Genomic DNA, 72,089 nt, shown 5'->3' on the forward strand with positions numbered 1-72,089 from the left:
GTCAATAAAATAAATGGTAAGTAAATGAATAAAACAAAACATAAAATGAACAAGCACACTAAGCATAAAATGGGGTCAACATATGGGGTTCAATTTCAGGGCCTGGGAAGTGCCTGGCAGCTAAATTGGCTAGAGGCTGCTGTTCTGACAGTCAGCCACTTATGAATTGAGCATTCTAGGCCCTGAGTTAGATCCCACCACTGCCAAAAAATGTAATCTTGGAGTGAGAAGCTGAGCGTGACACATGTTTTCTTTGTCTTTGAAAGTGCTTGGTGACAGGTAGGATGTATAATTCAAATGAAAATCTATATGTAATATATGCAAATCTATATTTAATAGGATGTCATAAATGTAAAAAATGTCATAATTGGAAGAATTGTCACTACAATAAATGAAAAACAGATTGAATTAGTAGTGAATCATTCTAGGATAAAATTAGACACTAAAATTATAGGATGTGTATTAAGTTTAATATTTTATTAAGTATTACCAGAATAAAAAATGCATGGAGACATAAATACCTAATAATTGGTAATAACACATGATGCATAATTTAATAATATATAGATATCTGTCTCATTCTATAAAATATGAAATTATGTGTATGGATGTATGTACAATATGTGATAAACAATAACAGGATATTGAATAATTTAGTTAATGCTTTATTAATTGTTAACTGGGACATATCATTAATGGAGACATAATTTAATAATTATTAATTGGTAGTAATATTTATAAATTAATAGTATACAGACATCTTTCTGTGTATATAGTGTTTATATACATCAATCTCTATCTATTTATACCTCATTCACTCCTGGGGTTCGGTGGTTGAGTGCTCACCTAGTGAGCATGAAGCCCTGGGCTCGATTCCTCAGTGCCACATAAACAGAAAACCTGGAAGTTCTGCTGTCTTTCAATCACTTGAATTCTACCCTTGAGCACAAATGCTTAGCGACAGTTTCAAAACCCTTACTCAAGCCCCAGGACTGCCGCCAAAAAGAGTTACAATGTTCTAACTACAACTGTAGAGGGACAGGACTTCAAATACCACATGACAGAGCAAGCTAGGAGTCTGATGCTGACTTAGCCAGATATAAACTGCTGCAACCCAGCTCCATGGGTTACCCCCATCATCCTTGCTTACCCTGGCTTACCCCAGATATCCTGGCCTCTCTGGGGCTTTAAAACCTGCCAGGAAGTCTGCTAGACTCTTTGAAATATGGCTCTAAGTGGTAGAGTTCTAGCCTTGTGCAAATGTTATTAGAACAATAATATCCCAAAGCTTTAAGCTCAAGCTCCATGACTAAACCCCCCCACAAAGAAATCTCACTAAACTGTAAGGTGTGAACTTGTGTGGTTTGTGAAATGTTCCTCATAGAATGGTGATATTGATTAGAGCACCCTAAGTCTAATGACAGCTTGTGGAACAGAGCTATGTGCTGAGTCTTGCATAGGGTACTCTGTGCTGAGTCCTGCACATGGTTCTATGTGCTGAGTCCTTCACAGGGTGCAGTGTGCTGAGTCCTGCATTAGGTGCTGGGTTCTGAGTCTTTCACAGGATGCTGTGTGCTGAATCATGCAAAGAGTGCAATGTGCTGTGTCCTTCACCAGGTGCATTCTTTCATTGGGTCCTTGTAAGATCTCCCCACTGAGATGATTATGCAGACAAGAATATTGAGGCTCAGATATGTCTCCATGGCAGGGACAAAATTATGTATTACTGAAGACTAATGAGTTGTCTACTACAGACAATATTGTTTTGTTCTGGTTTTTCAAAGTCATAAACCTTGAAATAGGGGCCTAAGCTCTGACCCTTACCTCTTGGGCTCATGGTTAGCACTCCACCTCTTGGAGCCATGGACCCCCTTGCAGCAGATGCCACAGCCTAGAGGTCTATAGCTGAGGTCTCTCATCCTGCCTTCCCAGGAAGCAGAGATCTGAGGATCTGCGTTCCAAATTATCCCAGACACAAAAGGTCCCATGAGCATATTATCTCCAGTTCACCACTAAGAAACCTGAAGTGGAAGCTAGGTGCCTGTCACCCTAGTACTCAGGAGGATGAGATCTGAGGATCATAGTTCAAAGCCAGCATGGGCAGGAAAGTCCTTGAGACACTTAGCTCCAATGGGCCACCAGAAAAGCTGTAATGGTGTTTGGCTCAAGTGGTAGAGCACAAGACTTGAGCTGAAGAGCTCAAGGACAGGACCCAGGCCCAGACATCAACTCCTACAATAGAAAAAGAGAGAGAAACAAGTTAACAAACCTGAAGTGGAAGGCTGGGAATGTGCCTTAGGGGTAGAGTGCTTTGCAAATATGAAACCCTGCGTTTCATTTCTCAGGAACACAACAGTAAAAAAAAAAAAAGCCTGAAGTAGCTCTGTGGTTCAAGTGGGAGAACGCTATGATTGTACAAGAGAAGTTAGGTACAATGCTCAGGTCCTTAGTTCAACCTCAAAGAATGATGTATGTGCCCTGCCCCTGTGTGCCCACGTGTACACATACACACACACACACACACACACACACACACACACACACACACACACACACACACACAGACTAGAAGTGATGCTGTTACCCAAAATGATAAAGCACCGGGCTTCTGCACTGTGCTCATGGTCAGCACCCTGGCCCTGTGTTCAACCCCAAAACCTAGCCACCCAGGGCCAAACTAGGAGAGGTCAAATGTTTAAAAACCTGTTGAATTCACCAGCCCTAGATGAGAGGAAGCTTTGTGATATTAGATATGTGCTTGGATTTCCCAAGCTTCCAGAAACCTAAGAGAGGCATCATAGGCCCATCATCACTGGCAATGAAACATTTCATTAAGTTAAGGGTCCTAGTTGTCTGCCAGAAGGAATCTTGATTTATATTGAACACTGTATCTGAGCACCGGAATATAGTCTCACAAAGGCAGGATAAGTGCACAGGACTTGGCCTGCCACAGGAGGTGGCAGAAATGAAGGCTTCCTGTCAAACCAGAGCACTGGGGAGAGAGATAGTTTGGGGAACAAAGAGACCTTTTTCGCCTGACCTTCAGAGCCTGCCCAAAATCATCCTCACTATCTGACCCAGATGGAGTTGTTGATTACACAGCTGTACAGGAGTGAGGGCTTTTGTCTGCCTGTCCAGACAATAAGAGAGACTTCTACCAGCTGGCCTGGGATGCAGAGAAACCCTCAGGCTACTCTGGGAACAGTGAGGGGAGCTCTGGATTATGCACTGTCATGAAAACAGTCTCTGTTACGAAATCATTTTATTGAATACAAATTTCCTACCTTGGTGCCGTTCATCATAATACTCTGCAGCTTCATGTATAAGAATACATCCATACATACACAAAGACATGGAGGTACAGGCTCTTTTTGATGGGGCAGGTCCTGGGGTTTAACTATGAGCCTAGGCATTGTCCCTGAATTCCTTTTGCTCAAGGGTAGTGCATTAACTTTGAATCACAACCTTACTTCTGGGTTTTTCTGTGATCTCTTAGAAACAAGAGTATCATGGATTTTGCTAAACTGGCTGGATTCAAACTCAGATTCTCTACACCTCAGCCTCCTCAGAAGCTGGGATTACAGTGAGAAGCCACTGGCACCTTCTTTCTTTTCTTCTTCATTTTTTAATCTGGACAAGCTGACTTCTTAACAGGGTCATTCCAAAGGTTTGAATTTATAAGTTAACTACCCAATGTTCTTTATAGCTGTTTCTCTGAGAAGGATTTTCTCTCCTCATCTTCTCCTCTCAGTCACAGGTTTGAAGCCAAAAATGAGAAGTGAGTGTCACAGGATTAGGGAGCAAATGTCCACAGGACACGCCAGTTCTGTCACTTAGCATTGAGCTGCAGTGAATTTGCCATCTCAAGATGAGAGGACCAAAAGCTGGAGTGATCCTCATGCTGTCCTCATTGCTCCTTTTGTCTATAAAATGATCTGATAATTATGAGTGTTGTGTGTCTCCAACTTTAAGTATCTAGAACACACTAGATGCTTCTTCATATATCTCTTTTTCTCTAGTGCCTCTCGAGATTTAGACTATGGGTTTGTGTGGAGGGGCTCCTTGGTGTCTTCCTGAGGAAAGCAGCTTGAATCCTGTTTGCAAGATTGCCGTTCAAATTCAGCCTGAGCAGGAATTCGGTGAGACTCTTATCTCCAATAAACCACCAGAAAACCAGACGTAGTACAGTGGTCCAGAGAATAGAGCTCCATCTTTAAGAGAGAAAGCCGAGCAGGATTCACAGGCCTGACCAGGAAGGAAAGCCTGGGAGGCACTTATGTCCAATTAATGACCAGATGGCTGGAAGTAGAGCTGTGGCACTGGTAAAACCTCAGCATTAGGAAAAACAGCTGAGGAACGCCCTGAGTTTAAGCCCTAGTATGGCCACAAAAATTTTTCAGTGCTCTACCTACTTAGTCTGTACACTACCTCCCTGAATGTAAACATACCTTATGCAATGCTTCTCCTTTTATTTACTGATTTATTTTTCAGATATACTCCTTGTGCATACTGCATCATTCTCTTCATTACAGGCCCATGTCTTTTCTCTTCCAGGGTTCCAGTCCTGTGTCCTTATATGATACACTGACGCTCTCAGAAGCTTTTATTTACATTTTATTATGAGGCCATTGCAGGAAAAGTAACAAACCAGGCGTGGGAAGAGAAGATCAGGTTTTGTAGAAGTAAGCAATATTCAGAAAATAAAACTTGGGGATGTAAAATGGCAGTATAATTATGTAAGAAACTACCATTAAGGAAAAGATGAGGGGGCAGGGAATGTGGATTATTGAGAGAGTGCTGGTCTGCATGCAAGAAGCCCTGGGTACGATTTCTCGGTAGCACATACACAGAATAAGCCAGAATTTGGACTGTGGCTCAAGTAGTAGAGTGTTACAGACAGTGCCCAGGCCTTGAGTTCAAAACAAGAACTGGCAAAAATATACCTAGGTGTTGGGTCTTCATCTGTCCCACGAATGAGGAACGGGGTCCAAAGAAAGGTCAGTGCAGCATTCAACCATTCCCTAGCCTTCCTCAGCTCGGGGGACAATCAGACACAGCAGGGAGCGAAATCAAGCAGGAAGAAAAACTCATTCATTAACAGAGAGCAGCCCTTTTTAAAGCCAAAAAAGGTGGGTGGCATGGCAGGGGAGGAAGAGGAACGAACCACTGTCTAGGTCACACCCTATCAGGCAACTAAGCTTTCACGGGCTGGTTCCTCACTGAACTTAAGGCAAATTGGGCTCAGCCCACTCTACTCTCTCAGCGCCATCTTTACTGCCCATGTGCCCTGCAGATTCCCCCTCACCTTTTTTGTTTGTTTGTTTTAACAGGATTATATTGGTAAGTATAGCATTTGCCACACAGGGGGTTTGAGGCAAGTCTGGGGGTTGAGATTCACCAGACAAAGATAGGGAGGGCACTTGTGCATGATCCAAGAGCCTGTCCCAGTTGCCTCACATCCCCACCTAGCACAGTAATAAACATCAGTCCCACCACAGTTAGAAATGTCTGAAACAGTTCCATTATTTCCTGGGCATATATAAAAGTCAGTTTCAGTATCTCGTAAGGTCATCCTCTTTAGAACATGGGATAGCCTGGATATTGGGAGTTCCACACATGTGGCACTGTTACATCCTTGTGGGCCCCCATACTCAGGCCATTCTACCATAGTCCAGAAAAACAAGGAAAATTTAAAAAAACTGCAGACATAGCAAAGCAATCCTGGGCACCTGGTGTCTTTTAAGTAAGCAAGTTCCTTGTACATGCCTTTAAGCTAGCACAGGGGTCAAAATGACCTTTGAGCTTTACTGTCAATGGCTCCCAAAATCATCTCCCCCCATCTTTGTTAAAAGAAGCGAACCTGCCTGTCTTAGGTTGGGTGGATCACCTTGTCTGTCTTACTCGTCATCCTAAACTTCTTCAGAGTGAAGCTGAAGGCCCTGTCTTAGTTTGGTTAGACTGACACCCCCTCTTACCCGTCTCTGTCTCCGATTCCTCTTGGGGGGAAATTCATTCACTTGGAGATTGATCTTATGTAACAGGCTGTCTATGCTCATAAGAGTTATACAGTGCACGTATAATGCAAGGAAGGCATAGAAAAACCATTAGCAAAAGCATTACCAGGCCAGGAAATGTCATTACCAGTCCTTTAACATTAGTGAAGGATGGGATAGCAGTCTTTGCCACTTCAGAGTCCAGAGGTGGGGCTTGTAACAAAAGGTGGTTGTTTAACAATAAGTATAGATTCAATGCCACTATACAAGCAATTAGTTAAAGAACAATTAAAGCAGGTAATATTAAAATGATATAAGGTGGTGATCAAAATGAATTTTAGGCCACCAGGTCAAAGGGACAGCTTCTCTTGTGATGCTATTTATGATTTCTGCATTGCCAGCGCTGATCACTGCCCGGGTCACCCATTGAGGTTGATGCAGATTCCGTAGGGTCATTGCCAGAACTGGGAGAATCAGGACAGCCAACAGCTGGAATATCGCCATGTGCAGTTATTAGAGAACACAAGAGCTTCTCAAGGGCTGGTTGCCCTTGGGGAAGGTTATTAGTTATCTTTCTGGCTTTTCTCTTTTAAACACAAGCCTCGCCCATGTCTGTTTTTCTTTCCTTGTTGGTTAGTTTATCTTGGGCATCCTCCTGTATAGAGGAGATGGGTAAAAACTTAAGGTTCCTGGCAGGCATCCAAATGGGGGCTGTCTCCCTTATGGGAAAAAATGCATCCAAATACCCTGCCCATAGTAACTAGGGGGTCAGGTCCTCTTCATTGTTGTGTCAGGGGATAGAAAAAACACAATATTTCACAACCAAGGTATATTCTGAAGGTACAGCAGGAGTCCAGGGCATGCCTCTTGGGGCGTTCCTACTAGCTCCATCCTTTCATGTACCTTATGTAGATCTTGGAGCATATGCTAAACCCCGGAGGCTTTTTGAATAACAAATACGGGTGTTAGGTTTGGTCAATGGCCACTGCTCCACCCAGATTGGGCTTCCTGGCTTCCACCTAATGGGAGGTTATCGGGGGCAGTGGCCTTTTAGGATTGGGGGTGCACCTGAGCATGTCCCCTATGTTCTTCTTTTTTTTTAATTTAATTTTATTTTATTTGTGAACATACTGTACAGAGGAGTTACAATTACATGGGCAGGATAATGCGTACATTTCTTACCAAGCATTGTCCCCTATGTTCTTCTCTGTAATTATGAAAGTTAAAAAAATCCTTTACCTTACCTCCCTCTAGATCCTGTTTAAGCCTTTGTGCTTCATGCCCATCCAGGATATCATCATAGGATGCTTGATGATCTGTAGGGACCATGGCATCCATTTGTCATAGCATGTCTTGTTCTAGTAAATTTGCAGTGAGGTTTTCCCACTAAAGGACATATCTTTTCCTGTTCTCCATCTGGGCTAGTCCATGTCATAAGGTCAACCATCTCTTGGGACTGGGAGTTGCCCCCTACCACCAATATCAGGGGCCCAGGTGCAAGCTTCCAGTCCAAGGGCACTTCCACCTCCCTGAGTATGGTTCCATCTGCCCCAGTGTCAATTAATCAGTGAAACCTCTTTCCGACTACGTGAATACTCATTTTAGGGCAGAGTCCTTCCACCAGGTGGATGGTCCAATGGGCTAGGGTCGCCCTGCCACAAGGCTGCCTGGGCCTCACAGCAGAGGGGTTTCCTCCTTGAGTTAGTGGGGCTGGAGGATGCCCTTCCCCTAGTTTAAAGGCTTCCCATCTAAATCAAACTTGTATCTCTCTCTGCCCCTAGGGCAGAGTGTATGGGGCGGTTTGCCCCCAGGCCGGTTGGTGCGGGATTGTTGTAAACAGTCCCTCTTAAAGTGCTCCTCTTGCCTGCATTGAAAACAAGTCCTTCTCCCAGATGATCTTGGGGTTTCTTGGCCCTGGGCTACCAATCCCTGGGTAATAGCCTCAGTCATTGAAGATGTCTGAGCCTGTAAAGTTAAAGCTAAAGTTTGTAAGTGGTGCTGTTGGATTCCCACATCCTGGGAGGCCCCCACCCATCTGCCCAGGGAACTCTCTCTCAATCCCTTGCAGGCCATGTGGTGATCTGCATTCATCCTTTCCCAGACCAGCAGCTTTACAAACTGATCTTGGAGGTTCCCTGCCGGCAGCTTGCAGTGAATGCTCAATTGGATTCAGTCTATGAAATCCGGTAGAGGCTCACCCAGTGTTTTTGTCTCACTCCTGCTATGGGGGTCTTGGTAGGCCCATCATCCAGTTTGTACCAGGCAGCAAGTCCTGCCTGTCTCACCTGGTCACAGTACGGGCCAGTTATTGTGGCCTGTTGGACATCAGTGGAATGCCCTTCCCTTATCCCTGCTAACATGGCAGAAGTAATAGGGATCATGGGTTGAGCCTGCCAGTTATTCTCCACCCACACTCTGCATTCCTCCTCAAAGAAAGCACACCATTTAATAAACTGAGAACTAGTAAGGACAGCTTTGGCCACATCCAGCCAGTCCTTAGGGACAACTGTAATAGGGTCTGGGCCCAAGGAGAGTTTGGGTGATCCTCTGCCACGGCCCTGAGGAGCTCTTTAAGATCCTTAGCTTCCCACGGATACCATTCCAAAGGCCTGTTAGCCCCTGGTGACAGATTGAATGGATATGCTTGGGGAAGCAAATCCTGTGGCCTAGAGTCTGGGCTCTCAGGTGGCCCTTCCTTTCCAGGGAAGGTCTTCCAGTAGGTTACTTCCCCAACCCTCAGCCCCTCCATGGGGTAGGGGTCTGGGTCTTGCAAGTCCCTTTCGCAGATCTCGTAGGGTGCAGTACCTCCCCTCCAATCGGGGGAATAGGGAAGGGGCCTAAGACCTTCAGGGTCACCCGAGTCAGAGGGGTTAACTTTCATCCTCATTTTGACTTCCACTGGGCATGTTTCAGTGCATTCTTGGTTGAATTTGACCTGGTCCTTTTCCTTCTCACTTCCCAAGTCCTTCTGTACTCCTTCTAGGCCTAATGTTGCCTCCTCCTCCTTCTTCTGTGATAAAGCATTTTCCTTTCATGCCCAACATTGGGCACCAGATGTTGGGTCTTCGTCCATCCCATGAAAGATGGATAGGGTCTGAAGAAAGGTCAGTGTGGCGCTCGACCATTCCCTAGTCTCCCTCAGCCCGGGGGACAATCAGACACAGCCGGGAGCCAAGTCAAGCAGGAAGAAAAACTCATTTATTAACAGAGAGCAGCCTTTTTAAAGCCAAAAAAGGGCAGGTGGCATGGCAGGGGAGGAAGAGGAACCAATCACTGTCAAGGTCACACCTTATCATGCACCTAAGCTTTCACGGGGTGGTTCCCCACTGAACATAAGGCCAATTGGGCTCAGCCCACTCTATTCTCTCAGAGCCATCTTTGCTTCCCATGTGCTCTGTACCTAGGTAGAATGGTAGGTAGGTTGGTAGGTAAGTAGGTAGACAGACACACAGAACGAACAAAGGAAAGAAGGAAGGAAGGAAGGAAGGATGGAAGGAAGGAAGGAAGGAAGGAAGGAAGGAAGGAAGGAAGGAAGGAAGGAAGGAAAGAAGGAAAGAAGGACAGAAAGGAAGAAAGAAGGAAAGAACGAACGAAAGAAAGAAAGAAAGAACGAAAGAAAGAAAGAAAGAAAGAAAGAAAGAAAGAAAGAAAGAAAGAAAGAAAGAAAGAAAGAAAGAGAGAAAGAAAGAGAGAAAGAAAGAAAGAAAGAAAGGAAGAAAGGAAGAGAGAAAGAAAGAAAGAGAGAAAGAAAGAAAGAGAGAAAGAAAGAAAGAGAGAAAGAAAGAAAGAGAGAAAGAAAGAGAGAAAGAAAGAAAGAAAGAAAGAAAGAAAGAAAGAAAGAAAGAAAGAAAGAAAGAAAGAAAGAAAGAAAGAAAGAAAGAAAGAAAGAAAGAAAGAAAGAAAGAAAGAAAGAAAGATAGAAAGATGATAGATGAATCTGGTCTTGGATTTCAGGAGGAAAGAAGGGAACATTTCCCAGTCATTAGGCCTTATGCAGTGTGCCAGGACACCAGCATCGCCTTCACACACCCACAGAGTAGGAAGACTGTCTCTTTCCCACTTCTCAGGTAGCCAAGGGCCCCAGAGACAATTGGTCAGAGCCAGGTTCTAACTCCTGTGCTTGGAGAAAGAAGAGAAACATCCCTGACTCTAGTGGGTCTGGGGATTTGCATTAATTATGTGGAAAATGAAGGAAGGAGAAAGGACTGGCAGAAGTAGAACGGCCTTCAAATCTGACAGATGGAGAGTCAAAAGCCCACTCCCTAAGAACAGAGAGCAGGGTTTTTCTACTCTGTTCCTCCCCTCTCCCCCACTAAATTTGCTCTTTATTGTTAGCCAAAAGATATCCTGAAAGTCCCTTCACCTGTGGGAGGAAGGTTAATTAGAAATTGTTTGAATAGGCTGAGAAAAGCCTGACCCTGGTGTAACTCTAACAAATGTTTCAGGTTTCTCCCCATTGCTGGCAGTGCCTGGAATAAATGAAGTGGTTTTGCTGCTCACTTACCTGTTGAATGTGTACATTCTGCCTCCTAATCCTGTAGGCCTGTTTCTGCACCTAGCCTGGCATTTGAAACTGTTTTCCGTCCTTCAAATACAGTGTTACACTGGAGTTCTTCCTGCTAACAGGGCTAGGGCTTGGATCCTGAGAACTTCATCTGAACCCAGGATGGGTCAATAATGTTTCTTTTTTGCTTCTATAGCTCAAAACTCCAAGAATATTTAGAGTGCAAGTACTTCTCATCACCAAAGGAAACACAGGAAGCTCTTGAATATGTGACCTTTCAGAAGTGGAAGTCAGAGTGTCATAGACTTTTCTGCCTGGCTGGCTTCACCCTGTGATCCTCAGACCTCAGCCTCCTGAGCTAGGATGATGGGCTTGAACTACTGGTGTTCTGCTAGGTTCAGAACTGTAATGACTTTATCACAAAGGGCTTGAGGAGCATATTAAGCCTTTCAACATTGACCTTTCAGAACCCTGTAGGACATAAGATTACAATGCTACAGTCTGAGAGGCTGGGCAAATGGATATGTTACACTTGAACCTTAAGCTCTGAATCCAATTCTGGTATACATCAGTGTTCATTTTCCAAAGTATGATCTCATAATTAGCAAATAATAATTAGCAAAATTAGAAAAGTACCTGGATTAACCTTCACTTTTTTTTCCCAATAGTGTGTCTTGAACTCAAGCCTGGGCACTGTCTCTTAGCCCCTCAGGTCAAGGCGAACACTCTACCACTTGAGCCACAGTGCCACATGGGGTCTTTTCATGGTTCACTGTAGATAAGCGTCTAACAGGCTTTCCTTGATTAGGCTGTCTTTGAACTGTGATCTTCAGCTCTCAGCCTCCTGAAAAGCTAGAGTTCCATGTGTGAGCCACTGACATCTCATCTATTGTTTTTGGCAGTCCTTGGGATTGATCTTAGGGCATGGGTACTGTCTCTGAGCTCCTTTTCCTCAAGGTTAGCCACTTAGGCCCCTCCACAGCTTCTGTTTTGTCTGAGTATGTGGCACTGAGGATTAAACCCTGGCATTCCTGCATGCTAGGCGAGCTCTTTACCACTAAGCCACATTTCTAGTCCCACTCTTACAATTTTATCCCTCACTTGCCTATACTCAGGAAAAGATTTCTGACTATAAATCATTGAAAGAAATCCCAATAGGAAGATATTCAAAGATTGCACAAAGCTCATACTTGGGAGAGACTCTAAACATGTGAAGACTGTGACAAATGCTTCCATTTAATTATGTATTATGTTTCAACACTTAATAAAATATTAATAAAGATGAGTACATATCCTAAATTATTGTATAGAATTTTATTATAGATGTGCAAATTGTAATAAATATTATGTGTATAATAATACTAAATACAATAATCAATCAATAAATGAATACAAGATAAATAAAATACAAAATCAATAATAAAAATCTTAATATGAAATTAACATACATATGTAAGTGTATATCATATATTAAACATGTATAGAAACATTTTTTGCATTGCAGAGCCTTCATTCAGGCCCTGGGAACTCTAGCCTGAATTTCTTTTCCTCAAGGACAGTGAACCTCGCCTTCAACCATGGTGTAAAAGAGTTACCTGGTCAGTGATCTCAAATCCTAGCAATGGCAGAAATACTGGCCCCAGTTCCAAGACAGTGACATTTTTTTAAATGGAAACATTTATGGTTACTCAGTTCCATACTGAACATTAAAAAAAAGCAGTGTGGAATTTGTACAGCTATTCAGACATCCTTTCCTTACTTCTAAATTGCTTCTCTGAGAACAACATTGTTTCTCTTTTTTTGTACTTTTTTATTGCAAAAGTGTTTTACAGAGGGATTACAGTTACAGGAGCAAGGTAATGAGTACATTTCCTATTGAGCATTATTGACTCCTCCTTTGTTTTCCCCCTGCCATCCCTTCCCTCCTATCTCCACAACTACTTCCCCTGCCAAGGTCAGTGACTTAGTTTTTCATTTTTGTTTGGCATGGGGTTTGAACTCAAGTAGTGGCAACTGTTCCCTCACATTGCTACAAATTTGCCAACACCCTGAGTTCAAATCCCAGGCTACGAAAAAAAACTGGCAGAAATTCCAAACCAGGGAGCTTTATTTTTTATATAGTTAAATAATTAATATTTTTATTTTTATTTTTTGGCCATCCATGGGGCTTGAACTCACGTCCTGGAAACATTTCCTCAGCTTGGATCTCCCTAGGCTGGGGTACAGTCTCCAGACCCATAGCTGATCCTGAGATCCTAGGCCCAAAGGGCTTGCAGGAAGAAAAAAGAAGCTGGAAAACACAAAAAGTGGTGAGCTGCAGAGGGCTGGCACTTTATGATTTTTTTTTTAGCATGGTGACCATCCTGGATCTGAATGACATGGCTGCAAAGTGGACCTAACCTGCAATTGCTGATGGCTGGTGGGCTATCAGTGAAGCCATAGGCCAACCTGTCAACATAAGCCCTGGGTTCAAATCCCAGTCCTGACACCAATGGCAGGAGAACACAAGAGACTCATTCCTATTCATGGGAATACCAATTGAATGAGTTCATGCATCCGTCTAATCTAAAATTGGATGCAATTGTCCTAGAATGCTGATTGATCTTAACGTATAGTTCATTAAGCATGAAAAGAATAATATTCCTTCAATGGTGGTATAATAAATACCTAAAAGTTGGTAGGAACGTAGTAGGTGTCATTCAATCATAGATAGATGGCTCTGGGACTCTTTAACAATATATATTTATTTGTATACCACTGTCTGCCTATCCATATATCGCTGTTTTGGCCTAAAGTGAGGGTCGATCTCAGCGCCTGGGAACCACTTGACAGCTTCATTGGCTAGAGGCTCCCATGCTCAAATTCACCCATTCATGAATTGGGCCTGCTAGGCACTGAGTTCTCCATCACTGCCAGGCATGATTGAGAACACATCTAAAATCTAGATTCTATGTGTTAGGATGTAAACAATGTAATAAATGGTATAGGTGTCATCAAATTCAATAAAATAAATGGTGAATAAATGAATAAAACAAGAAATAAAATGAATAAATGCACCAAACACAATATGGACTGAACATCTGAATGGAAATATAAATCCTATCGTTAAAATGTGTATAAGGAGTATGTTTTCCAGGACTAAGGCTTGAATTGAGTTTCCCTAGGAGGAGGAAATGGCGGGAGATCCTGAGATACTTGTTTCTGGACCTAGGAAGAGTCATGGCATGCGATTGATTTCATCCTTGAATGAGTAGTTCATGCATGATGTGAGTAGGAAATAATATGCAAGACTCATTGGGTATAGATTATTTGTAGAGAAGAGTTAGTAAAAGCACGACAATAATCATCACAGACATGAAATGGATAAATCAGGAAAGATCCAAATATAGGTACTCACAGATTGGATTCCACCACAGGTCACCATCAATCCTACTCTATACAAATATGTACTTATTTGCATTCTACCTTCAGCTTATGAATGGATGACTATTGTGCTCCCCACTCTCCCCCAGGGGGGCTCAAACTCAGGTACTGAGAATGCCTAGCTCCTTCGTTGCTCACAGGCTGGTGTGCTCATGTGGACTCATTCACCAATTGGGCCTGCTAGGCCCCGAGTTCAGATCCCAGCACTGCCAAAGGATTCATCTTGATGTCAGAAGCCAATTGTTGCATCTGTTTTCCTTTTTTGTGCAAGTCTTGGGTCTCAGCTAGGATGGAGAATGCATGGGCCACCTTCTGGTTATGGGAATAAATTGTTATCCATGTCAGCCCAGTTATACCTGTCATCATATACATAAGAAAATACACAATACATCCATGAATAGCATACAAAATAAACACAATAAGTACACTCAATGAACGATGCAGTCCACACACGAATGTGAATATATATCCCATGTTTCAATGATGCATTGAGCACTATTTTGGCCTCCCTGTGGCTCAATCTCAGTTCCTGGGAAGAGCCCCTCTCCTTAGTGGCTCAAAGTCTGGTGTGATCACATGGACTGATTGGGCAGTTGGGCCTCCTAGGCCCCGAATTCAAAACCCAGCACTGCCAAAAATTCACCCTGATGTGAGAAGCCAGTCGCACCTGTTTTCCTGTGCTGTGCAAATTCTGGGTCAGAAGCCAGTTGTTGCACACGTTTTCCTCTCCTGTGAAAGTCCTGAATCTCAACCAAGAAGAGGAATTCATAGGCAACCCTATAACCATAGGAACAGGTTGTCATCCATGTCAGCAAAGTTATACCTGTCACCATATTTAGTAAAATACACAATACCTCCATGAAATAGAGACAAAATAAAGAGAAGTTCACTAAATACAAGATGCTGTTTATGTGGGGAGCCGGGGCGAACGCAATTAGACTCCGCCCACTGCCCACTCCCTTCCAGTGTTGAGGTAAACAACTCCATATTAGGCAGTGCTTGGCAGGACGGTGGGTCCTGGGCTTTGCGCATGCGCGAGCCACGTAGAGTCCCCAGCCAATCCCGTGGCACTTGGTGACGGTGAAAGGCAGACGACCAATGATAGGACGACACGTGTCCCTATTCCCTATATAAGCGGCCATTTTTTCTGTGCTCGCTCTCTCGCGCCCAAGCTCTCCTACAACTAAAAGGCTCTCCAATAAAGTGTGATCTGAGAAGACTCCTGGTGTGGTGGTCGTTCTTCCTCGCTGGTCGAGTAGACGGCCGCAACAAGTGGTGCCGAAACCCGGGACCCGTGCGAGAGGCTGAACAGGAGCCAGAACTCAACACACGGAGAGGAGACATCGGTAAGTATCCCCCCGGAATGCTGTTCACGGTAGATTACTGGTTGCTTGCGTTGCTTCTTCCCTTGTGGTTTGTTTTTTTAGTGGTTCTCTGCGTTTGCCTACATTGTAGCGAACCTGGGAAGGCCTGCCGCTGTTAATAGCAAACAATTGTAAAGCGAAAGTAAAGCCACGGTAGATCACGTGGTTTTCGCCCCGAGAGATAAGTCACTCGTACATAAGGGTGCGACATGGGAAACGGACAAGACAAGCCCTGCGGCTTAACGGACTTTTATGCACCTCTTCAGGCCTTGTTAAGGCAGCGGGGGCTTAAAGTTTCCAAAGCCACGGTCCAGAAGGTGCTGAGTGATTTTGACAGACAGGCCCCATGGTTCGCAGTTTCGGGAGACCTTACGCTCCCGTGCTGGGATAAGCTGGGTAAGGACCTGGCTAGGGCCCAGGAAGAGGGTCAAGTGACAGGTGCGACTCTCCCCCTGTGGCGAATGATTCGCACTTGCCTTGAGGAGGGTGGTTCTGATCTAATACGGGAGGGGCGTAGGGTTTTGATGCAACACCAGGATAGCCTTTCAGAGTCAGCATCGGAAAGGGAGGAAGAAAAAAGGCAAAAAAGAAAAAAGAAAAAAGGAAAGGACTCTAGAGAGTCAAAACAGGAGGGACTGCAGCCCTCACAAGCTCAAAAGGAAAAGAGCCTTGACAAAACCCCTGAAAGGGAGACTCCAATAAAAAACTCTTTATACCCTTCACTGAAGGAATTTTCTAATCGGTTCTCCGCCCTACATGTGGAAGGGCGGGACCCACAAAGTGACGTTGAAAGTCACTCAGAGGGAGAGGAAAGTCAGCTCGATCCGGGCGATGCTGAAGATCTAGAAAAGGTAGCAGCCGAGTATGAGGCAGGCAGATATGGGGGGTGGCGTGCTCTGACAACAGACCCAAGGCCACGACAAAAGGGAAGCGGCCAGACTGGCCTCTGCCCATCTGCCCCCCCCATACCCAGAAACGGGGAGGAGCCATTTTATAAAAGGCAATACTTGGTCGCGGTTAGCGGCCGCGTTTCCGGTCTTTGAAAATCCTACCACCAATGAGAGAACTTTTGAACCCGTGTCTTATACTCAACTTAAAGATTTAGTTGAAGCAGTCCGATCCTACGGGGTAACAGCTAATTATACTACAGCCCTGCTCTTGAGATTGACCGTACACGCTATGACACCCACTGATTGGTTTGAGGTAGCCCGGACTTGCCTTAATCATGGGCAATACCTAGATTTCCGATCCATTGCCCAGGATAAAGCCCAGGCCCAATATAGACAAAACATTCGAGATGGGCACCCCGAATGGAACGTGGACATGCTTTTGGGGCTAGGGCCCTATACTGAAAACCAGACGCGGTACCCTATTGAGGTGTATCAACAGGTAAATGCCCTTTTTTACCAATCATGGAGAGCCCTCCCCAATAAAGGGGAAACGGCGGGTCCCTTAACAAAAATTACCCAAGGCCCTAGTGAGCCATTTTCTGATTTTGTTGCTCGCATGTTGGAGACGGCAGAGCGCGTCTTGGGAAACCTAGAGACTGCCATGCCGTTTGTACAACAGATCATTTTTGAGCAGAGTACTAAAGAGTGCCAGCGGGCTATTACCCCAGTAAGAACTCAGAGCTTGGAGGCATGGTTAAAAGCATGCAGGGAGGTTGGCGGTCCCCTAACCAACGCGGGGCTGGCTGCTGCGGTCTTGTCGGCCGCTAAAGCGGCCCGGGATAACAGCAAAAAGGGATGCTTTCGCTGTGGCCAGTTAGGCCACTTTAAGCGACAATGCCCTCAGAAGGAAAAACTTCCCCAGGAAGTGTCCCGACCCGCTAGGACCCCTGGGGTGTGCCCTCGATGTAAAAAAGGGAAGCATTGGGCTAATGAGTGCAGGTCAGTCAGAGACATTAATGGCCACCTTATTCCCCAGGCCAACAAAGATGTTAACCCAGATCAGGATCAAAAAAACGGGATGGGGGGCCCCCGTCCCCAGGGCCCGAAAATTTATGGGGCAGCTCAGGATCTGACTCCCAACCCACAAGGAGGGCAACCACAGGCTCAGCAGGGTTGGACCTCTGTGCCACCTCCCGACTGGTATTAACACAACAAATGGGAGTCCAGGTCGTGGAGACAGACATGACAGGACCCTTAGATAAAGGCACTGTGGGAATAGTCTTAGGACGTTCCTCCTCTACAATGAAAGGTTTGATCATTTTTCCGGGAGTTATTGACCCGGACTATACGGGGACTATTAAGGTCCTCTGCCATGTCCCCCATGGGGTGGTGTCTATTTCCCCCGGGGACAGAATTGCACAGCTTCTGCTTTTGCCTTCCCTTCATGACAACTTCACTGCAAAGGCGATAGAGAGGGGAGATAAGGGGCTAGGCTCCACTGGAGTTGACCTAACATGCCTATCTATAACCTTAGACCAGAGACCCATGCTAACTCTCCAGGTGGAAGGGAGAAGATTTGAGGGACTGGTGGATACAGGGGCAGATCGAAGCATCATCCAAAGAGGAGAGTGGCCAAAGCAATGGCCAACTCAGAAATCCTCCCAGACCTTACAAGGGCTGGGCTATGCCGATGCCCCACAGTTAAGTGCAAAGGAATTGACTTGGAGAACAGACGAAGGCCAGGTTGGAAAAATGCAGCCATTTGTGGTAGACGTTCCTGTCAATCTTTGGGGGAGAGATGTGCAGCAGCAGCTAAAGTTGACCTTAACAAATGATTATTCTGAGGCCAGCCAAAACATGATGAAACAACAAGGATTTGTGCCCGCCCTAGGGCTCGGTCGGCGTCTCCAAGGATGCAAGGAGCCGATGGAGCCGCTCCCCAAACAGGATCGAAAGGGTTTGGGTTTTTCTTAGGGGCCTCTGAAAATAAAGCTTCCAGCACAGGTGCGGTGCCCATACCTTGGTTAACGCAAAAGGCAGTGTGGGTTCCACAGTGGCCCCTCTCTCGAGAAAAGTTGGAAGCGGCACAAACTCTTGTCCGGGAACAGCTACAGTTGGGGCATGTTGAGCCTTCAGTGTCATCTTGGAATACCCCAATCTTTGTGATCAAAAAGGCCTCCGGAAAATGGAGATTATTGCATGACCTTAGAGCAGTAAATGCCCAGATGCAAATTATGGGACCCATCCAAAGGGGACTTCCACTGCTCTCGGCATTACCTAGAGAGTGGCCTATCTTGGCTTTAGACATTAGGGATTGCTTTTTTCCCATACCTCTTTATGAGAAGGATAGGGAGCGCTTTGCCTTTACTTTGCCCTCTGTTAATCATGAAACCCCGGATGCTCGCTATCAGTGGAAAGTCCTCCCCCAAGGGATGGCTAACAGCCCAAAAATTTGTCAATTGTTCGTGGGGGCTGCATTAACCCCTGTTAAGGAAAAATTTCCAAAGGTGCGGATTGTCCATTATATGGATGATATCTTGTTGGCTGCTCCCTCGGTAGAGACTCTTCATGAGGCATTTGGGCAGGTAACGGAGACCTTAGCTGATAAAGGATTAATTATTGCCCCTGAGAAGGTTCAGCAGACTAGTGTCGTTCAATTTTTGGGAACCGTTGTTTCTCCTACTGAGGTCAAACCACAAAAACTTTCCATTCGGACTGATCACCTTAAAACACTTAATGATTTTCAACAATTGGCAGGGGATATTAATTGGATAAGGGGGTTTCTTAATCTCCCTCGGTCAGAGCTGTTACCCTTGTTTGCTATTTTGGAGGGCGACCCTGAAGTCACCTCCTCTAGATCCCTGACACCTTTAGCACTAAATTCCCTACAAAAGGTTGAGGCAGCTTTGTCTAGGGCTCAACTTTCACGGGTTGATTTAAACTTACCTATTGATTTATGTATATTGAAAACAAAAAATTATCCCACGGGGGTTCTTTGGCAAAATGGCCCCTTATTGTGGCTCCATGGTAATTCTGTGGGAGCAAAAACTGTTCAATATTTTCCTGAATTAGTGGCAAAACAGGCAATTTTGGGTATGAAGTATTGTTTGATACACTTTGCAAAAATTCCAGATAAATTGATTATTCCCTACACCCGTGAGCAAGTTGAAATTTTAGCAGCCACAATGGATATGTGGGCAATTCTTGTTTGCTCATTTCCAAATGTAATTGATAATCATTATCCTAAGCATCCTCTGCTTGCCATAGTTAACAAAAATTTAGTGTATTTTCCTGTTGTCACTTCAAAGGAGCCCTTGGTTGATGCTCTGACCATCTTTACGGATGGATCAAAATCCGGACAAGGTGCCTTTTTTGTTCAAGGACACAAACAGCTGGTAGTTTTTAATTTTCGGCCGAATGTCCCACAGGCTGTTGAATGTTTAATTGTGCTTGAAGTTTTTAAAAGATTTGATCAACCTTTTAATTTGTTTTCGGATTCATTATATGTTGTAAATGCCGTTGCCTTTCTTGAAGTTGCTGCTTCAGTTAAGCAGGCCAGTACAATTTCTAATGTTTTGTTACAGATTCAATCCCTTATTTTAAACAGAAAATACCCTTTTTATATTGGACATATTCGTGCCCACTCTATGTTGCCGGGCCCAATGACAAAGTGTAATGATTTGGTGGACCAGGCAACTCGGGCTGTGGCTCTGGTTGCTGCTGATCCTGTAGAATTGGCAAAAGACTTTCATAGATTGTATCATGTACCTGCTAATACCCTTAGGAAAAGATATAATTTGTCCAGGCATGTGGCAAGAGATATTGTTAAGGCCTGTAAATCTTGTGTTACCTTTCTTCATCCTCCCCATATGGGGGTAAACCCCAGGGGGTTGAGACCAAACGCCCTATGGCAAATGGATGTTACTCATCTGACGGAATTTGGTAAATTGAAATATTTACATGTGTCTGTGGACACCTTTTCTAGTGTCATTCATGCCACACCTCTGGCAGGAGAAAAGGTGTCCCACGTCAGAATACACTGCTTGGAAGCTTGGGCAGCTTGGGGAAAGCCCCTTAGACTCAAGACGGATAATGGCCCTGCTTATACTTCCCATGGTTTTCGCGCCTTTTGCGCACAAATGCAGGTTGCCCACACCACCGGATTGCCCTACAATCCTCAAGGACAAGGTATAGTGGAAAGAGCTAATCGAAGCATAAAAGAAGTGCTTCAAAAACAAAAAGGGGGAGTTGCTGAGTCTGCGTCCCCCAGGGAAAGACTTTCTCTTACACTCTTTACCCTCAATTTTCTGATTTTAAATGACAATGATCAGTCTGCCGCAGATCGGCATATGACAAGAGACTCCATGGATACTAAAGACATGGTCATGTGGAAGGATGTTATTAATAACAAATGGTATGGACCGGATCCGGTAATAACGAGATCCAGGGGAGTTGTTTGTGTTTTTCCACAGGATCAAGAAGTACCTCACTGGGTCCCGAGTCGGCTGACGCGGCCGGTCCTACAAGGTCAAGAAAAAATTGAACAAAATGACCAGGCTCCTGCTGTTGGTGATACAATTGATGATCAAGACTCATCTCAGCAGGGAGGAACACAGATGGGCAATTCTGTTGGCGTTCCCGAGGCCGCTGCCGGTTCGACATGATGCGAGACTTTTTCCCCGCCTGTTTGGCACCAATAGGACCATGGACCTTCCGTATCTTTTGTTGGACCCAGAGGAAGCCCCCATTGGGGAAAATAGATCCTTCCACTTGGGGGGGAGTCTTTGTTTTCAGTTAGTGAAAGACAAGTCGACTCCCTCCTTTTCCCCATGCATTTTGCTTTTATCTCAGACTGCAGGCTGGTTTGATGTTCCCCACGGCGGCGGCCCCTGTAAACAGTCCAATGCCACTTGGTTTTCCGGCTGGTGGCCGGCAAAGCGTCAGGAAAAGGGTTTGCCTAGCTTTCCAAAGTGGGCCCCCTTTTGCATGGGTCGGCACTCTGGAGACACTTGGCCCTGGACGGGCTGTCAATCCCGTACGGGGGCCTGGGTTACGCAAGACCAAACCTTTTATTTCTCCCCCGGCATTAGCACAAGTTTTAATCAAACCTATAAGGGAAAGAATTATACTGACCAAAACCCTTCACAGGCCTATGTTTCCAATCCATTTGATATTTGGTTGCTGTGTGGCGTAAAAGGCAGTTGTATAAATTTAGAGCCTATGGCAATGATAGGAGGGGGAAAGATTGGAGTGAGTCGGTTTGGGTGGAGCACTTCCAAACCTTGGGCCTTTTGGGATCCAGAGATCGAGAGCCCTACCAGGACCGATAGCGTTGTCGCTTGGTCATCCACCGTGGGTTGTGGGGGGGATGGAGTTCAACCATATTATAATATTAGCTATAAGGCTACCCCAGTCTGTGTTTATCCCCCTTTTGTTTTTATAGTCAGTGACAAAGGTCTGCAGACCTGTACTAATGATTCTTGTTTTTATACTTCATGCTGGAATGCTTCTAAATATGAGTATGCGCTTATTGCTCGCATTCCTCGCTGGGTGCCAGTACCTGTTAAAGCTTCCAGTGCCTTGACCCTTTTACGCCAAAAAAGAGATTTCGGCATTACTGCTGCCGTGGTGACAGCTATTTCGTTAGCTGCCGTGGGAGCTGCAACGGCAGCTGTTGCCATGGGGCAATCAATACAAATGGCACAAACGCTAAATGACCTTTCTGCCAATACAGCACATGCTTTGGATGTACAACAAGGGATTAATTCACAATTGAGGGGAGGGCTGATGGTGGTTAATCAGAGGATTGATTTAGTCCAAGAACAGGTAGATACGTTGTGGCAGATTGCCCAGCTGGGATGTCAGTGGAAGTATGAGGGGTTATGTGTAACAAGCGTACAGTATAACAACGCTACGCAGGCTGCAAACTTGTCTAAGCAGTTGTCAAGTTATCTTCTAGGTAACTGGTCTGGCGAGTTTGATGATATGCTTGACCAGCTGAGGATTGCCATTGTGACCGTAAACTCTACACGCGTGGACCCTAAATTCGTGGAGGGACTTCAATCTTGGATCTCCTCTGCTGTTTCCTGGTTTAAGGAGTGGGTGGGAGTTGGATTATTTTTGGCCTGCTGCTTGGGAGGATGCGTGGTCTGCCTATGGTTGGTCTGTCGCCTTCGAGCCCAAACCAGAAGGGACAAGGTTGTTATCTCACAAGCATTAGCCGCTTTGGAGAGTGGATCCTCACCCCAGATCTGGCTGTCGGCCCTGAGAGGCAATTAAGCCTTACCATTTTGCATAGCCTTAGCACCCCGAGGGATCAGGGGATCCCATTGCACCGGGACAGGTATGCAACTTGCAATTTGGGACAGGGTGCGAGGCAAGTGCACTGCACTTGAGGAGGACCATCGCCTCAAGAAGAGCATGTTGGGTTGCATGTGGGATGATGCCCAAGATCCCACCTCTGCAAAAAGGCATCGGACGGGCCTGGTCATCACTGGGGAAGGCGCCCCTCAGGCGAAGACCAGTGCAAGGTCCTCTCATTAATGTTTTAGACAGAGGCCCAACCTCTACTCTTACCTGTCGCCAAAAAACAAAAAGGGGGAACTGTGGGGAGCCGGGGCGAACGCAATTAGACTCCGCCCACCGCCCACTCCCTTCCAGCGTTGAGGTAAACAACTCCATATTAGGCAGTGCTTGGCGGGACGGTGGGTCCTGGGCTTTGCGCATGCGCGAGCCACGTAGAGTCCCCAGCCAATCCCGTGGCACTTGGTGACGGTGAAAGGCAGACGACCAATGATAGGACGACATGTGTCCCTATTCCCTATATAAGCGGCCATTTTTTCTGTGCTCGCTCTCTCGCGCCCAAGCTCTCCTACAACTAAAAGGCTCTCCAATAAAGTGTGATCTGAGAAGACTCCTGGTATGGTGGTCGTTCTTCCTCGCTGGTCAAGTAGACGGCCGCAACATGTTTAGACATGTATATCAATATAGATTGTATGTTTAAATTATGAATTTATGACTATACTGGACGACTCTGGGGATCAATGTCAGATCCTGGGAATGGCCTACATCCTTAGTTGCTCACAGGTTGGTGTGTTCACCTTGACTTCTTAGCCAATTGGTCCTACTAGGACCTGAGCTAAGATCCCAGCACTACCAACAAGTGGGTTGTGGAGTAAAAAGCCAAGGGTGAAATTGTCTTCCTTTCTTTGAATATCATTTGTGAACCTGAGAACACTGACAAGATGGAGAACATTTATACAAATCTAGATGGTCTCTGATAGGATGTCATCAATGTAATAAACGGAATGGGTATCATCATAGTATAATCAATGGTAAATAAATGAATAAAACAAAAAATTCAAGGAATAACCACACACATGTATGGACTGAACATCTATAGGTAAGTATAAATCCTATCTTTACAATGTATATAAATATTATGTTTCCAGGGCTGGGGCTTGAATTCAGGACTAGTAAACAGGCCTGACTTTCTTATCTTCAAGTACAGTGATCTTCCCTTTCATCCACATTGCTGCTGATTTACCCAGATCCTGAGTTCAAATCCAAAGTCTAGAAGAATATACATCATGAATTGCAAGGGAGGGAGCTAAATTTTTTATTTTACTTTTCTCAGTACGGGCTTGAAGTCAGGTTGTGGCAACTGTGCCTCAGGTTCAATCACCCTAGGCTGGGGTGCAGCCACTAGACCTACAGCTGCTTCTGGGATCCTAGACCCCCTGGTCTTGCAGAGAAAGCAATGCACAGAAAAAATGTGGCCTTTTTATATTTTCTTCCTTTGCACGGTGATCCTCATGGCTCTGAATGACACTGTTGCAAAAGGTACTTCACCTTGCATTGCTGAGGGCTGACAGACTATCTGGGAATCCATAGGCCCACGTGGCAACATAGGCCCTGATGTCAAATCCCCCTCCTAACACCAATCAACGGCAGGAAATACTAAGAAAATGGTTCCCATCTATAGGAAGAACAATGGAATGTTATCAATGTCAAAGTTCAATGAGTTGATCATGAATGATGCTCCTATAAATTTAGACAGCATCATTTCAGGAGGCTAATTGATTTTATTTAATATTTGTGAAGCATAAAAAGAGTATTATTACTTAAAGGAACACAATAATTTCAGGACACTGATTGATTTCTTTAATAGTGTAAGGATGAAAATAATAACATTAATTACATGGATGCATGATTAATACCCAGGAATTGGAAGGAATGTAGTCTATATAACTGAATAATATATAGACATCTCTAAAAACTATAAAAATACATATTTATTAGCTTTCTGCCATCTGCCTGTCAATCTGTTCTTATTTTGCTAACACCTGTGGCTTGATCTCAGGCCCTGGGAACAGCCTGTCAGCTCAGTTTGCCCCAGGATGGCATGGTAACCCTCACCCATTCATGAATTGGGCCTTGTAGGCTTGTAGGCCATGAGTTCAGATGCTAGCACTCCCCAAAAATGAATTATGGAATAAGAAGTTGATCGTGACACATGTTTTCCTTTTCTGTGAATGTCCTGGATGTCAGGTATGAAGTGGAATACATATGCAGACCTGTATCTTATGTAATCAATGTAATCAATTTTTATGTGCCATAATAGTAAAAATAAATGGTCAATACATGAATAAAACAAAAAAAATAACTGCACTGAATGCAATATGGAGTCAATATATGTATATAAATATAAATCATATGTAAATTGTACATGAATAGGATGTTTTCTAGTGGTGGTGATCTATTTCAGGCCTAAGGAACAGACTTGAATTTCTTGACTTCAAGGAGGCCAGTTTCCCCTTCCCACACACTGCAAGAGAGTTACCAAGTCCATAGGTTCCAATCCCATTCCTGGCAGAAAAATGGCACCTTTATATTATGTAATAGAATAGTAATTCTTAGGTATTGCATTATGATTCCGTATTATGAATGTGATTGTTTAAATGCTTCATAAACATTAACTCACATCGATCAGTTTCCTATAACATAATTGTATATAATTTTTATTTATTTATTTTTTTTTTTTGTCGGTCGTGGGGCTTGAACTCTGGGCCTGAGCGCTGTCCCTCAGCTCTTCAGCTCAAGGCGAGCACTCTACCACTTGAGCTACAGCGCCACTTCCGGTTTTCTGGAGGTTTATTGGAGATAGGAGTCTCACGGTCTCTCCTGCCCGGGCTGGCTTTGAACCTCGATCCTCAGATCTCAGCCTCCTGAGTAGCTAGGATTACAGGCGTGAGCCACCAGCGCCCGGCAATTGTATATAATTTTATCATAGAATCATTCAGGAACTGCTCTTTCAATCAGGACATACATTATATTCCATTGGTAATCATATGGACAGGATTAAGTTTCTTAGGATCTCCTTCCATTTGGAAGTGGCAGAACCAGGATTCCATCTATGGGCTACAGCTCCCACCACTTAAATCCGAGGATAGGGAGCTCACCAGTCTGTCCAAGAACATCAGTAAGACCAATGATTAGGCACTCACCAGTGGCTCTCAGCAGTCTTCCTTGATACTTACAAGGCTGTGATGGGAGGATCATGGTCGAAGTCACCCTAGGCAGGAAAGTCCAACTTCAGTGCCAACAAAGCCAAAATCCCTATGGCTCCAGTGTGGAAGGCTAGCCTTGAGCCAAAGCAGCTCACAGACTGTGCCCATATCCTCAGTTCAACGTCTGGGACTGGGAACAAACAGACATACACAACAATCTGTGTGGTCATCCCGCTAAAGCAGGTCACCCTCTTGTCTCCAACTGAATTGGACATTGTTCCCCAGGAAAAGGACTGGTGGAGCTGCTATCTTCTTGACTCCGCCCATGCTGCTTGCATCACAGGATTCTGGCCACACCCCAATTATTTCATGGTTCTTTCTGACCAATGAGATACAAGAATGGTGGCCACGCTCACATTCCATGCTGCCAGGTAGCACCGGGATTCCCTCTGTTAGTTTACACCACTACCAGCAGTTGAGGAAGGTAGAGATGGCTGAGTGGTGAGGAAGAGACTCAAGGCAACTTTGGAATTTTGAACGAAAATGATATGGCTGCCCATGCCCCAGTGCCCTCCCTGCCCATGGTTCAGGATTTCAGACATCAGGCAATACCCTGCCAGGCCGCGTAAAGCCCAACCTGGTCCCTGGCTCTGAGGCCATGTGTCTGAAATGCAACTGCCATCACTGCTCGCCCCACCTGGAGCAGCCTGAAGCAACTTTTCACAGCAGCACATGTGAGTGGCTGGTCCAAAACTACCCCTACCCCGGGTCAGACACCCTTCTGGGGGCACCATGACCCCCTACTTCTGTCCAATCCCTGGCTCTGAGAAGCCACCTTTCTGTTTGGGGCATTCCTGAAACAGAGCCTCAATATATGCTCTGGCTGGGCTGGATCGAGGTCCTCCTATCTATAACATGTATGCTCCACCAGGCCTGGTCCTCTGTCGTTGGTATAGTAGATATGTAGCAACATGCTCAGTCATCAATTTAGATGGATTATCCCAAACTTTTAGTCCACATCAGGCGATTCTTTTTTTTTTTTTTATTGTGAAAATACTGTACAGAGGGTTTAAAATTACATCGGCAAGATAATGAGTACATTTCTTATCAAGTATTGTAGCTTCCTCCTTTGTTTCCCCTTCTCATCCCATCCTCTCCCCGCCTCCCTTCCTGTCCCTCCACCTCCCCCTACCAAAGTTGTAAAGTTCATTTTCGACATACGACTTCTATGTCTCATTGTTGCAATGGGTCCACCTGTAATCTCTATTTAAATGATTCGTTTTTTCCCTTCCCCTCCATAAATTATAACAACATCAAATACAGTTAAAGCAGGGATTATACTGTGGGGGAGGGACATAAAAAACAACAAAGAAATAATCTTATAAATGTAATAGAAACAATCGAATGAAAGAAAAAATATTGAATACATATTTTAAGGTTCATTTCCCTAACATCAACTTATCTGACCTGTTTTGCTTGACTCAGACATATACTAGTTATTGCAAATAAGGCAAACCATGGAACCTATGTTTCTTTGGGCCTGGCTTATTTCACTTAATATAATTTTTTCCAAGTCTTTCCATTTCCTAACAAATGGAGCACTGTCATTCTTTATGATGGAGGCATAGAATTCCATTGTGTATATATACTACATTTTCTTGATCCATTCATCTACCCAGGGGCATCTGGGTTGGTTCCATACCTTAGCTATCGTAAATAATGCTGCAATAAACATAGTTGTCCTGGTAGCTTTAATGTGGTCTTGTTTGTGAACATTTGGGTAAATGCCCAAAATTGGGATTGCCTGGGTCATAGGGGAACTGTACATAGAGTCTTTTGAGGAACCTCCATACTGCTTTTGAAAGTGGTTGAACAAATTTACACTCCCACCAACACTGCAATAAAGTTCCCATCTGTCCAAATCCACTCCAGAATCTGTTGTTATCAGAGTTCTTGATTATAGCCATTCTAACTGGGGTGAGGTGGTATCTCAAAGTTGTTTTGATTTGCATTGCTTTTATGGCTAGAGAGGTTGAGCATTTGTTCATGTGTCTATTGGCCATCCTTCTTTTCTCTTCAGAGAAGTTTCTCTTTAAGGTTTTAGCACACTTATTTATTGGGCAGTTGTTTCTTTGAAGATTTGTTGTTGGGGGATTTATTTTAGATATGAGACCCTTGTCAGTTGTATGGCTAGTGAAGATTTTCTCCAAGTCTGTGGTCTTTCTATTGATCTTGCTAGCTATATCCTTTGCCATGCAGAAGCTCTCCAATTTCATGCAATCCTAATTGTCCAACCTTTCTTTGGTTTGTTGTGTTTCAGGGTCTCTATTCAGAAAATTTCAGCTTTTGCCAAGTAGACCTGGGATTTTTCCTATTCCATCCTGTAATGTTTTCAGAGTGTCTGCTTTGGCATCGAGGTCTTTGATCCATTTGGAGTTGATTCTGGTGCAGGGTGATATATAAGGGTCTAGTTTTAGTTTTCTACAAGTAGTTAACCAATTTTGCCAGCACCATTTCCTGAAGAAGCTTTCTTTCTTCCATTCTATTTTCTTAGCTCCCTTATCGAATATTAGATGGCTATAGGTCTGTAGGTTCATTTCTGGGTTTTCAATTCTATTCCATTGGTCCTGTGGTCTGTTCTTGTTCCAGTACCAAGCTCTTTTGATTATTATTGCTTTGTAGAGGAGTTTGAAATTTGGAATTAATATTCATCCAGGACTGTTCTTTCTGTTGAGGATCATTTTTGCTATTCGGGATCTTTTATTGTTCCCTATGAATTATTGGATTGCCTCTTCTATTTCCTTGAAGAATGAGGTTGGAATATTCATAGGAATTGCATTGAATTTGTAGATAGCCTTGGGAAGTATTGCCATTTTCATGATGTTGATTTTTCCAATCCAGGAGCATGGGAGTTTTTGCCACTTTCTAAGATTTCTTTTGATTTCCTTTTTCAGGTTTTTTACATTTTCATCATAGAGGTCCTTCACTTCTTTGATTAAGTTAATTCCTAGGTATTTTATTTTTTGTGTGGTATTACGAATGGAGATGCTTTCCTAATTTCAGCCACACTTTTCTCATTGTTGGCATACAGAAAAGCCATTGTTTTTTGAGGGTTAATTTTATACCCTGCTACTTTGCCAAAGTTTTAAATCAGCTTGAGTAATTTGGGATTCTTTAAATACAAGATCATGTCATCTGCAAAGAGGGAGAGTTTTGCTTCTTCTTTCCCTATTTGGATCTCCTTTACGTTTGCGTCTTGTCTTATTCTTGTAGCTAGGCATGTTAACACTAGATTGAAGAGAAGTGGAGACATTCTTGTCTCATTCCTGAGTTAAGAGGAAATGGCATTAATGTTTCACCATTAAGTTTAATGCTGGCTGTAGGATTGTCCTATATAGTCTTTATTATATTGAGGAAAGTTCCATGGATTCCTAGTTTTCCCAGAACCTTAATCATAAAGGGGAGTTGGATCTTGTCAAATGCTTTTTCAGCATCAATTGAGATAACTATGTGGTTCTTACCCTTGCTCCTGTTGATGTGATGAATTATATTACTTGATTTTTGTATATTGAGCCAGCTTTGCCTCCCTGAAATGAATACTGTTTGATCATGGTGTATGATTTTTTGGATGAATTGTTGAAATCGATTGACCAAAATTTTGTTGAGAAGTTTTGCATCAATGTTCATCAAAGAAATGGGTAAATAGTTCTCTTTCTGTGATGAGTCCCTGCCTGGTTTGGGGATGGGGCTTATGATGGCTTCATAGAATGTGTTCGGTAGTGAATTTTTTCTTTCAATTTCATTGAAGATTTGGAGGAGTATTGGTGTGAGCTGTGTTTTGAAGGCCTTATAGAATTCTGCTCTAAAGCCATCTGGTCCTGGGCTTTACTTAGATGGGAGGTCTGTTATTGTGGTTTCTATTTCAATGCTTGATATGGGCCTGTTAAGATGGTTTAACTCATCCTGGTTTAGTTTCAGCATGTCAATATTTGCTAGGAAAAGGTCCATTTCTGTCAAGTTGTCAAACTTATTAGCATAAAGTTTTCAGAAATATTTCCTTATAATGTTCTGAATCTTGGTTGATTCTGTGGTGATGTTTCCATTCTCATCTCTGAGTTTATTTATTTGCGTGTGTTTTATTCTTTTTCTGATAAGATTTGCTAAGAGTCTGTCAATTTTGTTAATTTTTTGAAGTAACAAATCTTTGTTTTGTTGATTCTTTTGATGATTTCTTTTGCATTCTAATTCATTTAATGCTGATTTAATTTTAATTATTTCTTACCGTCTACTGGATGGGGGATTATCTTGCTGTTTTTTTCAAGGAGGCTCAGATGTCTCATCAAATGGTGGGTTTCAGATCTCTCGAATTTGTTGATGTAGGAACTCAGAGCGATGAACTTGCCCCTGAGTACTGCTTTTCCTGTGTCCCAGAGGAGCTGGTAATTTGTGTGTTCAAGAACATTTGAATTTCCTTTCTAATCTCTTCCATGACCCACTCGTGATTCTGCAGTGTGTTTTTCAGGCTCCATGTGTTATAGGATTTTCTTTGGTGGCTTTTGGTATTAAGTTTTAATTTTATTTCCTTGTGGTCTGAGAGAATGCAAGGTATAACTTCAATATTTCTGAAAAACGTGTATTCTGATGATGCTGTGTGAAATATTCGGTAGATGTCTGTGAAATCTAGTTGATCTATGCAGTTGTTTAGATCTGCGTTTTCTCTGTTGAGTTTTTACTGAGTTTATCTATCTAGTGAGGAAACTGGTGTGTTAAATACCCCACAAATTAATCTCTTTGGATCTCTGTCGGATTTGAGGGAAAGTAGTGTTTCTTGGATAAATTTGGGGGCTCCATTGCTTGGCGAATAGATATTCAGAATTGTAATATCTTCTTGAAGGATAGATCCCTTAATTAGTATGTAGTGACCTTCTTTATCTCTTTTCACAAATTTCATTTTGAAGTCTCTTTTATCTGATATTAGGATTGCAACTCCTGCCTGTTTATGGGGGCCATTTGCTTGGTAGATTTGGTTGCAGCCTTTCATATTCAAAATGTGTTTGTTTTTATGGGCAAGATGTGACTCCTGATCCTAGCAGATAGAAGGATCTTGCTTTTAATCCAACTAGATAGTCTACGATGCTTAATTGGAGAGTTAAGTCCGTTAATGTTGAGAGTTAAGATTGAGAGGTATTTGGGAGTACCTGCCATTTTATCCACCTTCTTGAGTGCTGAGTCAACTGGGTTCTTCTTATGGTTCTTGGATTCTCAGTTTGGGTGCGATTTCTTGGCCTTTATTGTGATCTTGTTGGTTTTCTATGTGTAGGACATCTTTAAGAATGTTTTGTAGGGCTGGTTTTGTGGAGATATATTGTATCAATTTTTCTTTGCTATGGAAGGTTTTTATTTTACCTCCAGTTAAGGAGAGTTTAGCTGGGTACAAAATTCTTGTTTGATAGTTGTTTGTTTTTAGGGCATGGAATCCATCATTCTAGGCTCTTCTTGCAATGATTGTTTCCGCTGAGAAATCTGAGGTGATTCCAATTGATTTCCATGTATAGGTGATTGATCTTTTCTCCTTGTCATCTTTAAGGATCTTTTCTTTGGTCTGAATTGATCCTGTGTGGATTATAATTTGATGGTGGATGTCCTATTCTGGGCTGGTCTATTTGGAGTTCTACCAGCTTCTTGTATCTGAATAGGACTTTCTTTTTGCGTGTTTGGGAAGTTCTTTGCTAGGATCCTGTTACACAAATTCCCTAGACCATTAACTTCTGTCTCTAGCTTCTCCTCTACACCCGTTAGCCTCAGATTAGGCCTTCTGATGGTGTCTTCCAAATGTTGGATAGATTTATCATATTTCTTGGATTTGTCTTAAATAGTTGTATGTTCTTTCTCTATAATATCTAGGCTCTCTTCAATCCCCGAGAGTCGATCTTCTGCATGGTCTAACCTACAATAGAGACTTTATACTTTGTTTTAAATTTCTTCTTCTAGTTGGTCAACTTTGTTGGCTTCAAATTCTTTGTTGCAGCATTGTTTTAGAACTTGTATGAACTTCTTTTCTTCCTTAATTTGGTTTTCAGTGTTTATTCTCAAATCCCTTAGTTGATTTGTTATTCCCATTCCTTCTGTTGGGGTTCCATTCAGCATTCCCTTTGTGGTCTCTCTGACTTCTTTCAGTTCTCTGTTTATGGATTCCATGAATGCCTTTAGTGATCTTTCTGCATTCTCATCTCACTCTCTCAATTCCTGTATTTTTTTTTTGATTAGCTTCTTCACGTTCACGCAGTTCCTGTAGTTCTCTTTGACTGATCTCAGCCTGCTCATGACATTCCTTTATTTCTCTTTGAGTGCTCTCCATCTGCGCATGCAATTCCTTTATCAATCTTTGAGTAGCTTCCTCACGCTCATGATATTCTTGTATTAATCTTTGTTTTGCCTCCTCTCTCTCCCTATCACGCTCATGCGGAGTCCTTTGCAGGTTTTCACTCTTTTCATTTACTATATTTACCAGTAGTGTTTATAGAGCTTTTTGAGAACTCTCCTCTGGATTATTGATTATCTTTTCTGACCCCTGATTACCATGAGTGGGAGTTGAGATACCCGGACTTGTCATTTTTCTTGTGTTTTTCCAGGTTGCTCTGCCCATTTGGGATGAAAGTAATGCCAGTTTTGTGCTAGCACACTATTTTAAGGCAAGCATCAACCAAAGTCTGTAGTTCCACACTCAAAAATCTGCAGATACAATCTAGTTCTACAGATATACCTATTCAACATCAAACAACTATGTATTAATGGGCTACAAACCGCAAAGAAGAATTTGGCAAACAGAAATGATTAAGTTTAGGGAGAGATATGGGTAAAAATAGGCACATAAGTATGTGGAAAGGCAGTGGGATAGTTAACTTAACTCAATCCTAATCTCAAAGCGGGAAATAGGTTGGATAGAATGATAGTAGAGAGAGAAATAAGAAGAAAGAGAAAGAAAAAAGACAAGAAAAAATAGAAAAACAAAAAAATAAAAATTAAGAAGTTCAACACTTAAAAATTATGCAAAATGAAAACATAATATTCAGAGAAGAACGTGGATAGAATAAGAGTAGGGGATGGATAGAAAGGAGATGTGAAAAACTTAAAAATAAAAATTCTTAAAATATTATACAGGTAAAAAGGGTAGTACTGCTATTAAGAAATTTAAGGCTAAGAGGTTTTAAATTGAGTAATAAATTTCTGGATTAAGGGTGTACACAATGGGGCTAAAGTCTAATAATCGACTATTGGCATATCTGAGGATTAGCAGAATAACAATTAAGTCACGCAAAGAAGATAGGAAAGAAGAAAAAGTGAAAAGAGTAAGAAGGAAAGAAACAAAGGGCAAATGGTCAGTAGAGCTAAACAAAAAAAATTTTAAGAAGACAAGAGAAAAAAGTACACACACATATACCCCTAAAATGAAAATTCTGAGAGGAAGAAAAAAATGTTAACAAAAAACAAAAAAAATTAAAGTAAAAAATTCAAAATTAAAAAAAAAACTTTTAGAAAAACATTTTTTATAAAGGTACAAAAAAAGAGTTCTTTGATATTTTTGGGTGGGGATGGTAATATAATGTATCTCCCTTGTGTCCTTAAGCTGTCTCTTGTTGCAGTCTCTGGTCTGTTTGTGGTTTTTGATTTTCCTGTGGCTTGAATGGTTTCTTAAGTCAGTTTGAGCAGGCAGAATAATCACAGCAGATGATTCTTGACCACCGGTGAAGCTCTGGGTAGGGTCACAACCATCAGACCTCATTCTCCTCTCAGGACAGTTGTGAGGAAACAAGGGATTTATACAGAGGGAACTCTGGAGCATGGCTAGGCACAGAGGGAGCAGCCTTCAGATAAGTTTCTCCGCAATTCTGTGAGCAAATGACAGGAAGATAGCTGGGAAGGGCTCAGGTGGGGCCTGTTATTAATTGTCCAACAGATGTGGGCTTATGAAACAAAACATGGCTCTCTTTCATCATTACCCTATCGCCATGAGGAAGAGGATCCTTCACTATGTTGAGTTTTGTAGCTGGTGAAACCAAAGCACAGAGAAGCCAGTTGACCTACTTATGACTTCAATTTCACAGGAAGCTCTGCCTGACTTTGATACCCTGCTCCCTAGGAGAATGGATGCTATTCAGTCCACTTCTTGTGTTAGGAAGTTCACTTCTTGTCAGTTGTGGGGCTGGAACTCTAGGCATGGGCACTGTTCCCGAAAGCCTCAGCAAAAGGCTATTTAGTGCTCTACCACTTGAGCACAAAGCACTACTTCTGATTTTCTGGTGGTTCTTTGGAAATAAGAGTCTCACAGACGTTTCTGCCTGGGCTGGTTATGAACCATGATCCTCATATCTCAGCGTCCTGTGTAGTTAGTATTAGAATTCTGAGCCACTAGCACCAGACTTAATTGTAATTCTGACTTTTTTTCTCTCTCTCTTTCAAAAGTACTGATCCCCATGTGGCTGGAACCCGAGGTGGCCCTCTCATTCTGGAGGTTGGCTGTGGGTCAGGAGCTGTCTCGCTCAGTTATTGAAACAGCTCCATGGGATAAGCCCCTCTGGCTAGACCGTGACAGTTATTCATTGTCCCTCCTGCCTTACTAGACTTATTGTATTGCTTTCTACATCATTTTCTAGCACCTGGCCAAAATTATGATACGTAGTTATGGAATGAAAAAGTAATGCCATCTTAAGAAAGTTATTTAGGGCTCTGGGAATGTGGCTTCATGGTACAGTGATTGCCTAGCATCCATAAAAGCCTGGGTTCAATTCCTCTAGTAACACATAAAAGAAAAACTGGAAGTGGTGCTGTGCCTCAAGTGGTAGAGAGCTAGCATTGAGCAAGAAAAAAAAAAGCTCAGGAAAACTCCCTACCCCTGAGTTTTAGCCCCTCGACTGGCAAAAAGAACAAAAACGAAACAAAACAAAACAAATAAACCATTTAGTTAGTAAATCAAAAATAAAGAACCCATACTTGGAATATATAATTGCTCCTTTCATACTGACACCTGACAACAGTCCCTAATTCATGTACTTTACTTATATGAGGATACTGTGTTGAAAAAAGCTTTGTTCATTAAGTCACAGCAATTAATACTAGGAATGTGCTTAGATGCCAGGTAAAGTTTAATTCTGGAAATTCAACGATTCCAGGATTTGTGTCATTGAAAATCACAAAAAGAAGGGTAGGCTAAGTGTGATTTTGAAATTTTTTTGGTCCGTTATGGCACCAAAAAGGCAGAGGCTAATTAATAGTTGTGACAGAAAATAAGGAATAACTCCAGATAGAAGGAATAAATGATAGTAATTAAGGTATACCAGAAACTGGTCTTGAAAACAATTTTTGGTTATTGTAGAACTAGTTGTTAACTAGGCTTTTCCTCATTGCCTTTAGAATTCCAAATCTCTTAGGCTAGCTCTTCATCTCTGTGTGATAAATGTATCGCCTATGCTATTCTTTTATACCTTATCTCCTTTACTTTCTAAAAATCTCATTCTTTCTATATTTCTCTATGAACATTTCCTGATACTAAATACACTTATACAGATGGCAGAGGATGCTAATGTAAGGGTCCCATAGCTCATGAGTTATTAATGTCGGAAAATGGAAAAGGAGGACTTCAATTTTAATGTCATCATTTGGTTAAAATTTCCATTCTTTGTCTACACTGTGTCATTCAGTGCACATAAATGCAAATATGAGCCAGGTGCTGGTGGTTTACGCTTGTAATCCTAGCTACTCAGGAGATTGTGACCAGAGGATTGTGGTTCAAACCCAGCCTGTTCAGGAAAGTTCATGAGACCGTAACCTTCAATTAACCACCAGAAACCCAGAGCTGGTGCTGTAGCTGAGCACCCAGGATCAGAGTTCAAGCCCCACAACCTATAAAAAGGTGAAATATGACTTTAAGTTTCCCCAAAAGGAACGACAAGATCAATAATCTTCCCAAGCAAAAAAAAAAATTCCAAAATGATTCAGTGGGCCTACTTTTGCTGAGTTATGTTATGGATTCTATGCTGGACATATTCTTTAAAAACAAATCGTTTAACTAGGGATACAGGTGGAACCATTGCAACAATGAGATGTACAAGTCATCATGTTGAAAAACGAACCTTACAACGTTGGTGGGGGGTGGAGGGTCGCCTGGGAGGAGGGGGTATATGGGAAGGGATGGGAAGGGGAAACAAAGAGGAGACAACAATGATTGATAAGAAATGCACTGGTTATCTTGCCCATGTAATTGTAACTTCTCTGTACGGTATGCTCACAATAAAAAGGAAGTAAAAATTGTCAAATATTAGCTTTACAATAAAATTCATATAATATTTCTCGTTTGAAAAGAGAAGTCTATACAGTTGATGTCACTTGGCTTTCTTACTATCCTAGTTTAAAGCCAAACCAGGCAGGATATTCTGTCAAAGTCTTATCTGTAATTACACAGGAAAAAAGCCAGAAGTGGAGTTTTGGTTCAAGCAGTAGAGTACTAGCTTTGGGACTAGGTGAGCAGGAAAGAAAACTGTTCAGAGACAGGGTCCAGCCTCTGGGTTCAAGCCCTAGAACCAACACCAGCTAAACAAAAAAGCAAACAAAAAACCAGATATTTCATTGGAACCCTCCTTAAAGGACTATTGGTGTGAGAAATGGCTCCTTTTGCTGTTCATACATACTGGTTGCTTTTTTGGAATCCTTATTGCTCTGGAGAACTCAGGACCAAACAAAAGGAATTGATAACTGACTCCTGCAACAAAAGAATCATCTCAGGGGTAAAATATCCATCCATAAAACACTTTAAAACCTCCATGTCTTTGTTTCTTTGCAGTAGATTTTTTGGGGGGTCCAGTCGTGGGCCTGAAATCTGGGTCTGGGCACTTTACCTCAACTTTTCAACTCAAAGCTAGCGCTCTACCACTTGAGCCACAGCACCACTTATGGCTTATATTTGCTTATGAGGTGCTGAGGAATCGAACCCAGGGCCTCAAGCATGCAAAGCAAATGCTCTATCACTGAGCCACCTTCACAGTCCCTGCAGTAGAACATATTTAAAACAACGTTATTTCCTTTTGTTCTATGCTGGCCATCAAATGGCACATTATATCTTTTTGTAATATTCTCAATTTAGAAGTTTACAGAAAAATTATATATGAGTAAAAACACACTAAAAAAAGTCAGGGACAGAGTTTCCTTCAAGCCTTCGGATTCTCTTCTTTTACAGTAAAAAGGAAAGCACAAGTTAACTTGAACTTTGTCAATCCTCTATGTTCCATTCTTCTCCTGGGATCAGTTTCCACATCCAGTAATAGTTATTTCCAGGAACAATCTATGGTGCTGTCTAAGGTATAATGAATGTTTTCTGGCTTCACCGAAATAACCCAAGGACACCTTTGGACCTGAGGTAACACGTGTTTCAGAGACAACTTAGTATAGAGAAAATATGAAATTGACATTTCTTATAAATACATTATCCATGAGTATATTGAGTTCAAACTTTGTAAATTCTCTGTAAATTAAGGTGAATTTTAAAGGGGAATATGGTTCTCAGATAATTTTTTTCTGAGTGTATATGCTGCGCATTATTTCCCAAGTTTACATAAATTTGTTAACTCATGTTAACTATAACAATAATAAGAGAAAGAGAAATTCTGTGTTTAAGACTCTACAAATAAGACCACGTTGAAACAATAAAGCCAAATCCAGTATGTAGATTTATGAGTGTGATATAGAGAAAGCATTACTCCTACGTGGAACACGAAGTGTATTCTAAATCACACTTGCTAACGACACATCTTTGTAGAAAGAAGAATGGAAGAATAATTCTGTTTCCAATGCAAGGCAGATATAAGAGCATGGACTTGTCTGGAAAAAAAGAGTCCATCTTGAGAGAGCAGGGATTATACTAGCCATGAACTGGTGGATAAGATCACATTTTTTCTTTCCTTTAGTTATATATTTTTTGTTGGTGGTGGTCTTGTCACTTGAACTCTGGGCCTAGACACTGTCCCTCTGCTATTCCGCTCAAGGCTAATGCTCTACCACTTGAGCCAACAGTGCCACTTCCAGTTTTCTTGCAGTAAATTGGAGAAAAGAGTTTCCGGGACTTTCCTACCTGGGCTGGCTTTGAACCCCAATCCTCAGATCTCACCACAACGTAGCTTAGGATCACATTTCTAACAGTGTACACTCAGCATATGTAATTTGTATATTCATCTATCTACATATGAAATCTTGAGTTAAAAATCTGGACTACAGCTTAGACTTTAAACTCAAAAAATGTTTGTAGTTTAAAAGTTGATTCTACTGGATAAATGAAACCTAAGAATGTAAAGGAGTCTGGGAGGTTCAGTTTGCATCCAGCCTGGGCAGAAGAGTGTTTGAGACACTATCTATAATTAACCACCCAAAATCTGGATTGGAAAAATGGCTCAGGTGATGGAATAACAGTCATGAGCAAGAATGATGAATAAGAGCTTGAGGCTTTTGCATACATACATATAAACATATACATACACACAGAGGCACTTATATGTGCACACACATATACAAAAATGAAGCAACTCTCAAAATATGTAGAAAAGTTAGAAAACAATAGAAAATATGTCCTGAGTAAGACTGGAATCAAGTGCTAATTTTTAAAATTAGAAAATCCTCAAGTGAACTTTCTTCAAAATGTTTGAGCATATTAGAGAGGTAGGGACCAGAGATAGTAAGAGAGTCAAGTAATCAATATTAAAAGGATTGGATCCATGGAGGAATGAATCAGAGACCCCGCAGGTGCACTTGAAAATGTTCATACCCTGTGTCAAATGTTAGAACATCTTTGAAAATAGTACATGAACAGTCTGAGAATTCTAGCGGATAATATCACTAGAGAAGTTCAGAATTGCTAGTCAGTATCTAGATTAAATAAACCAAGAAGGGGCTGGGAAGGTGGCTCAATGGTAGAGTGCTGTGTTGCATGCATGAAGCCCTGGGTTCGATTCCTCAGCACCACATAAGCAAAAAGAAAAAAGCCGGAAGTGGCTCTGTGGCTCAAGTGATAGATCGCTAGCCTTGAGTTGAAGGGCTGAGGGACAGCACACAGGCCCAGAGTTTAGGCCCCATTACTGGACCCAAAAACAAACAAACAAACAAACAAACAAACAAACAAACAAAATAAATAAACCAAGAAACTATGGTTGGGCAATGTGATACAAGCCTTGAATTCTAGCACTCAGACTGACAGGAGATTAGGGACTGGAATTTCTACTGATACCTTCCCTAGACCAGGTAGTATAATTTTGTCTTAATAAAATAAACCAAACAAGAAAGGAATACACAGTTGGAAATTTGGGCTAATTTCTTCATTATGTTTTGAGAAGCCAAGATTTCTATTGAAATGCAACTGGTATATCATCCTCAGTTGTGTTTAAATGTTCTCTTTATTACAGAATATTCCTAGATGCAAAATGGTTCATTATTCCCATCCAAAATTTGAAAAAGTAAGTAATCATCATTCTGTTAGATTCCAAGGAAAGATGAAGGATTACAAAAGCATAAACCTGGAGGAATAGCAAAGTTCATCTAATGTAGGTCTTTATAGAACTTGCTAAATTAGAGTTTAGACTTCAAATAAATATTTCGGTTTTGTTTGTAATATTATATTCTATAGGATACTACAAAATTCTTTTTAAGTAGAGGGTTTAATTGGTGTGTGTGTGTGTGTGTGTGTGTGTGTGTGTGTGTGTGTGTGTGTGTGTGTGTGTGTGTTGTGTGAGAGAGTCAGACAGAGGTGAAGTTTGGGATAAAATACTTCTTCCCTTCAGCATTTAGTTTTGGTATCTATTGTTTGTCCCACCTCCCCAATCTGGAGTTCTAAAGTTGCCTTCTAAATACATTTATCCTTTGATCTTCTTGATATTCAGATTCCTAAGGTCTGCCTGTGAACTTCAACATTGGCTTCATGAAGGTGATGCCTTTATTCTAACTTGTATGAAGCCCATTGCTCTGTTTAAATGCAGTTTGTGCTGTGTTAATGGTTTTACTTAGCCCAGACTGTGGTGCCCCAGGCTGTGACTGTTAATTCTGAGATTAGTTTAGGCGAATAAGAGATACTATACTTTCAGGTATATCAGTGAAAGAAGTTCAGTATCTTTATTGAAACAATTTCCTGGCTGTAAATACAAACAAAAGCATCCAGTGATATAAATGTACTATCTGTTGTTTTTAGTTAATTGTGCACCACTCTAATAAAAAAATCTTTTTAAACTAAAATGAGTATTTGTAATGGGAAAAATCAAATGTTAACAAACCTTGAAAATTGATCAAGTACTAAAATAAAAAGAAAGACACTAATCAGGAATGAAGTACAAATGTAAGTGTTTAATAAATAAATACAATGTTTGAGATTCATATCCATGTAGCAAATACAAAGGAAAATAGAGGAAAGTCACTGAGATCCTATCTTACACACTAGAATAGCTATCACCACTCAAATAAATAAACTGCTGGAGAGGTTGAAATAAATCAGGAACTATATCTGGTTCTGTGGCATTGTAAACCAGCGCAAACCATAGGGATACCTTAATGAAAATTTACACAATATCAAAAAGACAGATGTGTTGATGTCCTTTACCGCAATTGGATACATATTGAAGGAATATAAATCAACATGAACATCCATGTTTATGGCAGCAATATTCCTAGCAACCAAGCTGTGTAATCAACCTAGATGCACCAGAAAGAAGGAATGAAGAAAATGTGCTACTCATAGCTATAAACATGTTCTGATATATGAGAAGTGAATGTTTCTACTGTATCATTGCTAAATATTTTGAATATATACCTAATCTTACTTTCACGACGTTTTGTGGCATTGTGTTTTTGCTTTAAGGAAGAATGTCCATATTGATTTTCAGACTAGTTACAATAGGTTGAAGATATCCTATAATATGTGGATATTAGATTAAAGTTTAAATATATCAATGAACATATAGAGTAACATCATATATAGTTTATGATTTGAAGCAATTTTAAGAAGGCAACAGTTGGGGAAAAAGATGTTGTTAGAAGCTTAACAAATACACAGACATGGAAAAATACAAAAAATGTGCAAGTAATTACTGCTAATAGTAAAACATTTTCCTCAAGTTTTAACAATGAAACTATTAAATAATACTTAATAATATCAAATAAATATGCCATGGAAGAAAATGTACCATTGCTATACGTTTCCCCATAATTTGTTTTACTTTATAACAAATGGATTAGAAGAAAGTGTAACTACATGTCTGAAGATGCTAACACTTTCAAGTGTCATTGATTTAATCCAGCAAAGGAAAGTAACAGAGAAGTAGAGAGTAAGAACAACCTGGGGTATGGATAAAGATACTCAGTAGAACTTTGTGAGGAAAGAATGTGCTCCGTTTTCCTTATCACAATAGAGCTAGGACAGCTAACTTTTGACAGAACACTTGTAATGTAGAGTAGTGGAGTTAGTAATTTAGGTAGTAATTTATTACTTTTATTCCCTAATCTTATGATGTGATTCCCAAATGATGTGAGTGTTCCTAGATTTTCTTTCTTTTTCTTGGGGGGGGGGTCCGGTGGTGGGTCCTGAACTCTGGGCCTGGGCGCTGTCCCTCAGCCCTTCAGCTCAAGGCTAGCGCTCTACCACTTGAGCCACAGAGCCACTTCCAGCTTTTTTCTTTTTGATTATGTGGTGCTGAGGAATCAAACCCAGGGCCTCAGGCATGCAAGGCAAGCTCTCTACCACTGAGCCACTTTCCCAGCCCCCTGATCCTAGGTTTTCTGAGGCCTTTTTTTCACCAACAGTTTCTAATTCCTCACTCTGCCAATGGTTCTTCTGCTACTCTCATTTCTCCTTGTTTCTGAACTAAACTCCTGTAACATTTTGGTTCATGAGAAAGAGCTGGAGAAAGATGAAGATGGCTTGGAGTCTGAGCTAACATCCACTCCAGCTTGGAGGATCTGGTAAAGGACTTCCACCTTGGTCTCAGAATCAGATATTAATTGACATCTTTGAAAATGGAGAAACTCACTCCCTCAGGCAGAATCTGTCATTTCTTGACTTTCTCTGAAGTTTTGATACTAGGGCACAATTCAAAGAATGAGCTTTCCCATTGTCAGAAGGAACAGGTTGAAAACTAAAAGTGACCTCAGGTCCCAAAGGGCCAGTCAGAAACCAAGAGATCACACTTTCCTCCTCATCAGGGACCTTCTGGTAGGAATAGAGTCTGAGCAAAATCTAAGATAGAGATAAACTGAGACTGGGCCTAAGGAAGAAACAAAAGAATGACCCTCTCTTTGACTACAAGTGAGTTGTGTAGTGAGACATGACAACTTCCTTCATATAAGAAAATTCACTAGGTAAGTTATCTCACTGCCACTTTGCAGGAGGTCAGTTTCCCCAAAGGAGAAGTTGTTAAATGTTGTGAATGCCAGTTTGCTCTCTAGGCTGTTGTGTCTCTGACCCCCTCTCATGTCAGGAATGCATTGCTTCTTTCAGGCACTCAACTACTTGTCCTGACTCCTAGGCAGGAATACTGTAGGCTATTCTTTGGCTAACCTCTTGCATTTAAGGTAGAATAGGCCCAGGCTCTCCTCATGCCAAGAGGTAGATGCAAGAAGTGAATATAAGCTTTGTACAGAAAAAACAATCATATTGAAAAAAATTAAAATAAATTAATAGTTGAGTAATTTAGGGTTTATAGCCACAAAAAATTAGGTAATTATTAGTAATACATCTAGAATTATGGATTAGGAAGGCAACAGTGAAGTAGGTTCAGGATACAATGGAAAAGACACACCATAGCCATAAGAAGAGATGAGAGTATGAAGGATCTATTGGCATAGGTCCATTTACTATCTTAGGAGTGACCTTTGATAGGAGGCTTTTAGAATAATATCTAAAAGAGAGGGACTTGCTGGGCACTGGTGGCTCAGACCTATAATACTAGCTACCCAGCAGGCTGAGATCTGAATTTTATGATTCAAAGGAAGCCCAGGCAGAAAAAGCCAAAAGTGGTGCTGTGGTTCAAGTGGTAGAGCATGAGCCTTGAGCTCAGAGACAATGCCCAGGCCCTGAGTGCAAGCTTTAGGATCAGCAAAACAACAAGAAACAATAATGATAAAAGAAATAAAAGAAGGACTTAAAGATATGCGATGGAATGATGATCATGTGTGACTGTTTAGGGAACATAAAAGGAGACAAAATTTGGGGCAAAATGATATCTATTTTTTTACTAATGAAGGATGCAAATCAAATGCCAAATTCCTCTTCTCAAAAACTTCAAACTTGGGCTGGGAATGTGGTTCAGTGGTAGAATGCTTGCCTTGCATGCATGATGCCGTGGTTTCCATTCTTCAGTGCCACATAAGCAGAAAAAGCCAGAAGTGCTGCTATGGCTCGAGTGGTAGAGAACTAGCCTTGAATTGAAGAGGTGAGGGACAGTGTTCAGGCCCAAAGTTCAGGCCCCTTGTCCGGCCTAAATAAAAACAAAAAAATATAAAATCAAACAAAAGAAACAACCTCCAAACTTATCTTTTCTCAAAATTGAAGAGAGGTTCCTTTTACAGAAATTCTCCTAATCTAGCTCAAGGTCATCAGAACTTTAGTAGACTTTTCCTGTTGAGATGTAATGCACCTGACTCTACTGAACCTAATCATGGCTAGGAAAGTATGGACATTGATACTTTTGTTGTATTTTTCCTTATAAATATATAACACTGTCAGTTATGATATATAATATATATTATAATATAGAATATATTATACATTATATAATATATTAAATATATTATAACATGTATTATGTATTAAAAGACTTCCTAATTTTAGATGTAGGAACAGGCAACATATTGAAAGAAAAATGTTTGAATTTCTGAGTTATTTCTCTACCACAGGACAATACCAGGTTTCATTCTTATTACCCAAAGAGCAACATAGGAAAGCAATGCCCATGAATGTGGTTCTCTGGATTTTGGAAATTGTGATCATATATATATATATATATATGTGTGTGTGTGTGTGTGTGTGTGTGTGTGTGTGTGTGTGTGTGTGTGTGTGTGTGTGTGTGTGTGTATTCATATATATGAAATATCGTTTAATAATAGGGAATATGTAAAACTATAACAACAGATACACCTATGTGCACACACTCCCAGTCACTTTCATGTATAAGAATTTCTTTTCTATGCTCCTATTCACCTACACAGAGAGTACATGAGTTGCCCTTGAATTGTCCTGGAAGTTCTTTATTGGAATACTGTAGCTTCACATCCTTTGTTCCCTAAGTAGGCAGATTTTATGTATTCAATAACAAAACTGTTACAGGCAAATGTATCCACTCTGACCCACAGAGGAACTTGGATTTCAGAAATGCCACAAATAAGTGGGAGGTACAGCAGTACTTTTCAAAATTGAATAGATTACATATTTATTAGAAAGCTTGTAAGAAAAAAAAACTTCAGTGTAGGAGGATACACTTGAAGAAAACTACAGTTTAAATTACACATAGCCGGGTGCTGTAATAGACAATAAATAAGAATAAAAAAATTACATATGACAACAAATTACAAAGTTCCAGGGCATTTCCCTACTCATGAGAACTAAAGTAATGCAGAGTAAAAATAAATAAGTGAAAATGCAAATATTTTATACCAAATTTCAAAACATATTATATGTTATACAAAGGAAATGCAATAAGCATGCATATGACAGTCTAGTAACATCATATGGTATGATGAATCTGATTAACTGATTCATAAAAATTAATACAATGCATTACATCTGATATCTCAAGTGTCAACTTAGCAGAATACTTTCAATCTATGGTGTCTATTTTGCATATTATCCAGTCCTATCTATCCCACAATGGCAGAAGGCTCTTCCTGAGAATGTCCAGAGACCCGTCTACTGTGGTGCTCAATATAGACCTGTTCCAATTCTCTTTTATTTGGCATGTGACAGACTATCTGTTAACTTGCCAAAGGCACAATTTGGACAGGCTTCCAGTAATGATACTTTAGCTCGCAGATAAAAAGGGAAAATGAAGACAAAGGGAAAATCTACCAGATCCCTGAAAGTTTTCTATCATTGTGCTAAAACTGTAGCTTTCTACTGACACTTCAACAAACTGAAGTAATTGCCACTCCAACCACATGTCCAAATGGTAGCTTTCCAAATATTGGCCTATTTTCACTTTGGTAAATCAAGGCACACTACTGTGGCCCCGTTTCACTTAAACTATCAGCTATGGTTGGACCAAAGGATAGTTGAACCTATCAATTTCTTAATTTTAGGTCATCACACAATCAGTTCATAGCCTTAAACATTAAAAATACCTACCCATATAAGTCTGCATTACATACGTATTACTGTTTTTCTTCATTTGTCATGTTTTACATACTTGTGTATCCCAGGGCTTAGCTCTGTAATATTCCTTCTCATGGTTGTTGAGTGGCTTTCTTCACTGGGTGACTTTTCCCTGGGTGGAGCTGAGTCTGGCATGTCACGCCGTTAAGTTCTTGTGACCTGCTAAATGACTCCTTTTATTCCAAGGCCTGAGTTGGAGCTAGCAGCTCTGCCAAGCTTTGTCGGTATCCAAGATGGAGTCTCCGGTACTGGGGAGGGGGGAAGGGTGGCCTTCCCTCCTCTGCTCCCTAAGAAGGAGTGAGGACATCAGGCTTCAACTCTTGCCGAATCTTGGTTCCTGGATCATCTCTGGTCTGTGAACTGCAGGATGAAAATGTCTGCTCCTTGTCGGTTCTTGCTGGTGTTGAGTAGAATCTGCTCACCCGCTGTGTATGGCTCTTTCCTCCTGGACTCTCACTATTTCAGGTATGGCAGTAAGGCCGCCACCACCCCTGCTGCCGCAGTGGCAGCTGCTGGGAAGAGCTCAGATCTGTCCCCTTGCTTGGATTTTTCCTCTCTGGCCTAACTCTCTGTTGTGTGATGGCACACTTGGCGTGATTGTCTGGTTTAGGACTGTTCACTGGAACTCTAAAACTGCTTAATATGTGAGAGCTTGTTTAGCCTCCAGCTTGTCCTCCGCCATCTTCCTGGAACTCCACAATTTTAAATTTTCTTAATAGGCTAAGTTGTTAAAAATGTTGAAGAATTAAAATTTACCTGTCATAATTGTAAAACTCTTTTGAAATTCCTTTATCAGAATCGCGAATTCACCAATCCTAATTCCACCTTTACCATCAGAAACAGCTAACATTGTTTTTATGATATAGTGTCCATGCAACTATTCTTTTCCAGTGGCTTTGTTATGCATATATATTACCATAGAAGCTAATGCCGAGCAAAATGAACTACAAGATACGGAAACAGAGGCTTTTTTATTAGCTTGCTGTTTTTAATGTAGTATGTGATTTCTATTTTGCTTTGGGTTTTCTCCCTATAGTTTAATCCCTGCTGTATTTGATTTTGGTGCCCTGTATTTTGTGTATACATTTACCTTAATTAGGGAATGGAAGAGGAAAAACAAAATGGTGAGAAAAAAGACAAAAGGCAAACCAATGCAATAGCAATGCTCACAAGACAATATAGGGGAAATGTACATAACAACTTGTGAGAGGTATTGAGGAAAAGGAAAACTGTGAGAAAAATGAGGGAGGAGGTAAGAAGTATGAAAAGTTATGAATTAAGTACTTTAAAATTACTGACAGGATCATTGCAAGATCATGTTAAAGCATGCATAGATGCCTCACCAGCAGCCATTCAAGGAATGGCACATGCTGCAGCAATGAAAGGAGAACCCTTCAGTGCTTATGTACAAAAATTACATAAGAAATGACCTCAGGCCAGAAATGGGGTCTGTTTCTCATGTGACCAGTCAGAACACATGAGTAAAGATTTTCAACAAAAGAAAAATAAGCCTAGTAACAATAAAAAGGGTAAAGCGCCTGGACTTTGTCCACAATGAAATAAAGGCAATCATTGGAAAAATGAGTGTAGATCAAAATATCATAAGGATAGAATTCTCCTAACAGAAGAAGAAAAGGAGACAAAAAACAAGAAGAGGGGTGCTCCCTCAGCCCCGTAAACGAAAGAGGGGAAACACCTACTGTTACACAAAAATCCCCTAAGGGATCAGTTCCATTAAATCTCTTGTCACCTTCATTTGCAGTATGGGATTTGCCAAGAGCTACTCCAGGAAGTGCAGGGCTAGATCTGGCAGCAAAAAAGAGATTACATTGTCTCTATCATGTATGGTATTCAGCTAATAAACACTCAAGTTTACAGTCTTGTAATTGAAGGAACTGTGGGCTTGATAATTGGTAGAAGCTCAAATTATAACAAAACTTTGAGGTATTACCTGGAGTAGTTGATGCAGATTATCAAGGGGAAATTAAAGTAACGGTAAGGTTTTTAAAAGAAAATATGTAAATACATATGGATCAAAGATTATCTCAAATCTTAATTTTAAATTATGTCCATCTTCGAAATGAAATCCTAAAACAAGATCGAGGTACAGGAGGTTTCAGTTCCACAGAAACTGTGGCCTGGGTACAATCTATTTCTAAGGATGGACCCATGAAAACCAAAAAAGTGGATACAAAGCCTGTTAAAGGTCTCGTGGACACAGGGTCAGACCCAACATTTATTGCAGGAAAAGACTCGCCCTCCTCCTGGCCAATTATGAAGACAGAATCTACATTAATGGGATTGGATATGGCTAACAATGTTGCTCAAACTTCAAAATTTTTAAAGTGGGAGTGTGAAAATAGATTTGGAAACTTTCAACCTTATATTATATCTTCTTTTCCCTTACATTATGGGGCAGAGACATTATGCAAAACATGGAACTAAAATTAGTTACCGCAGATTACATTAGTGTACAAAATTTTTCATAGGGGCCGCTGATGAGAAGTTTGCTGATGCAATATCATGGAAAAATGATCAGCCAGTGTGGTTTGATCAGTGGTCCCTAACTCAAGAGAAGATACAGGCTGTAGAACAATTGGTAAATGAGCAAATACAGAAAGGATATTTAGAGGAATCCAATAGCCCTTGGAATACTCCAGTTTTTGTAATTAAAAAGAAATCTGGGTAATGGAGGTTGTTACAAGACCTCACAGCCATTAATAACACCATGTATGACATGGGGACTCTTCAGCCAAGACTTCCATCTCCTGTGGCTCTTCCTAAAGGAGATTATATAATAATCATTTATTTTCAGGATTTTTCCTACAATAAAATTGGATCCTAATGATTTTCAAAGATTTGCATTTCGTGTGCCCTCATGTAATTGGAAAAGGCCCTGGCAGAGATATCAGTGGAAGGTCTTGCCACAAGGCATGAAAAATTCTCCTACATTGTGTCAAAAATTTGTGGATTAAGCTTTACAAAAAACTAGGGAAGAGTTTTCTAATGCTTATATTATTCATTATATGGAAGATATTTTAATAGCTGCTGAAAGTAAACATTTAACAGAACAAATTTTAACAATTAACCATTGAGCAATTAAACAACTTTGGTTTGCTTATTTTTCCAGATAAAATTCAACATAATAAACCTTTAAATTATTTAGGAAAAATAATACATCATGTCACAAAAATGAGTATTAGGCTAGATAAATGAAAAACATTAAATGATTTTCAAAAATTACTAGGAAACATAAATTGGGTTAGACCCTACTTGAAAATTATCACAGGAGAATTACACCCATTGTCTGAAGCCCTAAAAGGTGATTCTAATCCTAACTCTAAGAGACGATTCACTCCAATAATGTTAGAAAAATTTCATTGGTGGAATAAAAGTTACAAGCAAAAGTGGTCCAATTGGACTATAATAATGACTGGGATTTTATAATATTAAAGACATCTTATACCCATACAAGATGTTTATGGCAAGATGCATTCCTGGAATGGCTTCACTTGCCTCACAGTCAGACAAGAATGATAGCTTCTTTTGTATATTTGTGCAGCCAACTCATTGCCAAGGCAAGGAGTAGGTGCCTAGAGTTATTTGAGAAAGAAATGAATAATATAATTATACCTTATTATAAAAAACAATTAAAATATTATTACAGAATGATGAGAATTGGGGATTAGCATTATTAAATTATACAGGACAAAAAAAATTTCATGTTCCTCAACATCCTTTATTAAAATTTGTGGAAGAGATAAAAACCATTTTCCGTTAGTGGTAAGAACACCTTTAGAAGGAGCTCTAACAGTTTTTACTGATGGGTTCTCAAATGGAACTTCGGTGGTATACATTCCAGACCACTTCCCCATTACTAAAAGGGCATCCGACATTTCAGAGCAACAGGCGGAAATTATTGCTGTAATTTTAGCTTTAACCATATTTCCCCAGCAGCCTAACATTTACACAGACTGTAAGCATGTGGTTAACTTATTTCCAGCCATAGAGACAGCTCTTTTATCATGACAATAAAAAATTATAGACTTGTTACATCAGTTACAAAAATTAATTCAACTTAGAAAAGAAAAATTATTTATTGAACACATAAGAGACATACAAATTTACCAGGTCTTCTTTCATTTGGAAATATGATGGCTGACCTATTAACTAGAGAAACCATCATGCTTTATTTGTAATTAATCACAAACCCAGGGGAAAAAAAAAACAACAGAAGATGCAAATGAAGAAAGCAATGCAAAAGCTCAAAATTCTTCACCTTTCTCCTGAACAGGCGAAGACAACAAAAGAAGCCCAACCACCAACCTGGGAACTAATTAAGAAGCTCAGCCATTCTGCGGAGGAGATTGTTGTTTCTACAGGAAAGACTATCACTGTTGAAAATATGTTTCTTGCTATGCTTGCCATTATTGCTGTGCAGGCAGTGTCTGTTTCAGGAGAACAATATTGGACTTATGTTCCTAATCCTCCTCTTCTACATCCCGTGGGATGGGAGGGATAAGGATATAATACAGGTAATGACAAATAATAGTGACCTGCTAGGGGGTTTGGAGGACTATTCTAATTCTCATATGATTTCTCAAACAATTAATTATGAAGGAATGACAGATACCACTCCAATTTGCATAACGCTATCAGGAGAAAATCTCCCCGGGTGTTTGCCTATAAACTATAGAACTTTTTTTTTTTGAATTGTAAAGATGCTATACAGAGGGTTACAGTTACATGAGTGAGGTAATGAGTACACTTCCTATTGAGCATTGTTACCTCCTCCATTGTTTTCCTCCTACCATCCCTTCCCTCCCTACCTTCCCCGAGGTTCTTTTTTTTTTTTTTATTGGGATTAAGTGATTACATAATTTCCCATATTTCACAGTATTATGGAATAATGATGCTCATTTAAAGTCATAGGTTCATTCTAACTTTCCTGGAGCAAATTGTCTATCACAGTCTGTAACATATAACGGTGTTCACATGTTATACACCATACATGTGATCAGCAGCATGGGTTATTTAGTAGTGGTTCGACCAGATGAGTGGGAGTTCTTTGTTTCTTAAGTCCTGTTGGTTTTGTCGTATAACCTAACATTTTGGATTTAGCATACACTTATCAGGGAGACCATGTACCATTTGTCTCATCGTTCTTGGCTTACCTTGCTCAACATGATTCCTTCTAGCTCCATCCATTTCCCTGCAAATGCCATTATTTTGTCATTTCTAATGGCTGCATAATACTCCATTGTGTATAGATACCACAATTTTTGGATCCATTCATCCGTGGTGGGGCATCTGGATTGTTTACATATCCTAGCTATTGTGAATAGTGCTGCAATAAACATGGAGGTGCATGTGTCCGTTGTTCAGGGTAGATGCCTAGAAGTGGTATGACTGGGTCGTAAAGGAGGTCAATCTTTAGCTTTCTAAGGACCCTCCAGACTGCTTTCCAAAGTGGTTGTATAAGTGTACATTCCCACCAGCAATGTAATAGGGTTCCTCTTTCTCCACATCACCTCCAGCATTTGTCGTTGGCTGATTTGTGGATGTGGGACATTCTGACTGGGGTAAGGTGGTATCTCAGGGTTGTCTTTATTTGCATTTCCTTCACCACCAGGGATGATGAACATTTCCTCATGTGTTTCTTTGCCATTTTTATTTCTTCATTTGAGAAGTCCCTCTTTAGTTCCCTTGCCCATTTAGCAATTGGTTTGTTAGGTTTGGGAGGGATTAGTTTCTTGAGTTCCCTGTATATACAGGATATTAACCCCTTGTCTGATATATTGCTGGTAAATATTTTTTGCCAATTAGTTGGTTGTCTTTCTAGCTTAGTTGCGATAGATTTAGCTGTGCAGAAGCTTTTTATTTTAAGGTAGTCCCATTTGTCGAGTCTCTCTCCAACTTGTTGTGACCCTGGGACTCTGTTCAAGAAGTTCCTTCCTGTGCCTATTAGTTCATGCTTTTCTCCTACTCTGTCCTGCAGTAGTTTCAGAGATTCAGGTTTAATGTTAAGGTCTTTAATCCATTTTGAGTTGATGTTGGTGCATGGTGATAGGCTGGGGTCCACTTTTAGTTTTCTGCATGTGGCCACCCAGTTTTCCCAGCACCAGTGGTTGAAGAGGCTGTGTTTCTTCCATTGTATGTCTTTGGCTCCTTTGTCGAATATCAGCTGGCTGTAGGCCTATGGATTTATTTCTGGATCTTCTATTCTGTTCCATTGGTCTTCGGGTCTGTTTTTGTGCCAGTACCATGCTGTCTTTGTTATTATAGCTCTGTAGTAGAGTTTGAAGTTCGGCATGGATAGCCCTCCCATATTGTCTTTATCCCCTAGAATTGTTTTGGCTAGTCTAGGTCTTTTGTTGTTCCATATGAATTTTTGGACTGTTTTCTGTATTTCAGTGATGTATGTCATTGGGATTTTAATAGGAATTGCATTGAATTTGTATATTAGTTTTGGAAGTATTACCATCTTTACTATATTAAGTCAGCCTATCCAAGAGCATGGGAGGTCTTTAAATTTCCTAGTGTCTTCTGAAATTTCTTTCTTTAACTTTTTATAGTTTTCATTAAATAGTTCTTTTACACCTTTGGTTAGGTTAATTCCTAAATATTTTATTTTTTGGGAGGTTATTGTGAATGGGGATGCTCCCTTTATTTCCCTCTCTTCTTGTACATTGTCAGTATACAGGAAGGCCACTGATTTTTGTGGGTTTATTTTGTATCCTGCTATTTTGCCGAAGTGATTAATGATTTCTAAGAGTTTGTGGAGGGAGTTTTTTGGATCGTGACGGTATAGTATGTCGTCTACAAAAAGTGGTAGTTTAACTTCTTCTTTCCCTATGCAGATCCCTTTAATGTCTATTTCTTGCCTTATTAACCTGGCTAAGGGTTCCAGGACTATATTGAAGAGGAGTGGAGAGAGTGGGCATCCTTGCCCTGTTCCTGATTTTAGGAGAATTGGTTGTAGCTTTTCCTCATTAAGTATAATATTGGCTATTGGTCTGTCATAAATGGCTTTTATTGTTTTTAGAAATGTTCCTTCTATTCCTATTTTCTCCAGAGCTTTTAGCATGAATGAATGTTGAATTTTATCAAAGGCCTTTTCTGCATCTGTGGCGATAATCATGTGATTCTTCACCTTGGCTCTGTCGATGTGCTGGATTACATTTATTGACTTATGTATGTTAAACCATCCATGAGTCTCTGGGATGAAGCCTACCTGTTCATAGTGTATAATTTTTTTATCTTGTTCAATAGGTGTTGCATTCCCTTGCTCTGGAATTCCTCACCTTCTTCCACTCCAATTATACGAAGGTTAAATTTCTTGGCATTATCTGCTTGGTCTTGAATTTTCCTTTGGTTTAATTTGAGTGATTTTTCCATATCTGTCACTTTTTGGTCCAGTTGGTGTATTCTGTCTTCTGTATCTGACACTCTACCTTCCATTTCATTCGCCTCACCTCAGCTCATCACTCCCCACCAACCCTAGCACTTGCTCAGGGGATCGAATCTCCCCTCAGCTCCACTACTAGAGGAGACACTCCTCCAAGCCTTTCCACTCCACATATCAAGAACGTGCACAGTGACTGAGTGAGAGAGAGAGAGAGAGAGAAAGAAAGAGAGAGAGCCTGAGAGACTGAGATACTGAGAGATACTCAGACTCAAGGACTCAGAACATAGCATCCTTTGAGAAGACTCAGCACACAGCATACTTCAAAAAACAGCACAAAGTACCCTGAGTAATAGACTCAGCACAATGTGCCCTTTGAAGGACTTAGCATATAGTAGCCTTTGGGATGATTCAGCACACAGCACCCTTTGAATGAGGGAGTCCATAGCACGCAGTGTATAGGACTCAGTGCATGGCACGCTTTGAAAAACTCAGCACGTAGCACTCTTTCCCAGGACTCAGCAAATAGCACCCTGTGTTAAGACTCCATACACACCACACTTTGAAGGGCTGAGTATGTAGCACCCTGTGTAAAACACTCAGTGTACAGCACCCTTTTAAAAATTCAGCACATAGCATAGTTTTGAAGGACTCTGCACATAACACCTTGTGGAAGAACTCAGCACACAGCACCATTTGAAAATCAGTACAGAGCAAACAGTCTACAGGACTCGGCAGACAGCACTCTCCTCATTCTTCTCTTCTCAAGGATGCAGCATATTGCACCCATTGGGATAACTCAGCACACAGCCTTCTTTATTGGAGGCTTGTTTTTCCTTTGAAAACAATTTATTCTTTGTGATAAGCGTAACATAGCCCTCTTCCCTGGCCACCAATAGGCCACTAGATGCCCCTTGAATTTGGGCCACCTCCCAGAAGCCTTTGCCCTACCCAAACCGCAGTTTACCATTACCATGACCCAGCAGATGTAGGCCTGAGAGAAGGCCACTTGGCCACCTACATATGTTGGCTGCTGAGGCCTTGAAGAGTCATGTCACATAGTCATCATCTGCATCACTCTACAGAAGAAAGGGAGGGAGTGCTCCTCACCTGAGCCCATGAGCTGTGGGTGTCTCTAGATGTGGGGCAGCCGCGGCAGGATGTGCTTTGTGGGGGAGTCCTCTATGGGGTTGGGAACCTCGATCTCTCCTCTTGCAGTTTCCACACTGTGTTGAAGTGGTAATTCTTCAAAACTTTTCTGCTCCCCCCTCATTTCGCCCGCCCTGGAGCATGGAGGCATCCAAAGCGGCGGCAGCGACAGGAGGCTCAGCCTGTGCTGGCATCTGGAGCCCGTTGTCCATGTCTTCCCCTGTGAGGAGTGACAGCGGGTCCTGCAGCTCTCTCCTCTTCTCCATCTTCTCCTAGGACAGTTGGTACACACGCTCAGGTTTCTTCTGACACAGCTCAGCCAGAATGAACATCTGCTCTTTACATGCCACGAGGGACTCCTCAACAGTGCAATGTGTGCCGAGCTGGCTGTATCTATGTTGAGGATCACCCGCTGGACTATGGAAGTCCATCTCATCAGGCAGGTCGTGGACAAAGTATATTTTCTTCTCGGACACCCAGGTGTCCCTCTTCCCATCCCCACACAGGCTGTGGTGCCAGCTCATGGGATGGAGGGCCTGTGGCTCAAGCTTTCTCTGGCACTTGAGCTGCCAGGTGAACCGGTTGCCCACAGCAGGCCTGCCACTCCCACTACAGGAGTTTCCCCCTGTGGATTTCAGCCACTAAGAGTGCTCACAAATCCACATCCCTATCAATTTGGGGAATGTCTCCATCCTCTGCAATGTTCATGTGTATGGGGGGAGTCGACTCCTCAACTTTTGCTTCTCCAGGGTTTTTGACTTCCCTTTCCCCAGGGAAAGCCAGGAAGCTCAGCTGGGCCTGCCGCCCCTCTTCCTGTGGTCTGATTGCTTTCAAGCACTTGAGAGTGTCCTGCCACTTTGGTGGCACCACCTAGTCTCCCCAGTTGGTCGGGCCGTGCACTTGCTTCAGCTGCTACAGGTGTTGGGTCTGCCTCTCTAGGTGCTGCTGCAGGGCCTCCTTCTTGGAGCTCAGCCGCTAATTGGAGATGCTGTGCTGTTCACAGGTGGCTCTGAGCTCCTGCAGCTGGGCCAGAGACTGTTCCTGCTGGTCCTGAGATGCTTGGCTTTCTTTCTATCTCAGCCACTTCTTTCCATTCCTCTATCTTCTCCTCTGTGTGGACCAGCTGTTCCCGCAGGTGTTTCTTCACCTGCTGCTCTGTGTCCAGGATGCTCCCAAGCTCCTCCTTCTCACCGCTCACCCTGTGGAGAGCATCCCTCAGCAGGGCCAGCTGCTCCTCCAGCTGTCCGTCACACATATGTGCGCATCATAGGGTTTCAGGGATCTCCTGCCAATCCTTGGCCTTCTCCTCCAGTCTCCACCATTGCTACTGCTGCTCCGGGTTCTGGAGACGGAGCCTCTGGTTTTCCTGGACCTGGATGTGAAGTTATTCCTCCCGGTTTTTCAACTCCATGTGCGTGCAGTAGGCATGGGCCTGCAACTGTCACTCGACCTGAGATGGGCCATGGTTCCTCCAGCCTGTTCTCTAGGCCAAACACCTGCCTCGCCCCTCTCCCTTTTGCTCCTTCTCCTCTGTCAGTTCGTTCATCCACTGGGTCAGCAGCCGGGCCTCCTCCTTCCACGTGGACCTCTCAATGCTCAGGTCTTCTGTGAAGATGTCTCTCTCTAGATTCACTGTGCTCACCAGTCAGCTCAAGTTGTCCAGAAGTCTCTTCAGTACCTCATGCCCACCAGTGCTTGTTGGAACTTGCAGATTCCTTTCTTCCTGTTGTCCAGAGCACTTCCAGCTCCTCCTATAATTTTGAGTTTACTTGCTCCAGGTAATCAAAGATTCTGGCCTTTTCCTTGAGCAGAAGGTTCACATCATGCAGCTGTTCAGAGAATATTTCAGTCTCATTCTGTGATCATTGACCACAGAAGCCGACATCTTCAGCTCTCCCATGCACTGCCATTTTTTCTGCCACAGCTAGGATTCCAACTCAGATCTGGGTAACACTATAGCACTGTGGGTGAAGGGGAAGATCACCATCCTTGAAGACTACAAGGTCAGGTCTGCTCCCAGGGCCTGAATTGAAGCCCCCGCATTGGTAAAATTCATATACCCACCTATTTCAAACATATGATCTTTATTTAAATACATGTCTGGAATGCATCATGTGTTCACTGTAGTTATTCTTTTTATTGTGTATCTTAGTCAGGGATGCATTTTGTATTTTATTGATTATGATGAGAGATATAACTGTGCTGGCAGGGATGAGAACTAATTCCCATGTCTGTAACATTGCTTAAGCCTTCTGCATCCTAGCTGAGACCCAGAATTTTCACAGGGCAGGAAAACAAGTGGATGTATTGGATTCTCACATCTGCATTCCGCTTTTGGCACTGTTGTGGTTGGAACTTAGAGCTTAGCAAACACAACAGGAGAAAGGGTCAAGGTGAGGATACCATGCTGAGAGCTAAAAAGTAACTAAGCTGTTCCCAGGACCTGAGATTGAGCCCCAGGAGTGGCAGAGGGAGAGCACAATACTCATCCCTTCATAAGCTGAAGGTAGTCTGCATATTTGCATACATTAGGAGAGATGGCGACCTGTGATGGAATCCAATATACCCCATGACTACCGATTCTTGGATCTTCCCCGATGCCTCCATTTCATGACTGTGATGATTATGGTCAAGCTTCATCAACTCTTCATTGAAAATAATCTATACACAATGAGTCTTGCTTATCATTTCCTAGGTGCATCCTGCAAAAAGTACTCATTCACAGATGAGATTGATCAAATTCCACGACCCTTCCAAGTGCTGGAAAAGAGTATCTCAGGATCTCCTGCCATTCCCTCAATGGAGGGGGACTGACTTGGATTCGACCTTGAGGTCTCCGATACCCCGATGCCCTTGGGCTTCCGCGAGAGCCAGCAGACCTTCAGCCACTCCAGGTCACCTTCACTCTGCAGGCCGCTGAGTTCGGACCCAGCATGATCACCATGCAAAGGAAAATGAACATAAAAGTGCCAGGTGGAACTTCCTGCAACTTTTCTTTTCCCTTCGCTGCTATTTTTTTTGTTCCTGCAAGCCCTGGGGTCCTAGGATCCGATGATGGGTTGTAGGTCCAGAGGTTGCAGCCTAAGATGTTCGGAACTGATCAGAGTTGCCACAAATTGAGCTCAACCTCTGACTCTGTTAAAAAAAATTATGAAGGAAGCACCCTAGTCCGAATACTCCCCATTTTACTGCCAGAGCTGGGATTAAAACTCAGGTCTGGGTAACTCTGTTGCACTGTGGAAGAAGGGGAACATCACCTTCCTTGAAGACTACATGTTCAGGCCTGATCCCAGTGCCTGAATTAAAGCCCAACACTGACAAAAATCATATGCCTACCTATTTTACACATAGGATCTCTATTTACATACATGTGTGGAATGCATCATGCTTTCAGTTTAGTTATTTATTTTGTTGTGTGTCTAAGTCAGAGATGAATTTGGTATTTTATTGAGTGTGATGATAGATATAAATGTGCTGACATGCATGACAACATATTCGTATGTCTATAGAGTAGCATATGCCTTGTCCATCCTAGATGAGACCCAGGACATTCACAGGACTGGAAAGGAGGTGAACTGATGTACTGCTCACATCAGGATTCATGTTTTGACAGTGTTACGATTTGAACTCAGGACCTAGCAGGCCGAATTGGTGAAAGGGTCAAGGTGAGGACATTGGAATGTGATCAACTGAGGAGCTAGACCATTTCCAGGACCTGACATTGAGCACCAGGGAGGGCCAGGATGATCATAAATTCATAATTTAAACATAGGACCTCAATTGATATACATGTGTAGACAGCATCTTGTGTTCAGTGCACTTCTCCTTAATTTGTGTCTAATTCATGGAGGTATTGTGTACTTTACTGAGTATGGTGCCAGGTATAACTGTGCTGACATGGATGTCAACCTGTTCTCATGGCTATAGATTTGCCTATATAGAATGTTCCATTCCTAGTTGAGAAGCAGGACTCTCACAGCACAGGAAAAGAGGAAGATCACTTGGCTTCTCACATCAGTATTCATCTTTTGACAGTTCTGGGATTTTAACTCAAGGCCTAGCAAACCAAAGTGATGAATGGGTCATGGTGAGTACAACATTCTGTGAGCCAATAGAGGGTTAGGTCCATCCCGGGACCTGAGATTGAGCCCTGCCCAGGCTGGCTTTGAACCATGATCCTCAGATCTCAGCCTCCGGAGTAGATAGGATTACAGGCATGAGCCACTGGTGCCCAGCACTAATATGATTTCTATGTACTCCTTTTTATGCCCCTGACACAAGTCTGTTTCATGTACTCATCACTGGTCACCTAGTCTTAAACAACTTTTTATAAAGTATATTTTTTCCACATAGTGTTTTCATATTGGTCCTCTCCATCAACAAATTACTGTTCCTTGTTAAGTGTGCAGAGGGAAGAGCTCAGACACAAATTCTAGTATCATTATTTACTCACTAAATTGACTGTTGGCCTTACATTTCTCATCTATAAATGGATGTAATCTACCAGAAATATTGAAGAATACTTTGCTTACTCCTAGAGGAAGAAAAAAGAAAAGTGAAGAGTCCTTACATTTTCCACCTTAGCTTACAAATAAGGAAAGAGTCAAATTCAGTTTGTTGGTATGAAGTCACAAATTGCTTCATGCAGAAATAAAAATAAATTTTACCTCCTCGCTCTAAGGGCTGTGTCCTTTTAAGGCAACCACAGATATGTAATTGATATTATGTAAAGTAGGTCATGTGTCTACATTTGTATTGAAGAACATACTCAACATATCTCTGAAAAACATTGGTTATTGAATAGTATGTATATGAGAAGTTACTTGAACTAATCACACTAGGTTGAAAACTAATCTTAGTCCATCAGAATTTTCTTATTGCTTTATGTGCTGCCAAGTGTGCTTCATAAATTTATACATAGATTTTCTTCAGTGAACTGGATAGAAACTAAAACTGACCAAGGATTTCTGCCTAATGAGTGAAGCATGCTTGTGGCATGTGTTGTTACCTTCTAGGGATATATAACTAAGCCACTGGCTATGTGGGTGGTGAAAGGCTTTCTCCTAAGTTCCCAAGGCTAGAACAAACAAGATCATTTGATAACAAAGCAGTCAGCTTATTATATTTTATCTATGTGGGATAATAAACGTGAAAATAAACAATTTTATTTATAAGAAAACAATACCACCAAGAAAAGTGAATATACATTAGAGAGACTACAAGAATAACATTAGGGATTTACTGTCTCACATGATTATGTGATTGTTATTTCTTGATATTGAAACTCTCCTATTGTTATTCTTTTTTTTAATTTTATTTTGTTTTATTTGTGAACATACTGTACAGAGGAGTTACAATTACGTGGGCAGGATAATGCATACATTTCTTACCAAGCATTGCAGCCTCCTCCTTTGTTTACTGTTCACATCCCTTCCCAGCCTCCCCCCTCCCCCCAATCCCAATCCTTCTCTTCCCCCCCCCCTGCACCGACATTGTAAAGGTAGTTTTGGACATGAAAACTTGTACTTCTCATTGTTGCAACAGGTCCACCTGTATCCTTAAACAACTGGTTTTTCCCCATCTCCTCCACAAGTTATACTGACATCAAATATAGTGAAAGCAGTGGTTATAATGTGGGGGAGGGATATACAAAGCAACAAAGAGATAATCTTATAAATGCATTAGAACCTCATGCATGAAAGAAAAAAAAACATTAAAGTACACATCTAAGGGTTCATTTTCCTGACATCACATTATCTGACCTTTTCCGCTTGACTCATACCTATACTAGATATTGCAAATAAGGGAAACCATGGGACCTATGCTTCTTTGGGCCTGGCTTACTTCATTTAATATAATTTTTTCCAAACCTTTCCATTTCCTAACAAATGGGGAAATGTCATTCTTTCTGATGGAGGCATAGAATTCCATTGTGTATATATACCACATTTTCTTGATCCATTCATCTACTGAGGGGCATCGGGGTTGGTTCCATATCTTAGCTATGGTAAATAATGCTGCAAAAAACATAGTTGTGCTGGTAGCTTTAGTGTGGTCTTGTTTGTAAACATTTGGGTAAATGCCCAAATGTGGGATTGCTGGGTCATAGGGGAGTTCTATGTGAAGTCTTTTGACAACCTCCCTACTGCTTCCTTATTGTATGTAATCCAACACTGTTTATTATTATGTATTCAATGTGGGAAATCTAAATTCAAAGATGTCTAAAATGTATTCCTTTTCAATTATAACATTGCCATTATCAAAGTCATTCTTATCATCATCTTCAACAAAATTATTATTAGGATCTTAAGTGCTAATTATTGAAAATCTGGTATGTGCCTATGATTTTGTATTATTTGTATTTTATTAATAATTTTATTATTACCACTGTGCATGCATCCATGTTAAATTTTTGAATAAATAAGAAACAAAAAAACTAAATCATAACAGGTAGCTTGATTATGTGATTATAACAAATTATTGAACAGATTTTAGAAGCATTGCACATTTCTAACCAGTGTGAATTAACTTCCCCTCTTCCTGCCATTACAAACAAATATTTAAGGGATTGAACAGAATTTTTCAATTAATATACTATAAATATTACTACTATATCATGTGTATATCTAAAATTACCTTAAAAATAATATGTTCGACTTTCTATTGAAACTTTAGTCATTTTACTCTAGGAAACTTTTGGAAAAATAGACTATATCTTTGAAATGAAAAGGGTAAAAAAATAGTAGCATAAAAATTTTAGAGGAAGTATATATATTCAGAAACATCTATATGTGTGTGTGTATAAATGTTATGTGTAGAAAGTCATACATTTTAGAGGGAATTTGTCGTCATATATATATAAATTTATCTATAGAATTATGTGCATTATAGTGAAACAAACATCTTAAAACATAATTAAAATTAAAAAATCATCAAACCAAGTGCCAGTAACTCACGCCTGTAAATCTAGCTCCTCTGGGGGCTGAAGTCTAACAATTGTTTTCACATCCAGCCCAAACAGAAAACTACAGTTGAGTTTCTTATTCTCCAATTAACCATTCAAAAACAGAAATTAGCCCTGTGATTCAGGTTGTGCAGTGCTGGCCTTGAGCACAAAAATGCTTAGGGACAATGCCCAGGACTTGCAAACAACAACAACAACAACATGTCTCACATTAATTTCACAAAAGCATTTTTTAACTGCTGTGCACATTTCTTAGAATCATGAATGTATGACCCTGGAAATGTTTAGGTAAAATTATAGAATATTTATGTCTATGTTAAAGACATGACTATTTAGATTGTTTAAGATATTTAGGTAATGATTAGAAATTAAGCATAATGATAGGTAGGTAATAATTGGGACTGCTCTTTTATTCTGTTTTATGATAGTGATAAAATGATACTTGTAATGATTATATAAAATTACTCTTGCTTGGTATTTGAATTATAATAAGTGAAGATTTTTATTGTGAAAATACTCTACAAAGGGGTTATGATTACATGAGCAAGGTAGTGAATATATTTCTTTTCAAGCATTGTTGCCTCCTCCTTTGTTTCCTCTTCACATCCCTTTCACCTCCCCCCCACACTCATCCCCACTCCCTCCCTCCCCCATTCCCTGGCCAAAGTTGTAATGTTCGTTTTTCTACATAACAAAAAACAACTCCAGTTTTCACTGTATTATAGTTGGTATAATTTGAATAGGGTTAGAGAAAAAACAAATTGTTTAAATAGGAATACAGGTGGAACTATTGCGACAATGAAATATACAAGTCGTTATGTTGAAAATTGAACTTTACAATTTTGGTGGGGGGGAGTGGATTGGGTAAGGTGAGTCTGGGAAGTGATGGGATGCAGAAACAAAGGAGGAGGCAATAATGCTTGATAAGAAATGTACTCATTATCTTGTCCATGTAATTGTAAACCACCTGTACTGCATTTCCACAATAAAAAAATACCTCTCAGTACTATCTCTCAACATTACCGGATTTAACTTTCCAATTAAGAGACGTAGATTGTCTAGTTGGATTAAAAAACAAAATCCTTCCATCTGCTGCCTTCAGGAGTCACAACTTCCCAATAAAAACAAACACATTTTGAAAGTGCAAGACTGGAACAAAATCTACCAAGCAAATGACCCCCATAAACAGGTGGGAGTTGCAATCCTAATATCAGATAAAATAGGCTTCAAATTAAAATTAGTGAGAAGAGAAAAAGAAGGTCACTACATACTAATTAATGGATTGCTCCTTCAGGAAAATATTACAATTCTAAATATCTATTTGCCAATCAATGGAGCACGCAAATTTATCCAAGAAACACTACTTTCCTTCAAAGCTCACGTAGATCCACAGACATTAATTGTTGGTGACTTTAACACACCACTATCCACACTAGATAGATCTACTCGGCAAAAACAATAAACTTCAGGCCTAAACAGCTCCAAGGATCAACTAGATTTAACAGACATCTAACGAATATTTCACACAGCAATATCAGAATACAACTTTGTCTCAGCAGCATATGCCACATTTTCAAAAACTGACCACATTTTGGGTCACAAAACAAAAGCATAAATTCAGAAACATTGAAGTTATACCTTGCATTCTTTCAGACCACAGGAAATAAAATTACAATTCAACGCCAAAAGCCACCAAAGAAAGTCCTGTAACACATGGATGCTGAACAACATAGTGTTGAATCACGAGTAAGTCATGTAAGAGATTAGAAAGGAAATTCAAATGTTCATGATATTCAACAAAAACCAGCAGACAAATTACCAGCTCCTCTGGTACACAGAAAAGTCAGTACTCAGGGGCAAGTTGGAGATATATGAAACCAACAATTTAATGAGCCATCTGAACCTCCTTGAAAAAGAGCAGCAAGATAAACACCAATCCAATAGATGGAAAGAAATAATTAAAATTAAATCAGAATTAAATGAATTAGATTCCAAAAAAAAAATAGAAAGAATCAACAAAACAAAGAGTTGGTTCTTCTAAAACATTAACAAAATTGTAAGACCCTTAACAAATCTTATCAGAAAAAGAAGAAAAATCACCCAAATAAATAAACTCAGAGATGAGAATGGAAACATCACTACAGAAACAACCAAGATTCAGAACATTATAAGGTTATACTTCTCAAAACTATGCTAATAAGTTTGAGAACTTGGCAAAAATGTACCTTTTCATAGCAAATATCGACATGCTGTTGAAACTAAACCGAGATGATTTAAACCATTTTAACAGGCCAATATCAAGCATTAAGATAGAAACAGCAATAAGAGAATCCCTATCTAAAAAAAATCCCAAGACCAGACAGATTTACATCAGAATTTTACAAGGCCTTCAACGCAGAGCTCACACCAATACTACTCCAAATCTTCAATGAAATTGAAAGCGAAAGTTCACTACAGAACTTATTCAATGAGGATATTAAAACCCTCATCCCAAAACCAGGCAGGGACTCATCAAAAAAGAGAAGTTTAAACACATTTCTTTGAAGAACATTGATGCAAAACTTCTCCACAAAATTTTGGTCAGTTGACTTCAACAATTCATCCAAAAAATAATACACCACAATCAAACAGGATTCCTTTCAGGGATGCAAAGTTGGGTCAATATATGCAAATCAATTAATATAATACATCGCAACAACAAGAGCAAGGATAAGAACCACATGGTTATCACAATTGTTTGAGAAAAAGCATTTGACAACATCCAACAATCCCTTTATGATGAAGGCTCTGGAAAAATTAGGAATCCAGGAAACATTCATAATAGAATAAAGGCTGTATATGACAAACCTACAACCAGCATTATACTTAATGGTGAAAAACTAAAGCCATTTCCTCTTAAATCAAGAAGGGGACAAAGGATTGCTGGGTCATAGGGAAGCTCTATGTGGAGTCTTTTGAGGAACCTCCATACTACTTTCCAAAGTGGTTGAACAAATTTACACTCCCACCAACAATGCAGTCAGGTTCCCGTCTGTCCATATCCCCTCCAGAATCTGTTGTTATTAGAGTTCTTGATTTTAGCCATTCTAACTGGAGTGAGGTGGTATCTCAATGTTGTTTTAATTTGCATTTTTTTATGGCTAGGGAGGTTGAGCATTACTTAATATATCTATTGGCCATCCTTCTTTCCTCTTCAGAGAAGTTTCTCTTTAAGGTTTTAGCCCACTTATTTATTGGGCAGTTGTTTATTTGAAGATTTGTTGTTGGGGGATTTAATTTTTTGATTTCCAGGTATATTTTAGATATGAGACCCTTGCCCATTGTATGGCTAGTGAAGATCTTCTCCCAATCCGTGGGCTTTCTACTGATCTTGCTAACTATGACCTTTGCCATGCAGAAGCTCTGAAATTTCATGCAATCCCCTTTGTCCAACCTTTCTTTGATTTGTCGTGTTTCTGGGTCTCTATTAAGAATATTTCAGCCTATGCGGCATTTACCCAAATGTTCACAAACAAGACCACACTAAAACTACCAGCACGACTATGTTTATTGTAGCATTATTTACTATAGCTAAGATCTGGAACTAACCCAGATGCCCCTCAGTAGATGAATGGATCAAGAAAATGTGGTATATACACACAATGGAATTCTATGCCTCCATCATAAAGAATGATATTGCCCCATTTGTTAGGAAATGGAAAGCCTTGGAAAAAATTATATTAAGTGATGTAAGCCAGGCCCAAAGAAACATAGGTCCCATCCTTTCCCTTATTAGCAGTATCTAGTATATGTCTGAGTCAAACAGAAAAGATCAGATAATTTAATGTTAGGGAAATGAACCCTAAGGTATGTATTCAAATATTATTTTTTCCTTCATGCGATTGTTTCTAACACATTTGTAAAATTATTTCTTTGTTGCTTTGTATGTCCCTCCCCAACAGTATAACCCCTGCTTTCACTGTATTTGATGTCGGTATAATTTGTAGAGGGGAAGGGGAAAAACAATTCGTTTAAATAGGGATACAGGTGTACCCATTGCAACAATGAGACCTACAAATCTTAATGTTGAAAATGAACTTTACAACTTTGGTGCCGGGGAGGGGGGAATTGGGTGGGGGCGGGGCGAGGATGCGTAGGGATGAGAAGTGGAAACAAATGAGGAGATTACAATGCTTGATAAGAAATGTATTCCTTATCTTACCCATGTAATTGTAACCCCTCTGTAAAGTATTTTCACAATAAAAAAAAAAGAAGGGGACAAGGATGTCCACTCTCTCCAGTTTTTTTCAATTTAGTATTAGAATGCCAAACTACAACAATAAGACAAGGTGCAAACATAAAATGTATCCAAATAGGGAAAGATTAATTAAAACTTGCCCTCTTTTTGATGACATGATCTTGTATTTAAAGAATCCCATGGAATCCACTCCCAAATTACTCATAATGATTCAAAACTTTGACAAAGTTGCCAGGTATAAAATTAACCCTCAAAGACAATGGCTTTTCTCTAATCCAACAATGAGAAAAGTGTGGCTAAAACCAGGATAACAATTCCATCTATAATAGCCCCCTCCCCCAAATAAAACACCTAGGAATTAACCAAAAAGGACCTTTATGATGGAAACTTTTTTTTTTTTGTCAGTCATGGGTCTTGAACTCTCTGCCTGGGTGCTGTCCCACAGGTCTTCAGCTCAAGGATAGCTCTCTATCACTTGAGGCACAGCAACACTTCCGGTTTTCTACTGGTTTATTGGAGATTAGAGTCACATGGACTTAACTTCACTGGCTAGCTTTGAACCATGATTGTGAGATCTCACACTCCTGAGTAGCTAGGATTACAGGCGTGAGCCACCAGTGCCCAGCTGATGAAAACTTTAAAAACCTGAAAAAGAAAACAAAACAGTACTTAGAAAGTGGAAAAAGCTCCCATGCTCCTGGATTGGAAGGATCCACATAATGAAAATGGCAATACTTGCCAAGGCTACTTACAAATTCAATGTGATACCTATAAATATTCCAACCTCATCTTTCAAGGAAGTAGAAGAGGCAATCCAAAAATTCATACAGAACAATAAAAGACCCTGAATAGCAAAAATGATCAAAAACAGAATGAAAAGTGCTGGAGGTATATCCATACCAAATTTCAAACTCTACTACAACACCATTGTAATCAAAACAGCTTGATACTGAAGACAAGAACAGACTTCAGGACCAATGGAATATAATTAAAAATCAAAAATTAACCTACAGACCTATAGCCATCTATTCTTCGATAATGGAGCTAAAAATTAGAATGGAAGAAAGACAGCTTCTTCAGTAAATGGTGCTGGCAAAATTGGTTAATCACTTGTAGAAAACTAAAGCTACATCCTTATATATCACCCTGCACAACAACCAACTCCAAATGCATCAAAGACCTGGAGTCAAAACAGACACTCTGAAAATATTACAGGATGGAATTGGAGAAACTCTAAGTCTCTTTGGCACAGGCCGAAATTTTCTTAAAAGAGACCCAAAAACACAATAAATAAAAGAAAGGTTGGACAAATGGGATTGCATGAAATTGCAGTGTTTCTGCATGGCAAAGGATGAAGCTAGCAAGGTCAATAGAATGCCCAAGGATTGGGAGAAGATCTTCACTAGCCATACAACGGACAAGGGTCTCATATCTAAAATATACCCAGAAATAAAAAAATTAAATCCCTTAACAACAAATCTTCACACACACAACTGCTCAATAAATAAGTGGGCTAAAACCTTAAAGAGAAACTTCTCTGAAGAGGAAAGAAGGATGGCCAGTAGACACATAAAGGAATGCTCAACCTCACTACCTATAAAATATATGCAAATCAAAACAACATTCAGATTCCACCTCACACCTGTTATTATGGGTATAATCAAGAACTCTAACAACAGATTCTGGATGGTATGTGGACAGAAGGGAACCCTACTTCATTGTTGGTGGGTGTGTAAACTTGTTCAACCACTTTGGAAAGTAGTATGGAGATTCCTCAAAAGACTCCACATAGAGCTGCCCTATTTCCCAGCAATCCCACTTTTGAGCATTTACCCAAATGATACAAACACGATTATTTTAAAGCTACCAGCACTACTGTGTTTCTTGCAGCATTATTTACGATAGGTAAGATATGGAACCAACCCAGATGCCCCTCAGTAGATGAATGGATTAAGAAACTGGTATATATACATAATGGAATTCTATGCCTCTATCAGAAAGAATGACATTGCCCCATTTCTTATGAAATAGAAAGACTTGGAAAAAATTAATTAAGTGAAGTAGGCCAGGCCCAATGAAACATAGGTCCTATGGTTTCCCTTATTTGCAGTAATGTATATTTGTGAGGCAAGCAGAAAAGGTCAGATAAGTTGATGTTAGGTGAAATGAACCCCAATATAAGTATTCAAATGTTTTTTTTCTTTCTTGTGATTTTTTCTAACATTTATAAGATGATTTCTTGGTTGCTTTGTATGTCTCTCCCCCACAGTATAACCCCTGTTTTCACTGTATTTGATGTTGGTATAAATTGTGGAGGGGAAGGGAAAAAACAAATAGTTTAAATAGGGATACAGATGGACCCATTGCAACAATGAGCTATACAAGTCGTTATGTTGAAAAATGAACTTTACAACTTTGGCCTGGTGGAGAGTTAGGGGGAGACATGGTGGGGGCATGAGAATGGATGTGAAAGGGAAACAGAGGAAGAGGCAAGAATGCTTGATAAGAAATGTACTCATTACTTTGCTCATGTAATTGTAACCCCTCTGTACAGTATTTTCACAATTAAAAAAAGAAATATATACTATTCAGAAAAAAATATACGGAATTAGGGGCTGGGAAGGTGCTTCAGTTGTAGACCACTTGCCTTGCATGCTTGAGGCCCTGGGCTCAATTCCTCGGCACCACATAAGCAAAAAGAAAAAATCAGCAAATGGCGCTATGGCTCAAGTGGTAGAGCACTAGTCTTCAGCTGAAGAGCTGAGGGACTGTGCCCAGGCCCAGAGTTCAAGCCCCATGACCGGACCCCAAAAATATATATATACAGAGAGAGAATTATAAGATATAAAAAACTTAAGTCTTAGGATCATTGTATCATTAACATTGTAGCATTAACACATATGTGCCCTGTATCTGTTGGATATATTTTCACTTCTGTTATAGTGTCCTTTGAATTATGAAAGGTTATCATTTGATGTTATCCAGTTTATTCTTGCTTTTCTTTAGCCACTAATGAGCGTCCTCAGTATGTAGGATTACAGACATGACATATTGGTGCATGTTTGTCTTTCAATATTTTAAGGGTTTTCCTCTTTCCTTTGAATTCAAACATTGTCCTGTCAGTACTTCTGCAAATTTTCAGACTGCTGTTCTCAAACATGATAAGCCTCTGTTTGATGGGTAATTGTCCTGTTCATTGTGTTTGACATAGTTTTCATTGTTTCTATTGATTTGCCCTTCCTAATTTTTTCATATGAGGATTAGAATATTTAATATATAGATTTCGGTTGTGCCTCTTTGGAGATTGTCAAAAGAATGTTTTAAAAGATTCTTGTAGAGACAGCATTGTGAACCTTATACATAAAAACAAAAAAAACTTTTAGTTGGTCATTGTTCCTATGAAAAAATTTTAAAAATAGGATTTAAATTATATGGTAATATATTTTTAAATGCCATATGAATAAAAATATGATAATCAGCAAAATTTTCCCTAGGTGACTGTCCCATTTATTCCCCCACCCCACTTTTCCCTGTTCTGGAACCTAGAAAGGAAATTAAAAGTTTGTTTTGATAATTAAACATTGTGATATTCTCAAACTAGCTTTTTAGAAGCTCTAGAGGGTTGGGATGTAGAACTGTGTTAAAGACCAAGCCATTTATATGCAACGCCCTGCGCTGGATCTTCAGAATTGAGAAACGAGGAGGAGGAGGAGGAAGACGAACAAGAAGAAGAAGAAGAAGAAGAAGAAGAAGAAGAAGAAGAAGAAGAAGAAGAAGAAGAAGAAGAAGAAGAAGAAGAAGAAGAAGAAGAAGAAGAAGAAGAAGAAGAAGAAGAAGAAGAAGAAGAAGAAGAAGAAGAAGAAGAAGAAGAAGGAGAAGAAGAAGGAGAAGGAGAAGAAGAAGGAGAAGAAGAAGGAGAAGAAGAAGAAGAAGAAGAAGAAGAAGAAGAAGAAGAAGAAGAAGAAGAAGAAGAAGAAGAAGAAGAAGAAGAAGAAGAAGAAGAAGAAGAAGAAGAAGAAGAAGAAGAAGAAGAAGAAGAAGAAGGAGGAGGAGAAGAAGAAGGAGAAGGAGAAGGAGAAGGAGAAGGAGAAGGAGAAGGAGAAGAAGAAGAAGAAGAAGAAGAAGAAGAAGAAGAAGAAGAAGAAGAAGAAGAAGAAGAAGAAGAAGAAGAAGAAGAAGAAGAAGAAGAAGAAGAAGAAGAAGAAGAAGAAGAAGGAGAAGGAGGAGGAGGAGGAGGAGGAGGAGGAGGAGGAGGAGGAGGAGGAGGAGGAAGAGGAGGAAGAGGAGTAGAGGAGGAGGAGAAGAAGAAGAAGGAGGAGAAGAAGAAGAAGGAGGAGGAGGAAGAGGAGGAGGAGGAGCAAGACGTACAGAATCAAATTTATCCACATTTTATTTAATGAATAATTATGGCAAAATAAGAGGTTCAAGTTTCATTTTGATCGTTACAGTAGTTCCTGTTTAGCCTCTGGATATACATTTCAAGTGAATACCTGAAATCCATGAAGTACTTTATAGAATTAACCCTCAGTATCCAGAATTTCCACATCTAGGTATTCAATCAACCAGAAATTTAAAATATTCAGGGAAAAAATGTTCCCCAAACATTCAATATAGCAACTATTTACATACTGTTACATGTATGTTGGTAATACATATAACCTTGATGTGATTTATAGTGTAACTTATTTTGTATAATATACTATGCTATTTTCTATATGGGACTGGACCCTCTGCTGATTTTAGTATACTCAATCAGTTCTGGAAGCAACACTGTAAATACCGAGATGACCATTTTATGCTTTTACCCAAAGAAATATAGTTACAATAAAGCTTCAAGTATAAATTAGGTACATTAAGACAAATATAACAGTAACTAATAAAAATAGAAAAATTGTAACAATATACTGTAAAAATAAAAAGTAATGTGAAATGGATGTGGAAGTGCATACCTGTAATTCCAGGAAACAGAAGCCTAGGCAGGAAAATAATCAAAGATATATACAGTGAAACTGTAGCTCCAAAAAGAACCCCCCCCCCCAAAAAAATAAAGATATTATGTGAATGTGGTCTCTTTCAAATTATGAGATGTTTTTCCATTAAGCTTTTCAGAGCACAGTTGAGCACAGGTAACTGGTTGGCTCTTTGTCCATCCAGCAAACAAGAAAGACAGAGGGGTCTGAGGAAAGGTAAGTGCGGTGCTCGCCCATTCTCCAGCCTCCCTCATCCCAGGAGACAATCAGACACAGTGGGGAGCCAAGTCAAGCAGGAAGAAAACTCATTTATTAACAGAGAGCAGCCCTTTTTAAAGCCAAAAGAAGCAGGTGGCATGGCATGGGAGGAAGAGCAACCAATCACTGTCAACGTCACACCTTATGATGCACCTAAGCATTCACGGGCTGGTTAAGCACTGAACATAAGGTAAATTGGGCTCTGCCCACTCCACTCCCTCTCAGCACCACCTTTGCTGCCCATGTGCTCTGCAGTAACTAACTACAGAAGGGGAAATTACAGTGAAGTGGACTACAGTATAATTGTTTTGTAAAGAGAAAAACGTATCTTATTTAAAGGTTATTTTCTGAGAAGAACAACCATGCACAAATCTTTTGCCTTTTTCTGAAACTTTAAGACATTTCTCCCCTCCCAACTAACCAGCTTCCCACCTGGGTGCTGGAAAGGACAAGCACTCCCAAACTAGCTTAGCTGTGCCATCAAGTCTTTCCATAGCAGCAATGCTTGATAAGAAATGTACTCATTACCTTTCTCAGGTAATTGTAACCTCTCTGTATGGTATTTTCACAATTAAAAAGAAAAAGCATGAAAGATTAAAAATTAGAATTACATTTTACAATTGCTAACTGCTGATTTTGCTTTTGTAAACTTGCTCATCCTAGCACTAACCCTCCTCCCTTCTGCACGGGAAATAAGGAATTGAGTAAAAAGTCTCGGAGCCCAGATGCCGGAGCCCAGATGCCGGCCCCTGGGACAAGGCTTGTGGTCATAGATAAAGAACACACAGGTATGTTTTCCTGGTTCCTGTTTGAAAATTCCCTAAGTGGCCAAATGGGACCCAAGATAGGGACCCAAGATAGGGACCCAAGATAAGGACCACCTGGCAAGTCCAGCAAACTAGGCCAAATGTTAATCAATCTCAACCCTGTAATTCTGTAAACTCCCTGACCCTTATCTCCCAGAGTGACTATCTCCTTTGAGCATCCGCGCGAATTGTTTTATTACAAAGAGTGTTATAAACTTCCCCATGTAGTAAAAAAATGACTGGTAGAGTGTATAGTGACCCATAATTACCAGACGCCTTGTGTTATGTGTAAATCTTGGGGTTTCTGCCTTTAAAAAAAGCCTGTAACCACTGCTTGGGGCTCCCTGTCTGCTCGGGACAGAGAGTCCGTTTGCGCAAACGGACTTGTAGATGCTTGTTGCATCTACTGGTTTAGAGTCTTGGTCTCTGGGGCGCCCTCCCATAGACGAAAGTGTCCCAGGAGTCTGGGGTCTTTCATTTGGTGCGTTGGCCGGGAAGCTTGTGCCCCCAGACCCCGAATTCCAGGACCGGTAGGAGGTAAGATAGAGCTCTTGCGTTTCGCGTCTTCTGTGTTTGTTATCTCTGTTCTGCATTCTGTACTCTGTGATCCAAAGAAAAGTGCCTGTACAGGTCCTGTATTTTGCCTGTATTTGGGCCAGTGGGGGAGGCAGACGCAGACGTGCCCTGAGACCCCAGGCCCGACTCAGGCAGACGTGCCCTGAGACTTGGGGGGAAGAGGGAATGTGGAAACTCTCTCTTCCTGGCCCTGCCTGGGAGTCCTACTCCTGGGTGACCTGGAGGAAGGAGGGAACGTGGAATCTCTCTCCTTCCCGGGGAGTTTAGCCATGGTCGGCCACTCCCATCTGAAGTTGCTTTTTCTGTTTGCAGTCCTTCGACTGCTGCGCAGCGCCTGTCTGGTTTCCTCTGTTTCTGTTTAGTGTTAATTGTCTCTGTTGTCTGTCTTGCTGTCCTTAAAGGGAAGGGGCAGCAACTAACAACCCCCTTAAATCTGACTTTAGATGACTGGAAAAAAGTTACAGCTCGAGCCCAGATTGTCAGGTTTTAGGAACTTGCTTGTTTGTCAATTATGAAATTGCCACTGACCACCTGCGAGTTGCCCCAGTTAGATCTCAGCCTTGGGCCTTGGCTCAGGGGGTCTGAGCGTGGGGGACAGGCGCTAGGGATTTTTCTTTTCCCTTGCCCCAAGATGACTGGGAATTCTCCTCTGCC

At 40.9% G+C, this 72,089-nt stretch overlaps 1 long non-coding RNA gene across 1 annotated transcript; it reads left to right on the forward strand.

Annotated features, from left to right (window-relative positions):
* The first annotated feature begins 26,167 nt into the window (after positions 1-26,167).
* LOC138827226 (uncharacterized) lies at positions 26,168-56,532 on the forward strand. The gene is made up of 3 exons (XR_011372019.1): positions 26,168-26,417; positions 49,365-49,605; positions 56,320-56,532. It is a non-coding gene; the product is annotated as an uncharacterized lncRNA (long non-coding RNA).
* The last annotated feature ends 15,557 nt before the right edge of the window (positions 56,533-72,089 follow it).

The sequence above is a fragment of the Dipodomys merriami genome, unplaced genomic scaffold (genome assembly GCF_024711535.1).
Source record: "Dipodomys merriami isolate MVZ:Mamm:240054 unplaced genomic scaffold, mDipMer1.0.p SCAF_1519, whole genome shotgun sequence".
Lineage (NCBI taxonomy): Eukaryota > Metazoa > Chordata > Mammalia > Rodentia > Heteromyidae > Dipodomys > Dipodomys merriami.